A 72,089-nucleotide genomic window follows, 5' to 3' on the forward strand; every position below is an offset into this window, starting at 1 on the left:
CACTATGCGATAAAATGACTAAGTTAAATACTAATCAAAAAATAATTAATAGAGTTGATTAAATAAAATGTGATAAATTAAATGAAACTCTTGAAAAGCATATAAAGTGATGAAATGTAACTTGAGTGCGAAATTTGCTTACTGGAAAAAAATTAAATAAGTTGATTTTTTTAAAATCGTGAAAATTTGTTAATGATAAGTGTTAATTACTACTAAGAGTAAATTGATTGCAAGTTTTTAAATTAACTTAGTTGGATGAAAATTGTAGACTTGATAATGTTTCGAAGAATTTGTGTGTTCGATTCCTGTTACTAATTGTGAAAAATTTCTAAGTTTAAAAATAACGGGGAAAAAAAAACGATAAAGTAAAAACAAGCAAGAAAATGATTAAGTTAAATACTAAGCGATAAAATGACTAAGTTTAATACTAATAAAAAAATAATTAAATAAAATGTGATAAATTCAATAAAACTCTTGAAAAGCATATGTAGTCATAAAATGTAACTTGAGTGCGAAATTTGCTTACTGGAAAAAAATTAAATAAGTTGATTTTTAAAATCCATGAAAATTTCTTAATGATAAGTGTTTATTAATGCTAAGAGTAAATTGATTCCAAGTTTTGAAATGAATTTCAGTAGAAGTTATTTTTCGGTAAGTCTATTTTTAAAATTTGCTGACATGAAGTTTTGATACTCGACTTATAATTTTAACATTTCTTGGGTACTTCATTGATGTTTAACATTTTTGTGTTATGTGTTTTATTTTACCGTAGGTAAAAATAATTAAATAAAAGTGAAATTTATAAATTGTAATGAAAATTCTGTTAATGAAATTGGTTGGTTGTAAAGTAATATTTTGGAAAAGCTGTAATGAATGATAAATAGTAAAACGCAGTAAGTAAAATAGTAAAGTATGGTAAAGTAAAATAAAATATTCAGAGGGGATTTAATTCATGAAAGTTGAAAATTTTGTTTTATTCCATCAAGAGTGTTTGCATGAAAAAAAAAATAAAGAAAGGAAAATATGATTAACTTAAATATCGATGATAAAAAATAATTATTAGAGTTAATTAAATGAAATGCGATAAATTAAGTGAAACTCATGAAAAGCATATGTAGTGATAAAATATAACTTGAGTGGGAAATTTGGTTACAGTAAAAAATTATTTAAGAAGATAATTTTTAAAATTCATGAAAATATTTGATAGTGATAAGTGTTAATTAATACGAAAAGTAAATTGATTGTAGATTTTGGAAAATTAAATGGATAAATGTATAAAAATAATAACGTATGTGATAATTTAAAATATTAACAATGAAAAAGAATCAAAGACGATTAAATGAATCTAAATCGTAAACGAGTTGCTATTTTAGTAAACTCAAACTAGAGTGAAAAGCATTTTAGTAGGAACATGTTAAAATCTCTTGTGCTAAGAAAAATAAATAACTTTTAAGCATAATTTTGTAACTGGAATAAATGTATGATAAAATGATTAAGTTAAGTATTAATGAAAAAGTAATTATTAGAGTTAATTAAATGGAATGTGATAAATTCAATGAAACTCTTGAAACGTATATGCAGTGTTGGAATGTAACTTGAGTGCGCAATTTGCTTACTGGAAAAAATTAATTAAGTTGATTTTTTAAAATCTGAGAAAATTTGTTAATGATAAGTGTTAATTACTACTACGAGTAAATTGATTGCAAGTTTGACATGATTGCAAAAATTGAAGACATGATAACGTTTTGAAAAATTTGAAGGTTCGATTCCTGTCACTACTTGTGAAAAATTTCTAAGTTTAAAAATATGGGAAAAAAACGATAAAGTAAAAACAAGCGAGAAAATGATCAAACTCTAAAATATACTAAAAAAAAATCGAAATCACTAAAAATAATCTAAGTCTGAAATGCTTGAAATTAGTTAAAGACTAAAAAGTTAAGAAAATAGTTAAAGACTGAAAATAATTGAAAAACGCTAAAATAGTGAAAAAAAAATCAAAGTGCTAAATGACAGGAAAAAACGTTAAAGTTCAAAATGTGTGAAAGAATATTTAAGTTAATTATTTCTTCGAAAATTTAACAAGTAAGAAAAAATATTTTGTTGTATGAAAGTCAAAAAAAAATTAGTTAAGAAAATTATTTCTTCGAAATTTTTACAAGTTAGAAAAAATATTTGTCAATTTGACAAAGAAAAAAAGAAATTAGTTAAGAAAATTTAACAAGTTAGAAAAAATAAAAATGATAAAGTTTGAAATGCATGAAAAAGAAAATCAAAGTTTAAAATATATTTCAAGTCCACAAAGCATTGAACCAAATCTAAAATCTCGAATGGGTTGTATTTAAATAAATCTTTACTTAAGTGAAAACTTTGTTATTATGAAAAATAATAATAATGATGATAGTTTCAATTATGAGCTGAAATACAGTTAATGATATGCCATGATTAGTACTAAAGAGTGAATTAACTGATGGTTTTAAAATTAATTTAATTGTAATATTCGTTGTCATGGTACAGATTCACATTAAGACTGAAAGTGTGATGGAAAATATAGCATAGTGGTTAGCATACGTTTTGGCTAACTCAAAGTTTGGGTGTTCGATTCCCGACACTCTGTAAAATAAAAATAATTAAATTCGCGAAACTTTGGTTGTCTTGACAACCATTCGTCGAAATTATTCAAAGTCCGAAAAAAAAAAGAATCATCGAAAGAATGATAAATATAACAGAGTTGGGATTTATTTTTACAAGTATAATAAATGCATGAAAATAATAAAATGACAGTGTAAACGATTAATAACGCGATTAAAACATAACTCATGAAAATGTATAAATCATATTGAATATTAAAGCTGATTGATCTAACTTGTGAAAAATCTTCAAAATTGATCTGCATTTGTATGCAAATTGCATTGGCAGATGAAAAGAAGTTGATGGGGTGTATTTAATACACCGGGCTGGTTGGTGGGACCGTCAACTTAAAACATAAATTTATTTTGTAACAAAGTTCAGAAACGTAGGGAAAATCTTTCACGGTAAAAAAAAACGACAAAGTCCAGTATGTTTGAAAAAAAAAAAAAAAACACTGGAAATAGCTCTGTACAACTTCATGAGGATGGCATGACAAAAAGTATCACACATTCTTATGACAACAATTGTGACGTTTTGTCATACCCTAAACAGGTTGCCACTCGAAAACCATCGTATAAGGTTACGGAAAAATATTCTAAGTCCAAAAACTTTTCACGGTAAAAACGACAAAGTCTAAAAATATCCCTGTAAAATTTCACGGTAAAAACGCGAGCAAAAACGAGGAAGAGCAAAAACTCGAGCGAAAATGTAGCCGAGCGAAAACGAGGAAGGGCGAAAACGTAGTCGAGCGGAAGCGAGGAAGAGCGAAAACGAGGAAGGGCGAAATCACGAGAAAAAACCCTCGTCACCTTCTTCAAGTTCGAGGCGCAATCGTCAGGGGGTGGGAGGCGGAGGAGGCGTAACCCCAAGGTCAGAGGGGGAGTGGGAGGAGATGTTACCACCACCACCACCTCCTCCTGCCGCAGAACTGTCCTTTTCCCACTACTAATAGGTGTTTGACAATTTCTTTCATAATTGACTCGAAATTCTTCTCTTTCAACTCCATGGAGAGGAAAAAAATACTGTGTCATTTACACCCTGCTGCATGAGATATGATTTTACACTTTCCAGGTCATGTAAAGCATTAGAAAATGTAACAGTTTTAATGGAAGTTTCATCTTTACTTTCTACATCATAATCGATATTCATTGGCAGCACCCCCCCCCCCCCCGACCTTTTTTTTTTTTGCTTCGGACAAGATGGATATATCATTTGGTAAACAATCCAATATTTCCAAACTCAAATTAATTTTAAAAAAACATTTCGCCTGTTAAAATAATTCGTTAATTCGGGATTTATAATTCGTTAAGTAGAGCTTTTTGACTTCATTTTACTATGGAAAAAAGAAAAATTCGCTAAATCAGATCGTTAAACAGAGGTTTGTTAAATCGGAATCCGACTGTAGTATTAACCGAGTTTTAAGTTTTTCCATTGATAACTTTCTTACACTTGTATACTGCCGTGCTAAGCACAAATGCCGTATCTGCACTTTTTGTCGAAATTGAGTTATTGTCACCAGGTGGTTCTTTGTCACATATTTTACCCTAATACAATGTTTCATAGTCATTTGTCGACGGGAAACATTTTTTAAAAAATTCTGGAAAAGTTTCATCTGAATCAAATACATGAAGACGCATAACTTTAAACGGGAATTTCTCATTTTGAAATCAGCTGCAGATACCACTTTTGCGTTTAGCACCGGCAGTATAGTCATACATTGTCCATGCGTCCCATGTTTTTCCTTTAAAGTTCACAAGCAGGCCTGGATGTATAAATTTTGGGCCTCTTGCAACAAAATCTGTAGGGCGTCTTCCTAGAAGCCAGCAGTGTGTATTTGCATCGTTAATAAGTTTTAGTGCTAGTTTTTTTTTTTTTTTTCAGTTTTTTTGTCAGTTTCTTGGGCTATTGGGCCTCTTAAGGACGTGTGCCCCACCGCACTGCGAGGTCTGCGGGTACGCAGATCCGGGCCTGTTCACAAGTATTTTGATAGCTATTAAAAACTCAGAATCACAAATTTTCCAGACAATCTGTAAGAAATTCTGAAATTGTATTGGACTTGAAATCTACATGAAGCTTAGAGAAATTATTGTATACTTTTTAGTTCATTTTAAAAATTAGTACTTTAAAACAAATCATTTGCATTGAAAAAGGCGTTTCTTGTAACGCCGAAAGGCGACGTATCTGCTGTAATCTGCAATTTGTGCTGGTTGACGTTGTTATTTCTTACTTTACTTTTCAACATAAAGGTATTTATTTATCTTATGGTAAAAATGATTTTCAAGAGACTACAAAATTTTTAACTCTGGATTTAAACGTCAGCATTTACAAAATAACTGCATTACTGTAATTACTAACAAATTTATTCAATAAATGTCACACAAATCAGAAAATCCAATGCAAATTAAGCGAAACTTAATACAGTGAAACCTGTGTATAACGATAACCTGTCTGTAACAATATTTTTTTTTTGGCCCCAGCAAAATGTCAGCATGAATAATCAAACTGTCTGTAACGATAACCTGTCTATTACGATTTTTTCTTAGGTCCCAACAGTATGATTGTATACAGGTTTTACTGTACAGTAAACTCAAATCTTTATTGCGTTTCCAATAATGTATTTAATTTCCTTTTTTAATCTACTTTCCCAGTAATAGTCAAAAAAAAAAAAAAAAGACGGGATGGAAGGATTAAATAAGCATCTTTAAAACATTGCTACAAACAAAAAGAAAAAAAAATTAAATAAGCATCGAAGTATTAAAAATAAGAAAGTAGGGTGTTGAGCTGGGGTAAAATGTCTGTCGGTCTGTCCGTACCCCTACCCCCTAATAACTTTTAAGTGAATAGCCAGATTCGAGCAATTTTTTTTTTTTTTTTTTTTTTTGTTTAAAAGATCTCGGCGGGGACACCTCACTCCCATAGTTTATTTTTTAATTTTAACAATTTTCTTTCAATTTTGAACAGTTCAAAAAAACATAACATTAACACCTACGGGGAAATTCAAGGCAGATATAAATCCCAAACATAAAGACGAATTTGCTTCAAGCAATCTTTGTTAGAAAACCCTCTTGATGAAGAACATGTTTAGAAAATAGTTTTTTGATTTGAACAATTTTCCGTTCAATTTTGAACAGTTCAATTGCTTTAACATAAGCGCCTACAGGGAAACTAAAGTCAATATAGATATCAAACTTAAAGCAGAGGCGGATCCACAGAGGAGGGGGAGGCGATTGTGGCGATAGCTCGCCCCCCCCCCCCCTTTCCAAAAAAAGGGTTTGTACATTCAAAAAATTTCCGGGAAAAGGTCACCAAACTCTCCTCTCCCCCTCCCAACAAATTTAAAAAATCGCCTACAACTATATTTTCACGACTTTAATTCCAAAAATTTTCCAGTGGAGAGTCCCTTAACTCCCTCTCTCCAATGTCATCGAAGATCGTCAAAAACTGAATTTTTTGAGCTTTAATTTTGAAAAAATCGCCGGAATCGAAAACTTTTTCGAAAATGTCGTTAATGAGGAACTTTAGTTATATTTTTAGAACTTCAGTTCCGAAAATATTCCGGGGGAAAGCATCCGATCTCGAGTCTTTCCCTTAACATCAGTAAAGACATACTATCATCACGTTTTGGAAGCTTCAATATTGAAAAGTTGAGGGTTAGCTTCTGAACCCATCCCTTCCTTTAACGCTACCGAAGATAACCAACCATTGCATTTCAAGGCTCCAATTTCGAATAATGTCCGATGAAAAGTTTCAAACCCCGTTTCTTCTCCCTACGTCATAAAAAATGGCTTATCACTGCGTTTTCAGGGCTACAATTTCGAAAATTTTCCGAAGAGAAGCCCCATGTCCTTCTTTCTTCATCTTTCACCATATTCAAAGATCGTCTAAACTAAAACAACGTTTTTGGAGAAATCCTACACCGAAAAGTCTCTGGGGAAAAGTCCTGAACCCCATGTCTTCTACTACGTCATCAAAGATGGCTTACAATTGCGTTTTTAGGACTTTAATTCCGAAAATTTTCCCGGTGGATAGCCCCTGAACCCCCTGGTTTTTTAGCATCACGAAAGATACCTAATTTTTTTTTTTTTTTTTTTTGAAGCTCTAATATCATAAAACGATTGGGGTGAATTTTTGAATCTCATCCTTTCTCTTCAAGAAAAAAAGATAGCAAAAAATTGTGTTTTCGCAAACATACCCTTAAATTTCAAAAAAAAAAAAAAATTCCGGAGAGGGACCTTCAAATTTCCCTTCCTCTTATTAGCCACCAAATAGTCCAAAAGTGCGTTCCTGACAAAAAAAAAAAAAAAATCGGGGGAAATCCTGCAAACACTCCTCCTTATGCGCAAACATAAAACAACTCAATCAATAAACAAATCAATAACTATCTTCTTTTTTTTTAATGCAATTTTAGTATTTCTTTCTATTCAGTACCTTTCTCTTCATTATGTTGTTCGGTACCTTTCTTTCGGCAACCTTTCTTTTATAAGGAAAAAAGTTCAATTGAGGACCTGAGTGGCTACTGAAAATACTTCACAAGTCCTCAAACGAATCAAAAGTTGAAGAGTTTAATTTAATTTAATTAACCCCACCGTCCTCTGCAGGCACGACTCCTCCCGGAGCCTGGCGTTCATGTCCTACACTCATGCACATACACACTCACCCACATACACGCACGCACTTTTACCGACATACACACGCCAACGTGCGTACACACAGGTCTACGAACACACACAAGCCTACACATACACGTACACAACTGTACACCCACCCAAGAGGAGGGACAGGAGCCGTTTTCTAGAAACAAGTGAGTAGGATAGTAACCAATAAGTAGAGTCCTGTCGCAACTCGTGATTGCGAAAAACATAATTTGAATTCAAAATTTCGGAATTCAAATTAATTATAAACTTTGTTTTTTTTTTTTTCAATTTTTTATTCTTTGTACTCGAAACTTATAACTTTCATCTAAACTCCTTGAACAATACGGATTTCGGAAAAAAAAAAAAGAAAAAGAAAAAAAAAGAAAAGAAAAACATGCTTCAGTTCCTACTTAAAAAAAAAAAAAAAATAGTTTGAATTTTGACATCTTGAATTCAAATTGTGTTTTTCGCAATCACGAGTGTGTGTATGTAGGCGTATGTGTTTGTGTGTGGGGGTATGTGTAAGTGTGTGTAGGCATGTGTGTTTGTGTCCGTGTGCTGGCATAAGTGTGTGGGTAGTTCTGTGTATGAATCTGTGTGTGTGTGGGGGGGGGGGTATGTGTATGTGTGTAGGCATATGTGTTTATGTCTGTGTGCAGGCATGAATGTGTGGGTAGTTGTGTGTATGGTTTTGTGTGTGTGTATGTGTAGGTGTTTGTATGTATGCGTGTATGTGTTTGTGTATGTGTGTATATGTGTTTGTGTGTGTGTAGTTGTGTATGTATGCGCGTGTGTGCAGGACATGGATACAACCTGGAGACGGCTTTCGCTATAGGAGCAGCATCGTGAGGAGCCGGTCGACGGTGATGCTGCAGAGGGTGGCGACGGGAAAATAAAATGATAGCACGCCAAAAACAGTCAAATAAAAGTAATAAGCAATCGTGATTGCTCAAAAAGGGCCGTGGTAACCTGATCTGTAAGGCATTGGACTCGGGGCCGGAGGGCCTCGGGTTCGATCCTTGCTGGTATATAAAAACAATGGAGGCAAGGCACTTAGTATGCAGTCCTCGACATAAATGCAGTTGTAGTCAGTTGTGACTCTTGAATAGAATAGAATTGATCAAAAAAAAAAAAATTAGTCACCCCCTTCCTTCCTTTGTAGTTTATCATTTAATCGCCCCTCCCAGCAGGGTGCTCTGGATCCGCCACTGATTTAAAGGCGAATTTACTTTAATAAAATTTTGTTGCAAATAGCTCTTGATAACCAACTTCTCGACTCCTGTGCGCGTTGTTTTAATGCTGCAATGCAGTCGTTAGCATATATTTGAATCAAAATATCTGCAAGTGAAAATTTAAATGGACCGTTGCCGCTTCCAGTGTTGTCTTTAACTCAGTGTGATCAACTGGACTCTTTCATACATCTCAACTCTATGTTGATGACTTTTGATGACAAGATGGCTCTCGGTGCTAATCTTATTTTGCTACACGGAACGTGAATGGATTTAAGGTGCAAACGTAATATTATTTGATTAGTTTCACGAATAAAATAAAATAAATTATGTTTTTCATACAAAAATTAAATGATTAATACGATTCCAATTACTGAACTCTTTTCTTCCAATTGTAACTTAATTCACGTTAATAAAGTACTCAAGATGTCGAATTTTAGAAAAATGATTTTTGCCTTACGTTTACCATTTTCCCCGAGTTATTTCCATCATTGATCATGAGTAAATGTTTGCTTTATTTTTTCCTTTTCTTATTTTCCTCTGAAACTACAATTAATCGCAAGCTCTGCGCAATTCATATTTGCATTCGTGTAAATGAGTCACACAGGTGATATATTTGTCATATTCATTTCCAAGAGAAACATCTGTTGCTCTGCAAATTTTTTTGAGAGTTTTTTAGTCCAGGTTATTGCTTTCTGAATTAATTAGGAAGATCTCATATGGAAATTTACAATTTCTAAATTTCTAAAAATGTTATGTATCGTTTTTTTTCCTTTACATTTGTTGAAATTTTTAATGTTTGGATCTTCTTGAACGTTACACGATACAGGCATGGTTTTGGGGAATATTGGATAAAATGGCAATTTTTGATCATTCAGGTACCTATTTTAGATCCACTCATGAAATATTTTATAAAAGTTTTTTAAATATTTACTAAGTACTATAAAAAAAAAAGTATATTCAGTCAATAATAAGCAAACCAACATTGTATGTCACAAATTACAACTAACATATGTGGCAGTGAGAAGCAAAGGGATGTAAGTGGACATTTTCAAGTTTTGAGTACTAAATCACCTTTAAAGATAACACCTTAGGTAGGCTTGCATTGAATTTTTTCTAAATCATGCTGTACAACAGTACCTACCAGGGCTACTTGTCCCTAAACAGAGCAGAGGTTCCCCTATTATTTGTACTGGTTATCTCCAAATTTTAAATTTTGTCATACATCCGTTTGCTTCTCACTTCCTCATATATGCGTGAGTTTGGATTCATTATGGCTGCTGTTTACTGTGTAGAAGCATTAATGATGGAACTTATTTAAATTTGGCTGAAAAAACTTCAGAAATTCAGCTGCATTTCATTTAATTCTCAATATTTTGTTTTAGTAACATTCACAGCAAAGATGAAATCTATTCATAATGAAGAAAAGAGGTACAAAAATTTTTTAGTTAGAGAAGTATTCTTAATACAGTTTGGAAGAAACACTGTTATACGGATTTACCAAACTAACTAACAGAATCAAGCAATCGTCAAGCTTTAGAACCTCCAGGCCCGTCAGTTAGGGGGATCAGGAGGGGACAATTGACTCCACCTGGCTTTAAGAATTTTCATTGTGTTCCTTCTCCTTAAAAAAATTTTAATACTTTCTCTAAACTTTCTCAAAGTTCTTTTTTTTTTTTTTTTTTTGCATTGAGAAAGGTGTTCCTAGTAACCCTGAATTGCATATATTATGCAATATTCCTTCTAATTTTGTGCCTTTATATTGTTTTATGAGCAGTTACAATACTGAACAAATATGTTTCATTTTAATAAGAAAATTTTATTGTTTTCTAAGATTTTGCACAATTTTTATATCATCAGGATACCATTAATTATTATATTACAAAAATTAAAAAATTGGGGGGCTATATTTTGGTGTGAAAAAAAGAGAGCACAGGTTTTAAAGGTTTTTACAAACTACTGGAATACACACTTAATCACTTAATAATTTTTAACTATTGCCGAAATAAAAACTACCAGGGTTGTTTTTTTTTAAACTTCCGATTGTGCCGCTAGACGGCAGGGCGAGTGGCATCGGCCAGCAATGCGTGGCAGTCGACTGCGCACCTCTCCCGCTACAATCTCACTCGTTTTCGGGCATCCGACGCCATTACCAGTTTATCTAGCAACACATAAACATGGCTACCACTATAGAATCTCCCGCCAAGTGTGAGTTGCGAAGTGTTATTCGCTTCTTGTAAGCTGAAGGGTTATACGCAGCAGAAATTCACCGTAGAATGAAACGAGTATACGGTGAAAGTTTTATGAGTGACAGATCAGTGCGTGATTGGTGAAGGAAATTTAAAGATGAACGAGGTGACATTCATGATGAAGGGGGCCAAGGACGAAAGTCGGTCGCAAACGAAGACCTCGTTGATTGAGGTGACCAAACTGTAAAAAGCAATCGGAGGTTTACGATTACGGACCTATCCGATCAGTTTCCTGAGATTTCAAGGTCAGCCCTATACACTATTGTAACTGGCAAGTTAGGCTACAAAAAACACTGTGAAAACCCATCTCAAATCACTGGCGGCAAACTTCTATGAAGAAGGTATTAAGAAGCTTGTACCCAGGTATAAAAAATGCCTCAATTTAAATGGCGATTATGTTGAAAAGTAACTAATAATGTAAGTAACGTTTGATAATAAATTTATTTAATTGCTCTCACTAGTTTTATTTTTATACCACATCGGAAGTTGATAAAAAAACAGCCCTCGTATTTTTGCCGTTGACATTTAAGTTATTTTCTCGCGCTAGTTTCTGAGGAAAGATTATTATAGGTAGTGATACTACTATGTTTTAATTGTGAAACAACGTCAATGTCTTCTTTTTTCCTTTTTTGTTTTCTCTTGATAAACTTTTTGTTTATTAATAGAACATGATGTTTGTTTTTTTATTTGTTTGGCTCTTTTTTTTTTAAATCTGAAATGCCATTTTATTCATTTTCTTGGTGATATTTTCAGGTATTTTAAAAACTAAGGATCACAAATCTGGAAATGGATTTTGATAGAAAAGATGGTAAGTTTTAAAGATGTTTTCACCTAGTTTTTCTGTATTTTTCATGCTTTCTTTATTTTTTTTTTGGAATTTCATTTTTATTTTATATTATTTGCTTCCCAGGTCAACAGAAGTATCCTACACAGGCCATGGGTTGAATATCCTTAATGTAGATCAATCACAGAAAACCTTACAACTTACAATTGTTATTAGATTTTTGACCCTATATATTCTATTAAAAATAAAATTTATACCCAATTGAATTTTGAAATGTTTATTAAATTTTGGAATATTTGCAAACTTAATGAAATAAGAAAAAGCAGTTTTTTTTTAGTATTTGCGTAAAAGTTTTGGAAAAAACATAATATGTAGTAAGAACTTAAACAATGTAGAATTCTTAAAGTCAAAACAGAACTGTCAGCCCCGCCTACATGAATCCCGTCTTCTCCTTAACATATAATATACCATTAAGCAGGGTTTTTGATCATGCCATAAAACGTTCTATGCTTTACTAAACTGATGCTTGTCTGAAAATGCAATAATAAATCATTAGCTATTTAAAAGAAGTAATGAATGTTAGTGATAAAACGTTTTTGGAATAAGCTCAACTAATAACAAAATAATATAATAATTAGGTATTTATACATTATTAGTACATACGAAATTTTTAAATGTAAAAATGAAAGAAAATTAGAATTTAAATTAAAAGATTTTTTTGTTTTGTCATCACTTTTCCTGCATTACTTTTTGAAGAATTCCATAATATGGGATTGCCTGGGGAAAGCTTTTGCGGAACATTTTTGTATTCAAAACCAAAATGAAAATTATAATCTTCTCTTAGCTTTTCAAAGTGCTTATTTTCTGCTCAACTTAAGCTGTTGTGTTTTCTGGGAGAAATATCAACTTCTCATTCAAAAACTTTAATGGAACCGTCCACTATTTCCCAACATTGTCCAAAAACAGAGGAGAAAAAAATTATCTTTCTGGTTTTATCATATAAAATTTCTTTGAAAAAATAGTTGCAAAAGCAGACCAGTCTGATTCAATTATTTGGGAAAAGTATTAGATTATGCAAGGATCTTTAACATTGCATCCATGGAGAAAATTAGGTTCTTGAAAGCTTTCTTCTTTTAAGTGAGATATTCATTTATCCATTACCCAATTAAGCGGGGCTGGCAGTGAAATAAAATTTTATTGCTACTTTCCCTTCTTCCCAAAAAGTTTTGATCCCTTCCAAACAGGGTTGATTGATTTAAATCATGACTTCAATCAAGTGATTTAAAAAAAAAAAAATCTTTGATTTTATGCCAGTGATTTTTTTAACAAAATCATTGATTAAAATCAGTTGCATTTATTTTTATAAATTAATTTTGCATTTTTAGAATGTGTGACTCTAAATTTAACGATAGTACTGCATTTTACAATCTTTAGTGCAGCTGACAAAGCAACATAGATCCCTCTTTCTGTATATGTAACAAGTTTTCAAACTCTTTCAATATTGTTTTTACTCCAAAATTAGTTGTTCAGAACAAAATAAAAATTTGCAGTTTTTCTCATACACCATCACAAATATGTTATAGTCAAGAAAAGTAATTGTTCAACATATTATTTTATACTAAAAATGTAAATGATGATGGAAACCTTATCTTTTAGCAAAGCGTGAAACAAAATCACATCTTATCAAAACATTATAATATATTAATAAATCTTTAAAAAATATTGAATATTTGAAGTGCTTTTCCTATTTTTAAAAGTAAGCTGAATGGTTTCATTAGTTCAAATTGCTTTATTGTTAACGTTTTTTTTTTCTTTGCCTTCTTCATCCCAATTGAACAATTGAATCCATTTCAGAACTTTTGTTGACTTTAAGCTGAAGACCATAGATAACTGCCAAATTTTAAGAATTTTTTCTTCTAAAAAGTATGGAAATTATAATTCTAGGAAATAGTGGTATTACTGTTTCCTAGAATTATAGTTGAAGGATTGGTGGTTGTAGCTGGGGGTGGGGGGGGGAGGTAACCTTTAATTTTAATTTGAATCATGTATTTGTGGAAACAGGTCTACTTAAACTATTATTGAAAATAGCTATTGCCATGAAATGAAAATAGCTAAAAAGTTGCTTTTCATCTATAGTATGAAATATATTATGTTAATAAATGTAAAATAATTACTACCCACAAATTTTTGAAGATTTTTTAAAAAAAAATCTGATTTAAATCAAAAAAATCCAATTTAAATAAAAAAAATCATGAACCCTGCCTCCAAACATAAATCTCGGACAGTCTACCTCCCCTCCTCTGAAAAAATTCAGTTTTAGCCCATGGAATTTTGTACTTAACAAAACTTGATGAATTTTTGCACAATTCATTTATTCAGTTTTGTCATTTTTATTGGTATTTTAGGATTTAGTTATTTAGATGGCATACCTATGAAAATTTCTGCAAAGTTTATACCTCCACGCCCAGTTGCTCTCCCTATAGCTTTTGATGCAGAGTTACCACCAGATTTACTAGCTGAGCAGGTATAGTATTTGCTTTCAGCAGCATTTTTTGTTTTGAAATCTCAGTTTATTCTTGTAAATTATGTAGTTTATTCCAAATTTTAGACAATGAGTTTCAAAAATATAAATATTTACTCTACAGAAATTTCAGATTGTTTATTTTGTTCAAGTATATGCATGAGTTTTAAAAATACTAATAAAATATAAATTCCTGTTCTGTACTCAAGTGTTGTTTCACCAGTTTATCAGCTTTGCTACTTTGCAAAGTTAACTTACTTTACTGAGATGTTCACTACTTGCAGTTCCTTATGGTTAATCCGGAATGATGATCCCAAAAAAATTAAAACTACAGTGTCTAGAAGTCATAATGAGCAGTTTGTTATTGCTAAAGGCAGGGTTCGCCAATATATATATATCACGATATTTGTCTTGAAAATGTTATGTTTTGATATTTTCAATATTAATTTTTTCAACTACAGTATTTTCAATATAAAAATTATATTAATCATAGTAATATTGTTTATTATTCGTTTATTAAAAGTTATGTACTGTATTTTTATGCAGGGGTGCCCACAGGGGGGGATTATGGCGCAAGTTGCGCCATCAAAATTTTTGGGGGGGATTTTTTTCCCGGGAAGTTTTTTCTTTAGAGCATGAAATTTTTGAATTTTGGAAAGAAAAAATATTAAAACTCATTCAACAAAAAATAGATGCATTAATAATGCTTTTTTCGCGTACTCTAGAGGGCAGACTCCTTACGCCCCCCCCCCCCCCCCCACCCCCCCCCCCCCCCCCCCCCCCGCAGTTTTTCAGAAGTGAGGTCGCCATTTTCATTTTAGCGATTTAACTAACGAAGAAAAAGGAAAACTTCGTTGTATTAAGAAATTAAAATAGTAACTGTGAATGAACATTTGAAATAATAGTGCCAAAAAGTTTTTTTGTGAAATTTGAATGGAAAATGTAATCTTAAAATACAATTTAGAAACATCCATGATTCTCTTTTATTAAAAATATTTAAGTAAGGGCAGCGGACATGTACGCTTCAAACATTTTTATCAACGAAAACAGAAGTATTCAATACACTATTCACTAGGCCACAGAGGAGGTATTTGTGCCTAACAGGGTTACCAGACGTCCCGGATTTCAAGGGACAGTCCCGTATTTTGAAAAATTGTCCCGCGTCCCGAGGAGCTTCCATACGGGACGACTAAAGTCCCGTATTCTAGCGGATAACAATATTTTACAGAACGAGACATTATTTTAAGGAAAAAAATAAAGTGAAACAAAAAATGTGAAATAATGAGCAATAAGAAAATCATGTGGCAGCAAACGCAAAAAATGTTTTCCTTTTGATTTGGTTTGTATGTTTTTGCTTTTGCAGCAGACCATTAGGAGCCGCAGGGGTGCCCATCTAGGGGGGGAGGGTTCATGGCGCAGACTGTGCCGTTGAAATTTTTAGGCGGCGTTGTTTTGAGGGGTATTTATCTCATTTTTGGTTTAAGGCACCTTTGCTTTTTTTGGGGGGTGGGGAGGGGTCTCCACGATATTGAGAGAGGTGCATCCTTGCCCTTAGAGGAGGCACCCCTGAGGAGCCGAATGGTTGCTTCTTTGCTCATTGACTAATATTTGAAATATATCTCTGCGCATGCGTCGTTATTCGCAATGAAAACGATTTTTTATACTTTGATAGACGACATTTTGTTAGGTTTAATGCTTTGTTGAGATTGAATTTACAGCGACGTCTCAAAAATACCCCCCCCCCCCATTTTTTCCATCTAGAATCTTGTTCCGTATTTACTGTTCTTAAATCTAGCAACCCTGGTGCCTAATCAGAAACTATAGGCCAAGCTCAAATTAAAGTATTGTGCATAGAGTAAAATTAGCATAATGGAAGGGAGGACCAGCGACAAAACTAATATGGTGCACGCCTTGTGTCTCGGCGGCCCTGGTTATACAAAACCATGCTTCATGGTTCTTCAGTTTAAAAAAAATATACATAAATAAATAGGGCAGCTTCATTAGGATATCCCATAGGCTAGGGGTAGCCGAAATATTCTTTTTTTTTTTTTTAATGAAAAATGTTGTCCTGAAAATCATTACTAAGTGGAGAAAAATGTATGGGTCACCTAAATAAGTTTGAGATAGAGGGGGGGGGGAACCAGTCCAATGCAAAGAGAGATTCAAAGTTTTGTAATGAATACCCACAACAAAAGTTCGAAATGTTTGAATGTAAAAATCGTAAGTAAATCAAAGCTTGATCATGAGATGCAGGTGGCATATTTAAAATAAAATGAAGTGAAATAGAGACCTAAGGTATCTCAGAAAATTATCACATCCGTTCAAAATGTTAAACCACAAACGCTTGTATTGGAAGAAAACAAAAATATTAAGCGAGAAATTGAAAACTTTATTATGGAAAGTCCAACCAAATAATCGTGTTTGGCAAAGGAAAATTGGAAGAAAATGTGAACACAATATGTTTACCAATAATTAAAATTTACAATGAAGATAGGAGAGACGTAGCCAAACTGAAAAGAAGAGTGGGGAACTCCAAACCCTTCTTTTTACGTCCCCAAAGCTGCCCTGTGAGTGACTTTTTAAAACTTAGGTTTTGAAAAACTCCCGGGAAAACGTTCTCAAACCCCATCTCTTATCTTAACGTCATTAAAGATGGCCTACTCCTGAGAACTTAGGACTGCAATTTCGAAAAACCATGAGAGTACTCCCAATGTAACCTCCGAGAAACGCCTTCTAAATTAATCATTCATCATCATTCAAAGCTGAATAAATTTCGTCTTTTCTACTTTAATTTCAAATAAAAAACTCGCTGAGGTTTCCCGAAGCTTCGTTCTCCAAATATTACCGAAGATCTTCAAAAATTTCATTGTAAAAGGCATCAATTCATAAAATGTTTCGGGGAAAATCTCCAAAACTTTCTACACCTCTAATATTATTTAAAATCATCTACGATTGAGTTAACTGAATTTCAATTTTAAAAATTTGCCAGGGGAGGACTCCCAATCTCTCCACCCATTAATATTACCAAAAATCTTCTAAAACTGGTTTTAACAGGTCGAATTTTTTTCGAGAGAATGGCTCCCCCCCCCCCCCCCCTTTCCTCTCTCTCTCGCCAACATCATCAAAAATGTCTTACATCTCGCTTTTAGTGCTTCAATTATGAAGCATTTCTGGTCGCGAACACCTTCAAAACTCCCCCCTCCCTCTTTTCATCGAAGGTTGGATTAAATTACATTTTCGGAGCTTTAATTTCAAGAAACTGGCGGTGCACTAAATTTTCAACAAAAAAAGTTTACAATCGCATTTTTAAGGCTTCAGAATTTCAAAAAAAAGTCGGGGATAGGGACGCATCTCTTTTCCTTAATATCACCATAGATCGTCCAAAACTGCATTTTTCAAACTACTATTTTAAACTTTTTCCAGGGGGAGAACCCCCGGACCCCACCCCTATACATGTCACAATAAGAAATAATTCACAATTGGGAATACGTGCTTGGAGTTTGCATTTTGAAAAATTATAGAACGATGACCCCGAGTCTCTTCCTCCCTTAACATAACCACAGATCGTCTAAAACTGTGTTTTCCAAATAACAATCTTGAAAATTTTCGGGGGAGATGCCCCAGATCCCCTCTTCTGAACATAATTAAATATAACGTACAATTGTGTTGGAAACTTAAATTTGGAAAAAAAATATCGGGAGATGCTATCCTGTACCTCATCTCCCCTTCCTCCCAAACTTAAAATATAGTCTTAAACTGTGTTTTTATGTCTTCGATTTCGAAATAATGCAGGAAGGTAGCCCTCCGACACCCCCTAATTCTGATTGAATATTATCCTTACGATTAAACTTATATTGCTAGTACTAAGGTCTAGTAATATGACTACCCCTGCTAAACCAGAAGCCAAATCTTCTATCTCTCTCTGCACATTAAAACATGCGTTTGAAACAATTGAGGGGCCGCCAAAGCGTACCCCCCCCCCCCCCAGAAGTTTTTAGACCTATCGACGGCTCTGGTACTCTTTCCAAAATTTAATGACCGTGTCTCTTTTTCAATGAAGGGAATACACATCACAGACAGCATGGAGTTGGTGTCCGTTTCAAAGTTCCATTTCTTTTCAATTTTTTATGCATTTTCTAGAAGTAGCACAATTCTGCATGAATACGTGAGACAGTGATGAGAGTCACCTAAAATTGCGTTTCTAGTACTGCAATTTCGAAAAATTTATAGGAGAGAGCCCCTGACTCTTTCCTTCACACGATCAAAGCCAAGCCTAAAATTGCGATTTTGGAGTATCAATTTCAAAAAACTGCTGGGTTAAAGGCACCGAAATTCACTTTCTACTAACATTATAAAGATCTATCAAAACTGCGTTTTTAAAGCTAAAAGTTCGAAAATTTAAGTGGAGCGCCCCCCTCCCACACCCCCTCTTGTCAACATTATTAAAAAATCGTCTTACATTTTGTTTTCAGGGCTTCAGTTTTGAGAAAATTTCAGGAGAGCTGCCGAAAATCCTTTTCTTAACGTCACAACGATCGGCTACAGTCACGATTTTAAAGCTTCAATTTCAAAAAACTGCTTTTCCCCCATCCAAAGATAGCGTTTTTAAGATTTGAATTTTGAAAATTTTCCTGGTGCGAGCCCTAGGATCTCTTTTTTCTCTAACATTACCACAGATTGTCTAAGACTTGCGTTTTTAGAAGTACAATTTTGAAAGCAAAGGAGAGCCCTCCTTAACACAACGTTGAAGTGTCTACAATTGCGCTTTTAAAGTTTCAATATTGAAAAATTACCGGGAAGAGGCCATCAAACCTTTTATCCCCCTAACATCAAAGATCGTCTAAAACTGGTTTTAAAACTATTTTGAAAATTTTCCATCGGAGAAACCCCCGGACCCCTTATCTAAGTGACGATAACTTTCCTTTTCAAGATTCATATTGCATACATCTAGTAATTTCTCATTCTAAGCCAGAAAGTTGAAAGGTGTAGCAAAATTCAGGGGTACTCAAAACTTGTTTACTCAAGGTCCACGTTGTAAAATTTGGGAAGACAAGACAGATCAACAATCCAAAAATATTTCAGTTCAACTGGTATTTGTTAGTTCTCCCCCCTCCCTTCCCGTGAATTTGACTGGAAATTCAACACTCTAAAAACTATTATGTTTAACCCGATTCGAAAGCGAGAAAATTTTGGAGGGGGGGGGGGGAATTTGCGCCATTGAGCTTGGGGGGGGGGATGGGCACCCCTGTTTTTATGGTTATATTAATACATCATTAGTATAACAAAGTACTATAATATTCCTTTTTTATGTTATATTCATAAAATGATTAGTAATGTAACAATTTTAATTCATACTAAAAGTGCCTAGTTAAATATTAAACGTTGGTCAGAAAAAAAGAAATTGTCTTATGACTGTGCACTGACTAATGCATATTTTCTGAATCATATAACTGTAAAAGTAGCTAACAGAAGAAACATGAGTAAAACAGCTAATGCTTAATGAACTCCATTAAAACTGATAAAAATGAAATATTAGATATAAATAATGAAAGAAACCTTAATTTTAAGTCTAAACATTGTAATAACAATACAGTCAAACTTCGTTAACATGAACTCGACGGGGACGCCAAAATATTTCATGTAAATCGAATTTTGCGTTAACCGATTTCGACGTTTGCCAGATTTTGTTTAAGCAGACAAATTTTGTTTCTGGGTCTCAGAAAATATAGGAACCAAAGAACCTTTGTACAAAAATGTACTCCCAAGCATTGTAAGAAACACAAGTAGTTCGAAATTGGCAATTGCTATTCGGACCATTTCTGTATGACAGTGCATTTTCAAATGTAGATTTTTTTCTTGATCGCGAGACTGGAATTTCACTGCTGTGTTGACGCATAAAAAAACTCTTTATCGCTTTTAAATCTTAAACCTCTATATAGGCAGAACAGGTGTCCAGTATTATACAATTTTTTTTCACGATGAAATTTTATGTCTAGGTTTCCCAGCCACTTGGTGAAGATTTCTCTGTTCATCCAAGCTTTGTTACTGTAAGCAGTCTACTGCTAAAGTTCTTACTTTCTTGAAGTAACCTCGTTTTCCCAGATTTTCCTATACAAGGAGAGGAATGTTCTCGCTGCCATTCATGTTGCTTGCGTTCTTTCGACTTTCGATAGTAATTTCATGTAAAAGTATGAGGATTATTCTTTTTTCTTTTCCCTTTTTCTTCAAGACCTTACAATTTTCTTTATCTTATGCAGGATTTTGTCTAAATCCTCTTGTGTTAAGCAATTGATTTAACACTAATTTAGCTTTATGGGAGGGGAATTGACATTTATTTTGTGCTAAGCAAGTTTGTGTTTATGAGGTTTGACTGTGTAAGGAAAAAAAGTAATTTGAGGATGCATTTACTATTTTGAAGACTTTTTTTTTTTTTTTTTTTTTGTGCTGATTGAAAATATCATGTATATATCAAAATATCTGATGTATATATCAGAATATCGGATATTTTCAAAAATATCATATTTTCGAACCTTGGCAAAAGGTGTCCTTACTCCTTTTTTTTCCTGTTCTTTAAAATTACCATATGCAAATAAGAAAGAGAAGGCAAACATTTTCCCATTTATTTGATATGAATAAAAATAGGAAGTTCCATTTTTGATTCATCAATGATTCTAAAATCAGAATTTGTTTCATATTAATGCAAGTTTAATTTACACTGTCTGAATTAGTGTTTGAAAAAAATGCTTTAATTTTCTAAAATTTCATGTAAAAAGTTTACTTTTCAAGATATCTGATCATTTGCCTCTATCATCATTTAAGTAGCATTTTAATTTTTTACTTCCAATTACACATGTTTTGGGAAGTAGTAGCATATTGAGTCCTATTACCTTCATAATAGGCAATGTTTAATGCAGTAATTTGCAGATTTTTGTAAAATATTAAAAGGTTGAATGAGCTCATGATTAATGTTTTAAATTATTTTTCCTGAAAATGTTTTTGAATTTCAGTATGACTTTTCATTGGAGAGAAGGGTTTTGGAATCCGAGCAAAAACGCCAGTCAGAACTTGAAGCTGCCAAATCAAAATCAATGCCTCAAGATGCCTCAGCAAGATTTGAAAGTATGTCGAATAGTTCTCACCTGGGTGGTATAAAACAAGCAGCAAAGTCAGGATATGATACTGTATTAAAAACAAATTCTAATGCCCTCCCTTGGCACTCTAATTCTATTTTACAGCCTAAGCTACAGCAAGTGAAGGATCAAGTTACCATTCTAGATGCTGAAGACAAATCTAGAAAAATTAATTTGTCAGATTTTGAAAATGCTAGTTCAAGTCCTTTTGATTACATGGAACTGCAAACAATAAATGATTTTGAAGAACTTAGTAGTGTTTTTCAAGACTTGACTAACAAATCTTCAGATAAATTACCAGTGGAAAATCTTGCCCAAGAAGATGTTGTAGAAGAAAAAAGTGAACCTTTGAGCAGTGTTTCAAAATCTATCAGTTTTCCTCTTTCTCAAAACATTAATAACAAAGATAAAATTACAAGTAGCTGTAGTAATAACTTTCTACTTGGAGCTGTGACAGGATCTGAACCAAAACCTGCGTTTCAAAACGATCAATCACAACCATATCCTTTTGTCTCAGATCATGTTGGACACCTCAACTCATTTGATGAAAGACTGAACTTTCCCAGTAATTCCTCAAGGTTTACTGCACTATCTGAAGTGCCTTACATTTCGTCGCATGGTTTGAGACACATGAGTGAAACTTCTGGTGATGACACATCATCAGGGAGGACTGTGTTGCGTGGGTGTAAAAGTTATTCAGACATTCATAATTTGTCGGATGTTGCTACGAATATCTGTTCTGAACCAGAACGCTCTCGAACGCCGCCTTCTAATATGTTTACAACTAAAGTAGTTGAGTCATCAATACCATCAGTAAGTAATATAAATGAAGATACTGCTGCTTTATACATATTTTTGCATCTGTTGCATTGCATGAAAAGTTTTATAATTTTGTGTAATATTTGATTTATGAATTAGCCCTTTTTAGGTACATCCTTTGATTATTTTCATATTTTAATATATCTTTGTAAGTTTATGGTTTATTAGAGTTTTTAAAATGTAAGATTATTTTATGCATTTGTATTTTTAACTTCTTGGATGAACTGTTGTAATTTTATATTAATTCCATGCCCAATTTCAATGAAACCTACCTCTTTATGTAACTTTTTTAGGGTATTTTTGCATTTTGTAGCACAAACTGTTAAGGGAAAGCTTCTAAATTTAAAGCAAATGTCTATCTGTTGTTTTTTCAACAAAAGGAATTTTGTCTTCGTTTTATGAGCATATGATAAACTTTTATGATACTTTTGCACACATTTATCAGTAATATTGAATATTTCTAATTAACCACTTCTTTTAATGACTGATTTTCTATAGAACAAGATGTGGTTGCTTTAGAGAATAGCTATTTATGTCAGAATGTTAAGACTAATGTAAAAAGAAACTTAATGATTTTACTTAATATGTTTTATATTCCCAAGTAATATATATGTATAAACAGTAATGTTGGAAACAAACTGTAAAAGTTTAAAGATTACTGATTAATCACAGCAACGCTTTAAAACAACGAAAGCCAGCTTTTCATGTGCAACTGAATGAAGGCTTATGTTCTCTTCTGCAGCCTTTTGGCATCCTGTTGAAGAATTGAATTTTTAAATTCTGCATTATTATAAGATAAATAAGTAAAATTTCTTGCATTTATTAAAGTCCTAGTTAGGGAATATAAGCCTTATTTAAAAATAATAAATGCTTATATTAGCATAATTGCTAAACCATTTGAACTACCATTAATACAAATAAATTGGAACCAACTCCTAAAAAGTAATGTGATTGTAATAAAGGTAAACTGTTGATAACGTACAAATCAGTAACTGATTGTACACACACGTTTTGTGCTTTAAGGAACCCCTTTTTCAATGCAAAAAAAAAAAAAAAAACTGAGCTTTTGCAACAGCTCACACTGTTTTGCATTGAATAATGGGTTCCGCAGTTCCTAAAATGTGTTTTGTCTGAGCATTATTTACTATTGTTACTTTTTCCCACAAAAGTGTTTGTTCACTTTGTCAATATTATGCAGTAAAAAGTTTTATTTACATTTTAACAAATTTTGTTCTTGAGTTTCAAAACAAAAAAAAAAGAAAAAAAAACTGCATAAAATAGTTACTTAAATTTTTAATACTTTTTGTGTTTTTATGTTCAACTAAGTTATAATGTCTTGCTATTGTTTCAAACACTTTTAGAAAAGATTGCACTATGCATAAATGCATGCTGTATAGAGATAAAAGTTTTACAAAAGTACCGTATTACCCCACGTTATCCGACTTGCCGCAAAATTCAGGGGTCACCAGATTTTAATGACATTTGCCTGGTCCTTTCCGGCGTGCTGGAAAATCGAGGTTAGGAAAAGAAATTAATATGTACTGTGTGAAAAATATATGTTCAGCTTGAAAATGAATATTAGTTCTATACGCTTATAAACAGTTTAATTATGTAAAAATATTTACTATCAATGTCATTTTGTTATTTTAACAAGAAAAATATTGTTTAATAACGAATAATTTTACGAAAATTAAATTCAAACTAAGCAATTATTTAAACAGTAAGTTACCAACCCTAAACCAGTTGTTAAAGTATTTAATATAGCTACTATTCAATAAATAAAAATTAAACTTACCTCTCTAAAAGGAATCTAAAATAATTTATTTAAAAAAATATGAACAAATTGCAAGAACGATGGTTGCTTTTGAATTAATTACTTTATTGACATATAATTAAATCTATTAATAATGACCTATCATAAATAACAAGCACATATTACATGCAATACACATTTATTATTATTATTTTATTTATTTTTTTGAAAAAAGCTTACTTTTGGGATATATTTATTTTTTCCCTTACAGTGGTTTGCTTTCTGATTGGAACTGAATGGCGAAATTTACTTTTGTTTTGTTGCAAAATAAACTTCAAATTACCCGGCCTGCCCCAAAATTCAAATTTCCCTCCATGCTAGTCAACCTCGCTTTTTTCCAGCATGACGGATAATGCGGGGTTTTTGTATGTTAACAAATGATGCTTCTAATGGTATCTTGGTTTTAACTAAATCTAATTACTCACTGGAACATTTCAGGTTAAGGAAAATGGTGCTCATCCACAGAATTCCCATTGTGATCAATCTGCTATTCCTACTAATGGTGATTTAAATTGTGATAAATCTTCAAATTCTCTTGGTTTACCAGATCCTTATGATGAATTAGAAGAATCTGCTCAAGTTGTTGTTGATTCTATTACAGACATGGGCTTTTCAAGGGGTCAAGTTTCTCGAGCTGTTAAACATTTGGGTATTGATGAGAAAAAGGTATACATATTTTTATTGTATTTGAAAGCATTTGTTTTTAAATATATACAGGGGTGCCCCTTTAAGAGCAAAAGCACCCTCCCTAAATATTGTAAAGACCCCCCTCAAAGCAAGAGCCCCCCCAATACCCCTCAAAACAACCTCCCCCCCCAAAAAAAATTACCACAGTTTGGGGTTCCCCCCCCCCCCCAAGGTGGGCACCCCTGATATTAAGCATAACTATGCATAAGCCCTGGGCTCAACTACATTGACATAGTGGTAAATACAGTATGCTCTCTGTTTAACGACACTCTATTTAACGACTTTCTCTGTTTAAAGACGGCATTTCACGGTCCCAGATGGTCCACTACAGTGTTAAAAGCATTCTATTTAAGGACCCTTTCTACTTAAGGACGATATTTTGTGGTCCCTTGAAAATCGTTAAACAGTGAGCCAACTGTATTAATTTTTAATGTTAAGTTCCTATTGCAAATAAAATATTTTTTTTTTTTGCAATAGGAGCTTCTCTCATTTAAAGACTTTTTTAGAAAATGTTTAGAAAAAATTATAAATAAATAAATATATTGTGTTTGTCATACATATATGACATTGCACACTTACATTTTTTTCTTTAATTCTACTGAGAACAATATTGCTGTGTTAAGCACAAAAGTCGTATCTGCACTTTTTAACAAATTTGATTTAGGTTCACCAGGTGGTTCTGTGGCATATATTTCACCTACATACAATACTTTATGATCATTTATGAATAAGAAATAATTTTTTTTTAAATTCTGAAAAAGTTGCAACTGAATCAAATAAGGTAATGACACCAGTAGCAGACATGCTTAAGACATCGCTCTCAGGTTAACTCAATTTTCTGAGCCTTTTAATGTATTTAGGTTTTGAAAACTATTTTTCTCTCATGCAACTACATCTCATCTAACTTTTAACTACTTCTGGATCCTCTGCATTAGTTAATTCTAATCTGAATTAGTTCTATTTTTATTTTCTCAATTTTGAAAAAAGGTTCGACCCCTAGTAGCAGACACTGAAAAATCTGATGATACCCAGTAACAGACAGAGTGAGGAAAGGATGTGCAATGAGCAGAATTCCCCTTATCTCTTCAAAATAGACAAAAGTTCTTTATATTTAGATCTAAAACCTAATTAAACTCAAATGAACACAAAACACTGGCAGACCTCATGGCTGTTCATAACCTTCCACCACTGCCTTGTAAATACCAACTGGCTCACAAAATTCACTCTGATGATACTAAATGGTTGCACCGTATTCATGGGTCGCAGCAACATCAGTTTAACCCGCCTTAAATTATTTTTATTTAAATCCAAACTTTTGACTGTCTGTTACTGGTGCCGTTACACTACATGGAGGCACAAAACTTTAAACGGCTATTTCTCATTTTGAACTCTGCTGGAGATACGACTTTTGTGCTTAACACTGCAGAATAGCTCTGCATTATTTCTAAATTTAGATTTTAGCTTTTAGTTTGAAACTCTATCTTGTTTTTTGAACGTAATTTATATTTATTTTTCTTATTTTTAAAGTAACAAAATAACTACATCTATTTTTAAAAAATCTTGATCAATTCCAAATTATTTTAACTATTAAAGAAAGTAGAGAAATCAACAAGGAAAATAATTTTTTAAAAATATACAAGATAAATAGAAGTTTCCTAAATAGCTTTGCCAAGCTTTCTAATTTAATAAGTTACTAATTGAATTTGGTTGGTTCATATTTTACTAATCCTTTTTGATTTTCATGAATAAACATCTTAAATTAATGGGCCTTGTTATTTTTGTTGGTTATATTGTTATTTCTATTGTCTTGATTATTTTTATTGATTGTTTTAGGTTGTTGATCACCTTTGTCAAATCCAAAGTTTTGTAGAATCAGGTTATGACAGTTTAGAAGCAGAAGCAGCTCTTCACCTAAATGATTACAATATCGATGATGTATGAAATTAATTTGCTTTTAAAATGCTATTTCGCTTAGCTAAAATGATAACTTATCTGTTTTGCATTTTCAATGTTATTTTTCGCATGTAAGTCCTATAGAGTTTGCAAATTGGTTATTGATAATTGCAATTGTTATAAATTAATGCAAACAAAGAGACATTCCAGTGAATTTCTCTTTATTTTGATCTTGAAATTTATGACATTTAGTAAAATTTCATGCCAGTATATTAAATTAATCATAGTCAATAATAAGTCATTTGAATATTTTATTGAAAGTATTGATTTTTTTTCTGTGTTAGTTTACTCTTATGACATAAATAATGATTTTCCCCCCTATTAAGTTAATATTACTGCCTTGAACAATGTAAAGGGATTATCACACCTACAAAAAGTTTTGACAATATCAGTCCTGAACATTGGCGCCGACTTGCAAAAATTATCTAGGGGGCTAGACGTCACCAGTGATCCAGGGGTTATGTAATCCCCCCCCCCTCCACTTTTCCAAAAAAAAATTCAGATTTTTTGAACCTTGAAAATGCCAATTTATATATTTTCTGGTGTATATGATTTATACAAACAAACAATACGTGGCATGGCGTTTTCAAAGTCAATGTAAGAATTTGCATACAAATTTTCTGGTTCAATAAGATCATGTCACTTATCTTCAGTGTGGGACATTTTTGCAGTTCTATTTTGGGGGAAGTCGTGCAGTTCCGTGGCTAGGCATTGATATAAGGTGTAGGGCACTTGACTTGCATGGAAGGGCACTCCCAGTGCGCCTAAATACAAGAAATATTGGGAGGATGGGGAGCATACCGCGGGTTTAACCCCGGGAAATTTTCTAAATTGGAGATGGAGAAAGTAAGTTTTACAGTTTTTTAAGCATTTTAGAGTAATATATTATCAATATTCGAACCCCGAAAACTCTACTCTCGCTAACTCGACACATGTTTTGGCAAAAAAGAGAAAAAGAAAAACCCTACATGTATGGTATTTTCGTTAAAAAATAGTTTAATTTATAGTATAATATTTTGGTTTTTAGACTATTACAGAATAGTGAATATATATAAATAAAAAGATTGAAATTATATTTAAATAAATCTTAAACTATCATTAAAAAAATAAAGCACAAGATATTGCTGTCGCACTGTGATTAATAAGTGAAATAGCTAATTTAAATTTGCTTTGAATGAATAAGGCTCAGAGTTCATTAAATAAAAATAATATCCCAAAGTTAATTTGTTTAATAAAGTTAATATAGTATGTAAATAGCGGGTTTTATAGTCTTATACCCTAAAAATATTTAAGTATTTGAAAATAACTAATGCATCTTACATTCTGTATGTAGTTAATTCTCTATTACAGAGATTTTTAAAATCGCTTTAAATACCAATATTAGGGCTGTTTTTAGAAAGGTGCAAATGTCGACCGCCTGACTAGATTACTGAATTTGAAGTCGTTGACGTCTGGTCGAATATCAAATTCATCAAAAATATTTCAGTGGTTATGAAGAACAGCCAAGTTGTTCAATCACATCTGCCCCATTGTTGATCAGACAGACTATCCGCAGGTTCGCGCATTGGGACAAATTCTAAGCGCTCGCAGCACCGTAACACTATCATTATACACACCACTCGTTTTCAGTTAACCTGCTTTTAACCGTAAAAATTATTGTTGTAACTCATTACTGAATGTATTTTACAAGGAAACTATCTTCAAACAAGGAAAATAAAAAATACTGAGACAAATTTGTGATTTAGAAAGCATTAAATAATTAATAGTTTTCTTAAATTATTGGGGGGGGGGGGCTCTGCCCCCTCAAAAATATTTTTGAGAGGGCTCGGGCCCCCTCAGGCCCCATGGAGTCGGCGCCACTGGTCCTGAATCTATTTTGGATATTTTTTTAAAGACATATGAGGCAGTGAAAAGCAAAGGGATGTAAGTGGTCATTTTCAAGTTCTGAGTAAAATGTGTCGTAAAGAAAAGGTCCTTGGTAGGCTTTAAGTGAAAAGTTTTTTAAATCATGCTATAGAGCCGCACCTACCAGGACTACTAGTACAATCTCTTGCACTACAACAGAGGAGAGGATCACCTACCAGCTGTACTAGTTATCTCCAAGTTTTTAATTTTTCCACTTACATCCCTTTGCTTCTCACTGCCTCATATGTGTTGGCCTAGCGCCCCTTATATGAAATAATTAACGAATTCATCTCACCACTTATCCCACCATAATATCAGTCACTTGCCTAATCATTGAGAAATTTTCAACGATTTTTTTCTCTCTTCTAATGCGGACGCCTGATGACGTATCTCGCACGTGCAGTCGCCGATCTATGACGTCACGACCTTCACGTAATCGGTGATGCATCGTAATAGATCGGCACGTGCCTGATGCTCATTGGCCAGGTGCTATGCTGGCGTGTATCAAGTGATTTGGCGTCCGCATGCAAATGAGTTCACTTACGATAAAAGGAAATGTTTCGAGTAGAAAGGAGACTTCTTCGGTGTTTTCTCTCTGGCAGGTTGACTTGAGTGTTCGTTTGCTTTTATGCAACGATGCGGGTTCTTTTTAATAGATATATAATAGATTGATATAGCTCAGCTCTAGTTCGCGTTGTTTCAAATGTTTTTAATTTTTAACTAACTTTACTAAATGACCAAATAAATTTGGTTTTTATTTTTAAGTTGTCTTCAACTATTTTTTAATCATGCATTTCTAGTCATACATTTAATTAGGTTATTGCATTTAGAGGTTATTAGTCTTGAGCATTCTCTTGCTCATTAATATGTACATTAGCATGTTCTGTTCATGTGTGTACTCTTGAAATCAAAAATACTCATTTTGATCATCTCAGAAACTTTTTACATGCGAGATCTATTTGTACGTACATATGCGCTGGTATCACCAAAAGTATTGGAACTCCTCAGAAATAAGAGACCAATTTAGTAACCTATAGCCAGGGCTAAGGCAAAAATACATGAAATACACTGCCGGCTTAGTCAATTCCAGTTGAGGACTGCAATTTCGTGCTTATTAGCACTCATCAGCCCGACATAGGAAAGTGACTGAGCTGGAGGTGGAAAACCTCTTTCAAAATATATTTTTTAAAAATTTATGTTGAAATATTAGAATAGCAATATGTTTTGTATAACGTTAAGTTAAAGCAAGAAGATTTTTTTAATGCTTTTTTTATGTGGGGGGGGGGGGGGGGGAACTCTACACAGGTAGTTACCATGTTGGTCAGTGGCTGAGGTTGTCTTGATTTTTGAACTTTCTGTTCAAACTACGTCAGTCATCGGTAACTAACAATAGAAGTCCAGGCTGTGGTCTCATCAGTGGTAAACATTTTAAAATACACTGTATACAGTGAAACCTGTGTATAATGATACTGTCTATAATGATAACCTGTCTATAACAATATTTTTTATTTTTGGCCCCAGCAAAATTATAGCATGAATAATCAAACTGTCTATAACGATAACCTGTCTATCATGATATTTTTTTAGGTCCTCACAGTATCGTTGTAGACAGGTTTTACTGTAACTTGCAAATTACGTTCTTAGTAATTTAAAGTTTGTGTTGTTAATGAGCTGAAATTCACTTATCAAGAACTTTAATGGATTTTTTGGAAAGTGTTAAAAGAAGAAAGTGGGTATCCCTCAGTGCTTACTTTGCACTATGTGCATTGCCTGCCTGGATTTTCTTTATAAATGCAAGTGGCGGCTAACATTGTAAAGGTTTCAAATCAACCAAAACAGCAAAAGTGTCAAATCAACCAAAAAGATCAACAATTCAACTTTAAAAGCAATCAAGAACTGTTTTTCCCATTGTTAATTCCCTCTGTCATCTAAGCATGGCTGCATTCTGCTATAACTTTGCTTGTGTTCATTTAATAGTGAGTGCAAGAAAGTTTTTTTTCCTGCTGTTTGCTTAGAAATTTTTAACTTTAAAACTCTAAAGATTTTTTGTTAGACAATTTTCTTCATTAGACAACATCTTTAAGCAATCTACAAAATAAATAAATAAATAAATAAATAAATAAATAAATGAATTAATATAGAAAAATTTATTCGTGTGCTTTCATTTGGATATGTTTAAGTATTAAATTGTAGCTCCTCATATATCTCTCAAATTACTCTAAATGTAATTCTAAATCATTCATTTTATTGACTTTTTGTTTCTGCATGGCATTATGAGCTGTGTAGATTTAATGATTAATAAATGTAATAAAATTTGTTCCATATTTTTTTTCAGGCAAAAACATTCATGGATCTTGTCAACAAATTTCAAGACTTAGGATTTGAAAAAGTTGCCATACGAAAGGCCTTAGTTCAGAACAAGAATGATTGGAACAAAACAATAGATACTTTGTTGACATGATAATTATTAATTTGCTTAAATTTTCTACTCCTGTGATTTATACTATACAAGAGGAAACCACTCCTAAATGTATGGCTTATTATTTGAGTTTGACAGCACGTGGAATATTGATGAATTTATTGGTGAATATTTCATCTGTGTCACATCATATGGACTTATTGTTAAAGTTTCTGTTAGCTTTATTTATACTTGAGTAGTGATTGTATATATATTAAGAAGAAATAAACTTTTTTATTTTCATTATGCATATTTGCTGTTATACTTGATACATTCCATTGGGCGAGGAAAATATAAATTGGAACAATTGTAAAATAAATAGATTAGTTCAGTGAGAAAAAATACGTAGTGTATTTTTCTATTGAAACAATTATTCTATTTTTTTTAATAATATTTAGGTGCTCCGTTATGTGCTTTTTGATGTTTTACAGAACACCTACATAAGGAAAATACTTGTTCCTGTTTAAACTCCACCAAATGATGTAATAAAGCTTTCTCTATTGCTGCTGTTTATTTCTTTGAATTTGTAATAATTGAAAGAAATTCTTTTGATCCTTTGGCATTGAATATAGAGTGGGAAAGAAAAAAAACCTAACAACCAACTGAACAAATTTGCATGACAAGTTGAATAATTTCATTTTATTCTTCTGAGAGTGTCAATTTTTCAGCTGTTCAATATTTTATTTCGTCATAGTAATGTTGTTCCTAAATGCGTACTTTTATTTCTAACTTAAATTAGACGTTTACTAAAGATGCTTTTGTTATTGGCTAATTTACAAATACTTACATAATTTTTAGTTTGTAGCTCCCTTAATTATTTTAAATCTTTTGAAAAAGTAATTTGGTAATATTTTTAAAACTACAAAATTTCTGTTAGTTTCCTCTCTTGATTTATTTTTCTTACAGTAGGCGCCGCTTAATGTGATCACGGTTAATGTTATCATTCACTTGATGTTATATATCAGAATCATAAAGACCCAGAACACTTGTATATTAACATGCGTTTAAAAAAATCAGATATTGTAATCGGTGTATTATTGTTATCACTTTTTCATAGATTTTGATTTTTTCCCTTTTCTTGTTCCTCAATCAACAAAGGCAAACACAGACAAGTAGCTTCCAGGCAAATAAGTTCCCTTCTCATCAATAAAGCAAAGGAATTTTTCTTTTTAAACACTTTGACAATTCAACCATGATGAGTCAAGGCAGTACATTCAAAAATTTCTCAGCCATTACTTTGTAAGTTACAAAGAGAAAAAAATGTGATATTGAAAATAAATTGAAAATTTAAACAACAAGCAAAACCGTGCTGAAACTGTGATTTACGAGTGTCAGATAAAATTATGCACGAGTAAGTGGTCTGTTAATGCAGAATTAACTTTAAAAACTTTTTTCCTGGCTTTTAAAATGGGCAAACAATACTTTATCATCGGGCGGATGGTTTATTCGATTGAAAATTGAACTATCATTCTGCTAATTTATAATTTTAAACTGCGTTTGATTGAGTAATTGTGATTTTAATTTGCAGTTGTAAAAATGAATGCTGAAAAAATCTTCATTTTGTGCATCCTTGATTCATTTCGGCTATTTTTATCAAATTATAATCCCAAACAATCGCATTAAGCAGCACCTACAGTAGTACGTACCACAAATGTGTAACATGTTATCTGGAGATTTTTTTGAAACATGGATCAATAAACCTCTCCATAACTTGTTGTTTGCCTCTAGTGTACTTATTGCTACTTTAGAATTTTTTCATTGAATAGCATGTACTAGTCAAGTTAGCTGTATAATGTTAATTTTAAATTCTTTTCAATACACCAGTAATTAAAATGAATAGAATACTCTGGTAGTGTTTTTGAGGCTCACACACTCTACCTCCCTAGAGCAAATCCAACTACTGGGTTTGGTCATTATTTAGCGAATGCAATATTTTTGCACAAATTGCTCATGTTCTGGAGCAAATTTTTTGAAATATTAGTACCCCAAATGCAGTTTTAGACTACAATTGGCCGCTTAAGGGGGAGGGTCATGGCCCTCTTCTGGATCCCCCGCCCTGCTACCTCCAACGCCCTCCTCCCCTTTCACTTCTTTGTTTTAATAAATTTGGTAAATTTCTTGTAACTAGAGCTCTTTTAAAACAATGTTTGAGTTCAAATTCCTAACAAGATTATTTTAAGTGACATAAAATGTTGGTCTGAACTGGGTCATTCTTCAAAAAGTGTAACTTTTCTGTCACACGCCTTTTAATGAAACACTTTAAGGAACAATTCACATAATGCTTTTTAATTTCATCAAAAATATATCTATTTAAACCTGCCAAAAAAATTTTATTAATATTTTTTATTTTAGTATATTTTTGGTTCACAACATGTGAATTCTCACCTTCATGGCCTGTCACATACCTTGTGTGACTGTTTATGTTGCTTCATAACCTGTTTAATTAAAAGTATATGTTTATTTATTATTCCTTTCACAAGTGTCTCAAATACTAATTGGTTAAGTACATTTAATTTTTTAATATTGTGTTTTAGCTCATTTGTTTAGGATAAGTAGTCATGTCACATGAAATACTCTCACCTCCGTTACCCTAAACACAAAATGCCATTCCTCATTAACACGTGGCAGTAATGACATCAAATTTTATTTTCCATGATACAAGGGAGCCCCCTTGTTTATTTCCAGCCATAGTTGAAGTTGTGAGACTTTTGATGAAAAACAAGAAGATAGATTTTGATTCTGACTTCTCATCTCTGTGAACTTGAATTTCAGGGATGTAAGTTAATGTAAAAAAAAAAAAAGTGATCATGTGTTTATATGCTTAACATGTGCAGATTGTAGCAACGAAGAGAAAAAACGTTTTCCATGAAAAATGTATCTATTAGGCCTTTATTAAGGGAAAGATCCTCACCTTTGTGACAGACCTTATCAGTGTCATTATTTCTGAGGTGAAAATAACTGATGGAGGGGAAATACATCAATAATAGGCATTCTACCAAAATTATAAATTGCCAGTATATCCTCAAATTTAGTAAATACTATTTTTTAACATAACTACTAATTAAGCTGTACTTTAATTAAGAGGGCTTAATATTATCTTCCCACTAATCATTAAAGTAGCTGATTGTTTGCACAATTAACAAAATTACTACTTTGATATTAAATTTGGCATGGATTTTTAAACATTAAATTTTTTTTTCGTGAACAAGGTCTTTTTAATTTTTTTTATTTATGAGTAAAATAATTGGAACTTAGGTGGGCCATTGTTTATGGTTACTTCTAGTAGGTACCACTTTCATGTATGAATGAGAAAAAAAGAAAACAAAAGGTTTCGAAATTGAAAAATATTTGCGTTCAAAAGTTTCGTTTTCTGGAGTTACTACCCAACTCCACTCCAAATATATGCAACTTGAAATTTATATGTATACAGTTCCATGTTTTTTTTTTATTTTAAAAGTAAACACATTTTCTGGGAAGAAATTATGATTTGCTTTGCTGAGAGTTTCATTATAAATAACTAATCTTCATTTGTGTATACAGTATTTGTGTATTAGGTTAAATTCTGAAAAAAAAAATGTTAATAATATATCAAAATAAGCTAGGAAATTCAAATGCCTAAGAGTACAACTTCCCATTTTATGTAGTATATCAGAAAAAAAAAAATGTTTAAAGTGCTATTCGTTTTTTTTTTTTTTTATTTTTTTTTTTCTCTGTCTCTACAAGGAATTCTACTCTAGGACTTTTATAAAAGTGAGAAAAGGCATTGAATTTTGGAAACAAATACAAATCATGGAAAAAGTGCTGTGAATGTTTTTGTTTGCTGAGTTTAGGTTTTTCATGGATAAAAAAAACCCTGGAATTGTTAGGATTTTTTTTTTTTTTTTTTTTTTTTTTTGATAAAAAAAATTATGGAAAATCATAAATGTTATCAAGCCTAGAAAACTGAAAACAAATCTGGAAAAGCGTTATCTTTTGCATCAAAAACTTTTGAGGTAAGTTGATTGTGTTCTGTAAACACTTTTTCGAAACTGGAATGAACATTTCGATTTGTATGTGAAGCAAATACTTTTCCAAACACTTTCCATATCAGTAAAAGAAGCAATAAAAAGTGAAGATTAAAGATCTTACATAAAAATGCTTATGTGATAGTCCGTTTTTGCATACGTTTCAAATGAATTTATAATTTTTAGAGACATATTGAAAGTTACAAATTGAAATATCAAGTCTGAAATAAAATTTGTCAGACTAAAAATCTGTCGTGAGTCCACTAGAAATTTTCATCACATTTCACTCTTGACTTTTATCAATATTATTAGGGAAAGTGTGATAACTTCCAATGTTTTGTTGCTCCAGGAATATATTAAAGATAGTATCGTAAAGAAATAAGAAAATATTACTCCCAAAGAGAGTTGTGGGGAAGGGGGGGGGAGAATATTGCTTAGTTAAAAAACAAAAGGGGAAAAATGATCAAGCTCTATCTAATTATTCAATGTATGTGAAATACTTCTACCGCTTTACCCCATCTTACTTAAGTTGTTCTAAATAAAATATTTTTCAAATGAATGCAAATTAGCTGGAAATGCAGACAAGTTCTTGAGACTTATGGGAAGCTGTCTGCACAACTAATGTGATGAAAATTCTTCTAATAAAATTTTACAAAGAAATTAAAAAGAGTGTTCAGGTTTTAAAATGTCTCATAAGCAAACAAAAATACTTTTTTCACTAAATAAAATATTGATAGTATTGAAATTTGTAATTCAAAACTTAACTCCTAATTTAAAATCTAAAATAAAATGTTACCCTTAATCTTCCATTTATTTCAAAGATATTGCCTTTTATTTGATGTATGACCACTTTATCCCACCAGACCCTAACAATTATTGAGATTTTTGTTCACAAAGAAAGAACTGTTTTACGTGTATTTGGGCTGCTGGTGGAGAAATGGGCAATTTCAACTCTCCTAACGTAGAACTATTTTACATGTGTTGATGTTCTTAAAGGAAAATTAATTCGAGGTCTGTATTAGGGAAAAGATTCTGACCCTTGACTCAAGGGGGGGGGGGGGGGAATCTGGCAAGTTTAGAGCGTTGAAAACGTAATCACCCTCAAAAATGGTCACATTTGGATTGTACTGCTCACATTTCTCCCAACGGTGCTTCTATTGCTGGAAGCATTCCTAGAAGGCTTGTTTCTGAAAGGAAAGTAGCTCGGACAACGATACAAACATTCATGTCCTTAATTAACGCATTGGCGAACTATTTTAAATTTTTATGAAACTTAATTTCCTTTTTCCTTTTTTGTGTATGCTTTTAAGGATTAATGATGCTGATTAGGATTTCGTGGAAGTAATGTCCCTGTTTTGATGGCGACAATGAACTATATTGTTCTTTCTTCTTTTTTTATTTTGTTATTATTATTATTATTATTTTTTTTTTTTTTTGCTTTTGGACCTGTACTGATGAAGATTTTTGGAATTAATCTTGACGGAGATCTTCAGAAAGAGATGTTATTTGAAAACGCTGATATCACCATTCTAATAGAGACATTAGGAAATGTTTCTCTTCCTGAAATGTGAAGTTTTTTGCACTATTGTCATCATTTAAATGGGAACATAAAAAAAAAAAACTTGTGCTTACTCTTATTTTAATGGTATTTTGACTCTGAATTTTTTTGTTATTTTAATTATTACTGTTTACGTTACTTAGAAACAGTTGATTTCCTTCTCTTGGGGTTTTAAAGATTTGATGTTCTCACTCTAAAGGGACATTATTAGAATCAGGATTTGTAGTAACTGTTGACTCTATTTTGAGACGATTTCTCCGGTAAGAAACTATACAATAATTTAGATAGCCGGTGTAGCGCTGAACATCATTTGATGGGGATCGGGATTATGAGGGAAATGTTTGACTTTATATAAGAATTGTTGACCTCACTCGAATTGGAATTTTTGAGAATTACCCAAACTAACTTCTTTACAACTAACTCCTGAACGTTTTCCTGATTTATGTTGTGTGATTTTTTGGGTGTCTCCCCAGTTTCACCGACATTTCATTTACCCCCCCCCCCCCCCTCCCCCCTGATTTTCAGTTTTAATCATATCTTGTGATATATTAAAGGGAGGAGGCAATTTGAAATGTCGGCGAAACTAGGGACAAACAATTTTTTGGTAACTATTTGACCTTTGCTTGTGTTGACCATTAACTTGAATCGATTGAAAAAAAGCTACATCACCGTGAGCGAAGCCGCGGGTAAAAGCTAGTATTTTTATATATCTTTTTTTTTTAATGAAATCATAATTTTAATCAATACTTTACAAAAAATTTAAACTCAATCCTAAATTTGTGGAAATGCCACATAAAGTCAACTGCAATTTAGATTTCTAAAGATAAAATCGATAAGAATAAAAACTATAAATGAGCAACTGAATGTAGTTGATTGTCTTCATTTCCCAGATTTTAAGCGATTATCCTACGTGTATGATTATTGATAAAGGAAATGTGTTTCTGATTGATTTATCACATAGAATTGCATTTATGTAATCTATTTTCATTCATAGAGACATAATTCACATTTTGTATCTGGTTTTCTTTAAGTAGCTATGACATCTGTTAAAAAATTGTTGTTGCTTCTATTTGTTGATTTAATGTTTTTCGTGTTTGGTTATAACTTGTGCACTAAGGAAAAGGCCCTAAATGGATCCTTACTTGCTCTTACCGGAGACCGTAGGTACTGTGTTCATTTCGTTTTACTTCAGTTCTTCCTTTTGTTGCTTAAATTTTATCTCTTTCACATTGAATCGACGTAGAAACAAATCTCTACTAATACGTGTTATAAAGAGAGAGAGAGAGAGCGAAATTTTGTATGTTTATATGTTCAAGATAATCTCCGAAACCGCTGCAACTATTTGAAAAATTCTTTCTTGTGAATTCTTATTGATTGACATAGGCTATAAATTATGCGTATTTGTATTCATATTATTTTTTTAAACCAATAGCTTGTCTTCGCTACCAGTTTCTGTTTCGTACAGTTTTGTTGTTATAAACGTAAAAACCCACCCCGATTGCCCCGCATACGCAAAAGTAAAATGGTTGAAGGATTTCTTCGAACTGAATGCTCAGCGATGGGAACACGGGAACGAAAAAAATATCACGATTCCAGCATGAGAACCGCCTAAAGCTTTACATAGATTTGAGGCTATAGAAGATAAGGTATTAAACATTTTATCAGCTTAGGACAGTGAAAACAATTTAGAGCCACATAATGTTTACGCTTCAAAATTTAATTAAATGAAATACAACTGAGATTCGCTTCGAGCTAATTAGTTTTTGAATTCAAGTAGTGTAGATAGAAGATAATAATCCGTATTTCTAAAAGTTGTAATATTGGAAGCATTTTGCGCCATTCTTTCAGGTTTTTGATTCATACTAAAATCGAAATGAGAAACATCTGCTAAAGAATTCAATTAAGTACATTTAGTTTAGAAAATTCTCAACTGAAAGAATAATTGTATACAATTACCTTACTTTCAAAGTTAAGAGTTAAAACAACAACGAACAAAAAACATTGGATAGGAAAGAAACTTGACACAGAAAAAAAAATGAATAAAATTTTTTTGCACAATTATTCTTCATGGTCACCGTATTTAAGTGTTTTAAAATACGGTATGATAAACTAATATAGCTCACAAATATCCTATCAGAAAGAAATTGCCAAAGAAAAAAAACAGAAAAAAAAGAGACATATGAAGCAGGAAGTTTTCCGAAGAAAACGAGAAGAGGTTGGAGGACATCCCGGGATTGAGAAAGACTCCCCTCTTGGTAGAATATACATTATTCATTCTAATAGTTAAACTGAGTTTTGTCACATACATTCATTTGGGACATTTTCGTGGTTCTGCATATTTCCAAAGTCGTTTAATAGTTAAACATCGTGCTAACTAGTGATTTCAATACCGGTGTACCGAATACCGGTATTTCGAGAAATTTTGCAATTTCGAATACCGGTATTTGCTGAGGTAAAATACCGGTATTTTTTGGTATTAGCTGGAAAAAAAACAACGTTTTTAATTAAAGAGTTTTCAATTTAACTTTTTAAATTTGTTCTTTTACTTTAAATGCACATTTCTTTTTCCATGATAAAGAACCAAAATCAACCTACTGATGTGAAAATGTGGCTTCAAAAACACAAACTAATAGAACATCATCAAATAAAAGTAGAGAAATTATTGCAAAATGATATTTTCATTACTAGATGATGAGATGAATAGTGTTTTCGGGCGCTTATGTGCACCAATTTTTTTTTTTTTTTTCAATTTCCCTTTTGGGAAAGTTAATTTCAAGAGTAATTTCGCATGTATTTGTCCTATAAATAATTTGTTGCAACCATCAATTACAATGGTTCTTTATATATATATATACAGTCGAACCTCCATATATCGAACTTCCACATATCGAAATTTTCTATATATCGAAATCCCAGCAAATTTCTATGTTCATTATACAGAAAAATTGTTTCTATATATCGAAAAAATCTCTATATATCGAAAAAAAATTTCGAGATATTCGTAGATTTTTTTTCCACTTCAGACTGTTTGTCTCATGAAAAATGAAAATTAGGGGAGAAAATTATGTTCACTAAAGGTTGCTACAAAACTCATAAGGAATCTGGGGTTGAGGGCTGTGTAGATAGGTCGTTGTTCCTTTCTGAAGTAGTTCTTAAATTCCCCCAAGTTTATTTCAAATCTAAGTTGTAACAAGTAATACTGTAAATTCAGTTTCAAGTTATCCCTTTTGTCTGTTGATTATCGTTCCTAGTCTTTTTAGCTTCAGTAAAAATCATTCAAGTTAAGTAAATTGATTTTTTACTTTTTTCTCGATTGCACTGTCAAAACGAAACCCCCCTAAAGTTGCGAATCAAGTTAATTGCAGAAGAATGAAGATGTATGACGGCGCAAAAATGTAATTTCTGTTATTTTTTTATTTTTCAACTTTTATTTAAACCGATGCTCGTATAAATTAGAAATTGGATTTTATACACGAAATTTAGCTTTAATTTTAGTGTTTTAGGAGATTTGTACGATAAAATAAGATCGTTTCTATATATCAAAATTTCTATATATCGAATTTTTTTCCTGAAATTTGCTACTTCGATATATGGAGGCCCGACTGTATTTTTAAATATTTGTCTCAACTGTACTGAATTTTGACGAAAACTTTTTTCTTGTTAGAATAACAAATGGTAATTTGTTGTCACAAGTATTGGTTTGTTCTTCTTTCTCGCCATTTAGCATATTTGGCAAGATAACATTTAGAAATTATATTGTGCCTTAAAAATTTGTAAAGAGGTAAGGCATAATCAACACTTTAACATATTTTCAGATACTTACATAATTATAATTGTAAATAATTTTGAAAAGAAAACGAAAACGATTCAAATAAACTAACAAGATCAAATTTAGCTAAATTCATCGTAAATTTCAAAATAAAGGGTTAATAAAAAGCAAACTCAATCCCGAACAAGAGAAAATCGTTGAAGATCATGTTAATATTGAAAAAGTATCGTCCTTCAAAGAGAAATTACAACTAGCAATAAATTCAAAAATTCAAGAAAAAGAAGAAAAAAAACAATGAAAATAAAATACAGACAAAACAAAAGAAACACACACACACCACACACAAACGGACTTATCGAAAAATAACACGCAAGAGACTCAATTGTTTGAAGACGAAAGACTAAGATGATGGATAACTTAAAGATGAAGTAGGCAATTAAAAGAGGTGAATTGCGCATTGGGAACCGTACCAGCTACCTGCGTGAATTCAGAAAGAGTATTTCCAACTGCTGGAAAGTTGGGCACTAAAATAAGTTCCCGGCTTAGAGAAAATTTAATAGATGCATTATGTTTCTTACTTTTTTATTATTGTTGATTTTTCACAATGACATTTGTTCCTTCATTTTATGTTTATTCACAATACGTTTTGTAAATAATACAATTTTTGCACAGAATTAAATTATGAATTGTGGCAACGAAACACTATTTTTTCGATTATTTTCTGAGAAATTTCTAATACCGGTATTGATACCGGTATTCCGGTATCACGTTTTAAAAATACCGGATACCGGTATTGAATTTACGGTCCAGAATTGCAATCCCTATTGCCAACCAATCAAAATATATAGAACTCGGTAAACTCAGATAACAACTATTTAAACTTTTATGCCAACTTTTAAAACCTTTTTGCTTTATGGCAAACATTTAAAAAAGATCTCTTTGACGACATATTGCAAAGAGAGCGTCAGCAGAAATACTATGATTGTCATTCAATGTCAAAAGATTTAAAACTTAAAGGCAAAATTTGTGAATGAAGTGAACACTCAACAGGAGACTATTGTTTACCACCACCGCAGAGAATCAACGAAAAAAATTCTATTAAAACATGATTGGTACATTAAAACCAGGAATATATCTAAACGTTTAACACGAAACAATAGTTTACAAATATCCCATCCGAAAGAAATTGCGAAAATAAAAATATAGATGGATGTGGAGAAAAGCAAGTTTTCCGAGGAAAACGAGTCTACGAGGTTGAAGGACATCCCGGAATTGAGAAAAACTCGGCTCTTAGTAAAATACATCATATTCATTCTGCTTGCTAATCGGATTTTTTTAATTTAAGAATTTTTTAGACTTATATTTTCTCTTAATATCTTTCCAAGGTATTTTTGCCAGGACAGGTCTTGTCAACATATCATGAACAGCACTCGGTATTTTAGATGACTGTACCCTTGGAAGGTAACCTTACTTGATGCATGCAACTTTCTAACTCCTTAACTCAAAGAATTGCCTGTAACAGTTTTAGTGTTCAAATAACTTTTTGATATTCTTGCTTAACAACTTTTTAAAAATAAATCTTTGACTACATATTGCATTTAGACTGTAAATTGTTGTTGCGAAATGATCGGCATACCCGAAACTGGAAAAAAATTAATAAATTTAAAACACTATCCAAAAATCGATCAACATGCTTTTGCGATGTTTTTTTAAGGAACTGCCAGGACTTAGATTTATAAAAACTGACAAACTTTGAATATCTCCTCCAAAAAGCCTCCGTATGTTTAAAAAGAAAAAAAACGAGAAATTGGGGAGAATTTTTTCAATAGTGTACTCCTCAGGACTTCTTTTCGAGCTTTTAAAATTCAATTGGATATCCCAATAATTTTATTGTGCAACTTTTATTTGTCCAATATATTCAATGGAATTAAGCCCCCTTTCGGAATAATATGGTTTCGAGTATTGTTCTAACAGCACCAGCAGCATATTGTTCTAATAGCAGCAGATCAGTTGGCTCATAATCCTTGGCATCCCCATGATTCCTGTATATTTCCTTTTCCAATTTAAATGATTACAATATCCAATAAAAATTTCTTATGCCATCGCCATCATCAAACGTAAAACTATACGATACGTAGTGCAACGTTACGTACGGGAAGATTACATTGTCCAGTGGGAATTATATGTTGATCAGGAAATGAGGTAAATCAATTTGTTTCAAAGCTCATAAAAGCGAAACAAAATAATGTTGTTTAGTATTAATTTTCTAATTAAAAAGTACCTTTATAATATTTATTTAAGACAGATAGATTTTTTTTAACCCGAACTAGGTCGGGACGGGCCTCTAGTACTATGTAAATTTTATCCTTTACATATCGGACATAATCTTCATAAGTATGAGACAGCTTCATTTTTTTCAAAAAGAAAATAATATTGCAATCTCAAAGATTTTATTCACTTTTAAAAGAAATCATAATTTTTACGAAGAAATTTATTTTATGTGCTTAACCAATTCTTCAACTGTACTTATCCAAAAGTAGTTCCTTTAGATATGAAATTAGTCTTTTTTTTTAAAAATATTTATTAATATTGATAAAATTTAAGTGTTAGGTAAAATGTGTGGTAAGGAGGAAAAGTTGTTCTTTTTCTCAAGTTACATATGTATTAGTAGCTCTCAAGGGGAGAAGTTTCCATTTTAAAGATCACTTTTTTTTAATACAGTTATTCTCAATTTTGGTGCGGCAAACCCACACCGGTTCACAGAAAAATTTGACCTGTCCTCAGAGATTTTTTGCTTGTCCTAGTGAAAAATTTTTTTGCACACATAAAAATAACACCCTGTACCACATTTTTAACCTGAATTTTTCTTCGTAATTTTCTATGATTTTTACTAGTTGGGTCATTCCATACAGATTCAACGGATGAGTTCGCTCGACCATTTTTAATTTTTTTGAAACTCATATCCCAAAAAGATGCATATGAATGATGTTTAAAATCACTTTTATTTTTTCTCTAACCTTAACCCTTGATTTTTTAGGGGTCATCAAAAGTGATTTTCGCAGTCAAAAATGGGACTTTTAGACCTTTTCATTTTGGCCAAAATCTATTTGAATTACATTTATGGCAGTTAATTTTACGCTTTGATGTTAAAGTGCATAAGATGATAATCTCACATGCTGAGTTACGTGGGTGTAACTTAATAATTAAAATAATGGCAATAGGTTAAAGTTCAAGGTCAAATGTAAAATTTTTGCTCATTTCAAAGGGTCATAACTCGCTTAGGGGACGAAAACACAAAATGAAATATGGCAAAAACTAATCACTGGAGTCACACTAATGAGAAAATATAACTGTAATTGTGTGTTTGTTTACCCTTTACAAATTACAGCCCCTCAAATATCAGAAAATTGAGAAAAATTACATTTTTAGACCCCTGTAAACCAAAAGGGGATGGAATTAAAAATGAAATTTCTTGGCCAATTGAATATTCCATTCACGTACTATACATTATATATATATTGTTTTGTGTATTTGGTTTGTAAAAAAGATACAGGTCTTTCAAATTGAGCAATTTTGATAGTTAATTTACGCACTAAAACAGAAATAAAAAGTGTGAAAACTTCATCGCACTTTCTTAAATGACCTATATAATATATTATACTGAAAAAACATATTTTAACTATAAAAAAACTATTTTAATTTGATAATTTAGAAATATTTGGACATGAATGAGTAGTTCATACTTGATTGACAGCTTAAGTAGTTAATTTACAGACTATCTACACGCACAAATTTTCAATACACACAATTATATGCTCTGTACATTAACATATCTAAATTGCCTTAAACATATGCAAAAACATTATATATACAAAATTTAAATTTTAAAAAGTGCGTTTTTTATTTCTTGTTTGAGTGTAGTTTTGAAAAAATGAACTCACCTAGTAGTCCTATAGTTGTAATGTGACTCAAGTATATGGCGTTTTAAAATGCTTTACCAAGGCACATTCATAATTTGATACTTCGAAAATGTACTAGAAGCAAGACAATGACAGGGGTTCTAAATTTAGTGATCAACACAAGCTATGTAATAACTTTTTTGACAATAATGGGCATTTTCCTTTAATAGTCTTTTTAGTAACACATTATTCTTCATACCTATTGCTAGGGGACAATAATTTTACAGTGATAATATTTAAATACGGTGGCATAAAGCAGTGATTAAATGTTGTATTGGGAATTTTATTTGCAGAGTCAAACCTTTCTTGCAGCATTTTTTCAGCTAGTTTAATATACTGAATGCTCACAAGGATACATGCAATGGTTAATAGCAAAAATGCAGAAGGTATACATTTCTGTAGGAATTAAAATGTGACTTCTAGTAGTTCTTTGCAAGCTAGTCTTAGTAGTATCAATTCTTTTTACGGTTCTTCTGATTCTGTTACAATGTCCACTACCGTGTGATATTGCATAGAAATGCCATTCAGCTCTCAAGTTGACATCCGTTTCGTGATTACATAAATTAAGAAAGTTCTTTCTATTTTGTTGTGTATTTGAGTAAAGTATTTCAGTACGCCACATGCTGTGTCACCACCCAAGGGCGCTGACTTGCAAAATTTATTGGGGGGGGGGGGCGGACATCTCCGGGGGTTTAGGGGATTATGTAATCCCTCGGAGGTCCCCCCACCCCAAATAAAGATTTTTGTACCTTGAAAATGCCATATTTTCTGGTGTGCATAATTTTAACAAACAAACAGTATGTTACATGGCGTTTTCGAAGTAAAGGAATCTAAAAATTGGTTTACAAATTTTCTGGTTCAACTAAATCATGTCATTCTTCTTAGTAAGATATTTTTTGTTCTATTTTATAGGGAGCCGCGCAGTGCCGTAGCTAGGCATTGATATAAGGTAGGACACTTGACTTAAATGGAAGGGCACTCCCAGAGACGAAGACTTAAAAAAAAAATATGTGGGGGGGGGGGGGGTGTTGCCACGGGAAATTTTCTAAATTTTAGATGAAAAATAGTGACTTTTAAAGTCATATAATCAACATTACAACCCCGAAAACTCGACGAGCCTGACACATATTTTTTGGCTTTGTAAAAAGAATAAATAAATACAAACACGCACAGTATTTTCGTAAAAAGGTAATTTAATTTACGCATGTCTTTTAAGACCAGTTGTTTTTTCATTAGTGATATGGGCTAGCTAACGTATTCTAGTGTAAACACAGTCTCTCAATGTCTAGGTCCTTTTTGAAAAACTCAGTTGATTTTTCAAAATTTGTTTCACCTCTGTTTAATAAAAGCAAGCACTCTTGTTCATCTGCAATGACCTGTGTGAATCCAGTTGATGTAAACCGCACAATAATGCAAGATTGCACCATTTCACAAACGTCAATATAAAGTGCATTGTAGCACTCCTTTGAGATTTTGGGATGAGTTTAGAAAGCATAATGTAATTAATAATTTTCTTGATTTATTGAGGGGGCTCTGCCCCCTCAAAAATATTTTCGAGGGGGCTTGGGCCCCCTCATGCCTTATGGAGTCGGCGCCACTGTCACCACCAGAACTATAGTACTACTGTGTGAGTTCATTTTCTTAAAACTACACTGAAGCAAGAAATGAAAAACTCACTTTTTTTTTTCCTTTCAACTATGGAGACAATGCTTTTGCACGTGTTTAGGCAAGTTACATAAGTTAATGTACAGAGCGTATGTTTATGTATTGAAAATTTGTGTGTGTAGATAGTCTATAAATTAACTACTTAAGCTGTCAATCATGTATGAACTACTTATTTATGTCCAAATATTTCTGAGTTATCAAATTAAAATAGATCTTTTTATACTTAAAATATGTTTTTTCAGTATAATATATTATATAGGCAATTTAAGAAAGTGCAATGAAGTTTTCACGCTTTTTATTTCTGTTTTAGTGCGTAAATTAACTATCAAAATTGCTCAATTTCAAAGACCTGTATCTTTTTTACAAACTAAATACACAAAACAATATATATATAATGTATAGTACTTGAATGGAATATTCAATTGGCCAAGAAATTTCATTTTTAATTACATCCCCTTTTGGTTTACAGGGGGCTAAAAATGTCATTTTTCTCAATTTTCTGATCTTTGAGGGGCTGACTCCAATGATTAGTTTTTGCCATATTTCATTTTGCGTTTCCGTCCCCTAAGCGAGTTATGATCCTTTGAAATGAGCAAAAATTTTACATTTGACCTTGAACTTTAACCTGTTGCCATTATTTTAATTATTAAGTCACACCCACGTAACTCAGCATGTGAGACTATCATCTTATGCACTTTAACATCAAAGCGTAAAATTAACTGCCATAAATGTAATTCAAATAGATTTTGGCCAAAATGCAAAGGTCTAAAAGTCCCATTTTTGACTGCGAAAATCACTTTTGATGACCCCTAAAAAATCAAGGGTTAAGGTTAGAGAAAAAATAAAAGTGATTTTAAACATCATTCATATGCATCTTTTTGGGATATGAGTTTCAAAAAAATTAAAAATGATCGAGAGAACTCATCCGTTGAATCTGTATGGAAAGACCCAGTTTTGAATTGTCCGGTGGACGAAGTTTTTTTCCTTTCTTTGTTTTTCTTTCTTCTGTAAAAAAGTGAAAAAAAAAAAAAAAAAAAAAACCCTCACCAGTCCGCGAAATTTTTTCAGAAGTTTTCTGCGCATCAAAAAGATAGAGAAACGCTGCTCTAACATGTAGATCGACCTTACCCACGGCTCATTTAGGCAACGGCTCATTTCAGTTTGTTTTTTTGTGGGCGTGTACGCAAAGCAATGAATTGTACACAAAGATTTTAACAGTCTTACATGTTCCTCGATGATTGTGTGATAACGTTCAGGACTATCGTTTATCCTGTGATATCACTAAATTACTAAATTACATTTTCAATATGCGTAGTTTTATACAGATTTATGATTATCATAAATATAAAAGTTAAGAAAATATAGTCGGGGCTGAACTAACCTGGCAGCATTGGGAAGTCAACGCAAATCCTAACTAAATAGAGCATTATGACGCTGCCAAGTTAAGTTTGCCCCAACTACAGTTGAACTTGTAAAAGTGAGAACTCTGTTATAACTTCAAAAAAGTTAAATTCTTCAATTGCCTAAAAGTAGCATTGGTGGTCTTCTATAACTTCGCTGGGCCATGATAGCGTCATAAATATTCTTGGTCCTTGGATGACCGTTACAATAGAGATTCACTTTTATTGAAAAGTTTTAATCGATTTTCCTACGAAATTCTTTATTTATTACATAATTATAAACACATTAACGAACAGTGAAATAATTATCTAATATTTAGTATGCAACCTCTTGTTCTTGTTGAGCATTTTAAGTCTTTTTGGCATACTTTTCACAAGGTTTACACCATTTCTTAACTTTTTAAAAAAGGAGTTAAAAAATTGTTTATACTATTATATACATACTCACATACACATACTCACTAATTACCTAAAACTAACTTTAAATATAACAGAACACACTAATAAAAAGAACTAGTGAACTGTTTAAGCTGATTGAGTTTATGTTCCTGGTAAGTAGATAAACAGAGAACATAAACAAAGCAGACAGTGCTGCTACCTGAAAACATTAAACTATGCTAAAATAACGTAATAATCAGTGTACAATATGTACTGTACTTTAACAGTAAGTACATAGTATTTTAGTACAAATAGTGTACAAAAAACAAAAAAAAGAAACTCTTTAGTCTAATAATTTGGCCAGCACTGAATACCTAAAATCATTAAAATATGATTTAAAAGGAAGAATTTCACAACCACGTGAAAATTCTATTCTTTCTTTAGAATATTTGTATGAGAAAAGTTTTGAAGTCTTCTTTCGTAACTACACGCGTGGTAATGAACGTCTGCGAATTCGAACTCAGAACATTTGAGTTGACCGCGTGTTGGTTTAATTTACGATCCCGTAGTTACGTCACTCAAATATTCATTCTAATCCTCAGTAAATAGCCCCGTTCGCAGGGCCGGGGAACAATTCTAGCACTATGTAATACAACAATTTAGTTACATTTTTGAACTTGCTTACTGATCCAGCTTTCATATTTTCTTTTCTGAGGATTTTACTAAGGTAGTGAGGAGTGGGAATCGTGGAGATTAGGACTGATTTTCGAGTAAAGGAATCGGAGTCGAACACTGTAAAATTCCTATCGATAACTTTAACTCCGACTCCGTAGCCCTGGAATTTATATCGTCTTTTGTTGGGCAAGTTTGTTCCCCCAGTCGTACTTCTATTTCTTTTTTGTGTAGTTTCTGTAAAATATTTAAAAAAAAATAAATAAAATAATATTAACAAATCTTTTATGTTTTAGACTGGATAAATGTTTCGCACAATCAATGATCAATTTCCAGAAAATATATTAATTTTTTTTTGTTTTGCACATGAATTTTGTTTTGCTTTGTAAATTAATTTCGTTCAAGAGATAAGCATAAGTAATTTTATTCATAATAGTAGGTATAAAGAGAACATATATCCTGAAATCATAATTAAAAGGCGAAAATTTAATACCTAAAGCCATGGCCGCGCAGTTGAGAGATCACGGGAGGTGACCACTCAAAAAATTCCTTATTCGGCAAGAATCTCCCCCCCCCCCCAGTCAAAAAAAAAAAAAAGAGGAAGCTCGGAGCGCCCCTGGTATTAGTCACGTGACGTTTTAAAGAGAGTCTCGTGAAAATAGTGTAAGACATGTACCACACTTTTGAATTTTGTTTATCAATTTTGATAATTACCATCAATTACTGATTCTCAATTAAATTAAGAAAAGTAATCAAGTATCAATTGTTTGCACATAAGTAATTTATGAAGGATTCACTAACATTGTTACATAGAGTGCGTTCGACGAGCACGACTGTTAGCGACCGTTTAGTTAATCACGTGACAGCTAATGATCACGTGCTCCAATCAACCAATCAACTGCTTAGAATGGTAACCAGTGCAGTAACTCTGATCATAGAACGCCGCGGTTAGTAACTGGTTACTTACCGGCCGACCGGTGAGGTTCGTCGAACGCAACCATACTAAGTAAAACAGAGTGGACAACTAAACCTATTTTTAAAAAATTGTTCTAATTTTTATGAAACGTTGTAGTTGAGAAAATAAAGCGATGATTTTAAGGCTGTTATTTTGTTGGTGATTGCAGATTTTTTTTTAAATAAGGATTATTAATGTAACATTTTGGATATTGGCTAACTCGAATTGACCATCAGTGGAAAAGAACAAGACTCACCTTATTTGTTGATTGTATAAAATTTAAAATAGCTAATAAGCACAGAAAATATACTGGTAGTATTCTAAAACGTAGATTTAATGTAAGGTAAACACACCAGTAGTGGCCAGTGCTTAATAGTGCTTCAAGTAGTGACCACTGCAATTTTATATATTTGAAAAAATTGGATTCCAGGTTTCCCAAAGGGTTGAAATGTGCAAGAGAACGTTGGATGCACTTTTGAATCCAGTTGGACGCTTAGAATCCTATTTCTTCCAACTGAAACCTTGAAGTGGCCACTACTGAAGCTCTAGCCACAACTGGTGTGTTTACCTTAATTGTTTATTTTGTTTTCGAAATGACCGCATAACAGAATGGACAATATGAACTATAGAAAATGATGGGACATAAATAAATAACTTTTTTTGGTGGAAATTGCTGTTTAGTAACATTACTTTTATGCGAAACATATAATTTAACTGATATTTTATTTTGTTGTTACATTTCATCCCGATTTGAAATCATTTTTTAACTTCTAATAGTTTGAAGTTAAGACATTTAATGTTCCCCTTCTTGTTACAAAGCAATATATTTTGTACACTTCATGAATGACTTATGTACAAAACTATGAATATTTTATTGAACAATTTAATAAAGAATCAAATAAATAATATGGTTGATTGGTTGTGATTATTAGAATTGATTCAAAATATTCCGAAGTGTCGGACAAATTTTCGCTAGAGTGTCCCAATTACAATACTTTATTTCGTAAGAAAATAATTTAATTAAACAGGAGTAAGCACATTTTTTCATCTTTACATTTGATACAAAAATACTTCCGACACAGTATTATTTTTATTAAATAACTTGTTACTTAAAATTAAATTTATTTGATTGCGGGACATCCAAAGTAAACCTTTAGTTGTTGGTTTCGAAAGCTAAGGTTCCAACTTAAACGGTACATATCCCATTTGTTGAGAAATAATAATTGAAACCGTTGAAAAACAATTATGGTTTTGGCCATTCCACTGAAAATGGTCATTTTGTACCGCACGTGACGGTTCTTATATTTCATTTTTAAAAGAAATAATGATTTTAAATGGTAGTGAAAAAATGTTTTTCTCAATAAGTCACACATTTTCTCATAAGTTTGTGCTTTCTTAAGCAACAAAAGTTTGTTCATTACCTTTTTAAATCCTTACTTTTATTGAAATATATAAAGCGTCACGTGCGGGATAAAATTACCGTTTTCCGTGGAATGGCCCATAACACCATTTTGTGCTACAAAGTATCTATTTATTCATCCTTTCTTTAAAAAAAAAGAAAAAAAAATGAAATTTGAATTCTGAAATTTTGAATTCAATTTATGTTTTTCGCAATCACGACAGGACCCTACTCATTGGACTTATTGCTACCAAAAACGACTCCTGTCCCCCCAATCCCCCCCAAGCCTGCCCTTCCTTCTGGGGGTTACATGTGTATATTTGCATATGTGTGTGCAGGCGCATGTGCGTGCATGTGTAGGCTTGTGTGTGTGCGATGATCTGTGTGTATGCACTTAGGCGTGTGTGTAAGTGTGTGGGAGTGTGTATGTGCGTAACAATGCGTGTGTGTGAGCGTGCATGTATGTAGGACATTGACGCCACCGACTAGGAAAAGCGGCTAACGGGGGACATATATATATATATATATATATATATATATATATATATATATATATATATATATATATATATATATATATATATATATAGCTTTGATTTTTTTGCGCAAAAGCAATCTTTTATGGTTACAAATTTTTTTTTTCTGATATCTGATGACGATGTGACACCAATCGATGTGACCCGATCTTACACCAAAAGATGTGTCTCCTATTGTCAAAAACAAATTAAGCTACATTAGTATGATGCTTTACTAACAGGAAAACATTGTTTCTCGTAACAAACAGGGCTATAGAGAGCCAAGGGGGGCCCCTTGTCAGCTATGTCGCCGGCCCTCCCGCCCCCCAAAAAAAGAAAAAAAAGAAGAAAAAAGGAAAAGGAAAGGGGGTAAAGAAGAAAAAGAGGGGGGGGGGGGGAGAAGAAAAGGAGGGGGGAGAAGAAAAAAGGGGGAAAAGAAAATAATAGGTTAACAAGAAGAACCAAAACCAAGGAAGAAAGAAAAAAATCAAAACTTTTTACTAGGAAAACAATTAACTCTATTTTAAGTGCCACAATAGTAAATATAAAAAGAGTAAAATCTATTTAATCCTTACGTTTTATCTTATTCGGAGTTTTTCTACCCCTTTTTCTTCCTTCATTTTTTTTTCTTTCATCCTTTTCTTTCTTTCTTTTTTCTTTCTTTCTTTTTTCTTTCTTTCTTTTTTTGTATGCATAAGTGTCGCCCCCCCCCCCTCAATGCCCGGGAACCCAGTTTCCGACTAGACTGACATGGCCTCTCGTCGGGCCTGTCAACAAAACAGCAATAAGTCCTTTAATGTAGTTTTTAAATTTAACTTTCGGCGGTGGCATTTTGAATAAGATTTATTGTTTTCTCATTCACTTCCAAAAATTTATAAATTTTTTAAACTATCACTAATTAGTCATCCGCATCTTATGAGCTTAAAGGTCATTTCCTGCAATTACTTTTTCCTGTTTTTGATAGTACAATATTTCCATGTCCCGAAAACCCCACGTAACACAAAAGACATGAAACAAAGACAGTTATGTTGTCTTTCTCATTAGAAATTGAGATGGATCGGTTTTTCAATTTCGACATCATTCATTGAAAATCTTGTATGAAAAGAGGTTAATTACATTTGTTCATACTATTCATTTTCGGAAGTGTTGTATCAGGAAATGAGTAATTCATTAGTTTTGAAACATGATACTCGACTTTTTGGGAGAAACAACAGAAATGGAAAAATGTGTGTTCCGATTCATTTCGGACTCATAAATAAATTCTTTGTACATTTTCATTCTTCTTTATCTCCGTAATTCTAAATATGTATTCAGCTATGTCAAAATTAAAGTGTTGTTTATACCAATACCGATTCTTTTAAATTAACTTTATCACAAAAAACATTACCGCAACCAATGATTTTTTACCTTTGAGTCTATACTTTTGTCCAGGTTTAACATTATGATAAAAGATTAAAGTTGCATATTCTTTTATTACGTTAATGTTTAAATTTAACTACTGAGTTGTACTGAATTTAGGATTATTTTCTCAATTACCCATCTTTATTTGAATGAAAAAAAGGTAAACGGAGTTAAATTATGATTAAAACAATATCAAAATGTTTGAGTCTATAATTTTGTCCAACCAGTGCATATTTTCTAATTTCATATCTCACCAGCTTTCGAGTTTACCCTGACCCTATTTGATAGTCTTTATCAGGGTAAATATCAGTTTTGTTTTTTATAGTTTTGCTGCAATCGAAGCAAGATTTCTGTGCAGTATTGTAGTGAACTTCTCTATTTTTGGAGTCATTTCAAAACAAAGGCAATGTGAAAAAGCCTACCAAGAAGTTTCAAAGTATCTATTTGATTTTGCTTTCACTGGATATTTTAAAACATGTTTGTGTTCCTATATTTTGTAATGGGCATAGCAGAACATTATAATGCTTTTTTAATTAACCAGAAAAAAAAAATGATTTTCTGACAACTGTGGAACAAATGTAACAGTTGGTTTTGACTGTACTAACATGGTTTTAAAACATTTATATCGTTTAAAATTTTCAATTCCTTTTTATTCCACTTGTCAGGTTTTTATTCGAGATTTGACTGATAGCAAAATATTTTTTTCTTCAAAGGTATGATAAAGTTTTTGAAAATTAGTAGTTTTAACTTCCTTTCTGAAGTAAACAACCTCTGAGGTATGATTGATATTTGATTTTTAATTGCAAAAAATTAAATGGCAACTCAGACTGACGGTAGGACGGGGGGAAGACAAAAATCATGCCAAAAATGATAGATGACGAACAATATGCTGGTGCGTTTAGTACTTTGATTTTTTGGATACTATTACAAACACTTTTCTCTAAAATAACTCTCTTATTGAAATTTGAAGCTTTTTCCCGTGACCATTATTCCCAAAGACTTTTCAATTAAGAGAAACATAGTTCACCTCTCCGTGTTGCTTCTTACCAACTTTAAATTGGTACTAAAATTGAAATGATACAGAAATTCATTTGCATATAGAAAGCATCAGGTTTGTGGTTCTAAATTAAGATTCAAATGGTTTGGAACTGTTTTGTGTTTCCATGGCTGCTTTTCTACTTGCTCACATTAGCGTAAATCCTGGCCCATTTTACGATTGAAAAGTATTTCTGCTTTCAGATCTCGATGGAAATCATTTAGTACTGTTATTAGTTATTAGTTATAGGCACCATGTATTGGCGACTGCTTTTCTTTTATTGATCTGGAAATCAGTTTACTCGACGTTGTTGTTACGTCGTGTAAGTGAGCTTTTATTTATAGTCCCTATAACGTATATATATATATATATATATATATATAGTGTATATATATATATATAGTGTGTATATATATATATATATATATATATATATATAGTGTATATATATATATATATATATATATATATATATAGTGTATATATATATATATAGTGTGTATATATATATATATATATATATATACACACATATATATGTAAGCACCAATCATTTTAAAATATTTTATAATATAATGTTTAATAGGGGGGGTTCATTTAGCTCGTTTTCAACATAATGAGGTACTTATGTATGTGTGTTACAAATGCAACTATGTTGAGCGAAGTTTGTCGATTTGTCGATTCTATCAAAGAGGTAGAATAGCTGATAAATCACGCGGAATCCGTTCCTTTAAAGAAACATTTTTTTTTTTTTTTACAATACTAGAGGCCTCCGCCCCTGCTCGTTAGCGCTCACCAACCCCCGAAGATTGCTTCGCAATCTTATTTGATTCGCAAACATTTAAATCGTCAATTAGAAAGAATCAGATTAAAAACGAGTTAGGAGTTCCTTTTGGAACAAAAATCACTCCTTTTACGGGGTTTAAACTAACTTGTAATAACTTGCAGAGCTATAAAGGGGCTCCTGAGGAGCATTGCAAAGCTTGAAAAGTCGCTTTGAAATTTGTGGTCTCTAGTAATATATTTTGCTTTTTAGCTAAGTACTTGAATTGAGCCTAAGATTTTCCGTTAAAATAGACACCCTTATAGCTGTTCGAATTTATAGAGAAAGTTGGAGCAAGCTTTATTTGATTCAAAAAAAAAAAATAAATAAATAAATAAATAATAAATAAATAAATCTTTTTCGAACGAGATAGAAGGTTAAGGGGCGAGGGGAATCGTTCATCCCTTTAATAGGCAACTTACGTGAAATTTTAGCTTAAAAATTAATTATAAAAAATTAATTCAAAATTTAAGATTAAAAAAAACCATTTGTAAACCCCTGGGGCTCAAAGTTATTTTGTACTAAATTTCAAGGCTTTAGTGCTATGGGGGTCTCTTGGACGCAGACCCGCAGCAGTGGTCACAGACTTCCTTTCACAATTCCTTTGACGTTTTTTTTAATACTCAATGCAGGCAAGACTTGTACACTTTTACATGCTTTTATGTCTGCCAGAGAAGGCCGAGAAATAGAAAGAAGCAAAAAAGAAATTATTGGTAGTTGCGATTGGGTTCAATGATATGATGTCGAATTTTAATCCCATACATTCTTGACACGAAGTGCTGTGACATTAGGGCACTGCACACTTAAGTAGTTTTCTATCAAAGAGTTCAACCTAGCAGGAAAGTATTTTTCTGAATTTTGTCATCATTTAACTGCCTTTGAACTGCAATATAAAAGATCGTTTCTTGATTTCAATATCATTAGTTGTTAGAATTGATTTTTAATGATAATAATAATGATGATAACAATAATAAGACGGAGGATAAGGCTCCCTGGATCGCCGAAGTTGTAAAAAGGGTTCCGTATTCGTGAAAAAGTTGTGAAACACTGTATTCAAGTTATTATTTTTAATTCCAAATGAGATTTTGAAAGTTTTACTTTTGGAGATCATCCCCATCAATTTAAGAGGAGATTGTTATTTATTTATTGATTTGAATATTTTACTAAAAATGTATTAAACAAATAAATAATAAATATAAATAAAAAATAAATTAGATTAGGTTAAAGCTCTTCAGGAGTGGTTATTTTTCAGGAATATGAAATGTCTTTGAATATATAATTTAAATACATTGCTTAAAGTTATGCGCATAAGTATAAGCTTGACAAATCAACTTTCTACATTAAATGAAGAGATATATCTAAATTTTACAAATGAGATACATTACTCGTGACTTGAATGCAAAAAGAAAACGAAGTTTCACGATGCAAATTGATTAAATTTAGGAGTAATTTGAGTCTTTCAATTTGCAGCGCCACCTATCGAGCAATATTGTAACTATTCTATTAAGCACGAAATTCCTGTTAAAAAATTGCTTCCTCCAAATAGCAAGGTGTACAAGTCATTTTCCAAATTAGATGCTCATATTGCAATATTTTGTGGTCACATCGAAGTAATTTTTATTATTATAAAATAATAAAAAAAATTTTGTTTACATTTCAAATATTAATTGAGATCTATAAACTTTCAGTGCAGTAAATATTTATAAAATATTAGGCTTGTTTTGGTTCTAAATGTTTTATTCAATTGGTCAAGTGCATATGGGACAAAGAGAAGGGGCCAAAGTGAAATAGTTTACTTTTTTGTGTATTCTTTCATTTGTGTTCATTAATTTATTAACTCACTGACATCATTCACTTATTTATTCATTCAATCACTTATTTTTTATTTATTCATTATTTTATTCACTTATTTATTTACTATTTAATTTACTAGTTAATAAATTCGTTTATTATTTCAATATGTATTTTCTCGTTTCTGCGTTCATTTATTTTAAGAAAAATTTTTAACTAATCAAATTAAAATATTTCATTAGGAAAAAAATTTTTTTTAGTTATCATTTTGTCCCATCAACAGGGCGAAGTAAAAAAATTTCAATTCTAGTAGAAATTCAAATTTACTGCCAAAAATGACAAATAACTTTTTTTACAAGTTTTATTTAAAACGCATCATTCTTTCTTATTGTACTGCAATTCTCAAAAAAAAAAAAAAAAAAAAAAAAAGTTATTTGTTCATTTTGAAAATTGCTATTTTTCTAAACTGTTTCTTTTGCATTCCGCAATTTGTTTGCGGCAAAATCAAACAAATTGCATACAAAAGTCTCCCCTGTATAGTTGGGTGTACGAGGTCAACAATAGGTGAAAGATCACCCTTTTTACGGAGTACTTACTGATAGTTAATTTTTAGTTGATGTTGTTATCCTACGTCAGTGTTGAGGTCACTATCATTATTTACTTTAATCTTTCTTCGAAACATTCATTAGCTGACTTTATTTAAAGGAAACTCATTGAAACTAGTATCTTTGTCAGCCTTCAAAATAAAAATTAAAAAAAAAAAATCCTTCCTGGAGTTAAGACTGATGCACAATACATATTCTATTAGTCATATTTAAAGTCTGCTCTCAAGTAAGGGTGTATTTGTTCAAAAGAAAATATGCTGCTCAACCTATGGGAAAGGAACGTCAGGTTGAAAAATATCTTATCATGCATTCTTACTCAACGTAAATCGAGTTAATAATTCTCAATTTTTTTCAAATAATTAATGATTATGTTATTCACAAAAGTAATGTCGGCCGCTTTGGACTCATTACCTATAAAACTAGGAAATTCTTTAATCGCCACTCGCCAGTAGTTATTTCATTAGTAGCCATTTTTTTTAATCGACTACTTTTTTCATTCAAAGTGCTAAACGGTAATTTTTCTTATTTGTTGACAATACATATCCTAATACACTTTGATGAATGTAATTAGTTTTAAAAAAATGTTTCATGAAGGTTACTTCTTGATTTTAGTGGGAAAGGTGTTACAAATTACTACTTAATGCTTTTAGTTTACTTTAAGGTATGAATTCATATTTTAAGGTAGTAATCGGGAGACAAATGACGAATTTTTAACCGCCAGTTTTTTTTTTTTTTTTCATTTAGTCATCCTGTGGCCGGTGGCGGCAACTAATTTTGTTTTTTAACTGGGTTTACTGACGCAAACTCGATGGAGTTGTTACAGTTCTTCAGTTTCATAAAATATTTTTTTTTAAGGAAAGGGACTTCAAGCAGGGAAAAAATCTGGAAATCCTTAAAAGTACATAATAATGTCATCATTTTCAGAGGAAAGGATTTTAAGACCTTATAAAATTGCAAATATTATTACATATTATGAAAATGTTTCAGACTTTTAAAAATGTTTAAACATTTTTGATTTTGAGAAAACAGGTTTGAAGGTAAGTCCACATAAATTCAGCAATGCATTTTCCGAAGTATTTATACTGACTACTCGTCCATTTTTCTAGCCACATTTCTCCTAATTTAATAAATAATGAGTTTCGCCATAAGTGTGGTGTTTGTTGCACAAAAAAGGGGAAAGGGGATCTCAAAAAAATCGTATGACGAGGTTTTCCTTGAACCTTGTTATAAGATTTATCATACTAAGCATAATTGCTAACGTGATTTATGTAAATTTAGCTCATTGGTTTATTATCCAAAAAAAAAAAAATGCATGTTTTTAAGTGACGTCGTTATGAAAACTGGTCACTCCGAGAGACCAGACTTTATGTGACAGATTAATTGTTATCCATCGTAGACCCCTCAGTGAATTAAACAGCCTGTACTTTCAAAATAAGTAAATAAATAAAGTTTCAAAAGTTTTTTTTCTCGGATGAATCGGCAGTACTTCCTTCTATGCATTCTCAAAAAGAAAACGACTACGAAACGCTGTTTGTTCATTAGTAGGGGATGTTCATTCACTGGGTTGGAACACTTTTTTTTTTTTTTCATTTTGACCCTTCAAAAGATCAATTGCAGAACCATAAAAGATCTCCCAGTTTTTTTTTTTTTTTTTTTTAACCTTTATCAATTAAAATGATTAAAGAAAGTAAAATCACTTAGATTATTACACTAATCAAAATATTCCTTTTAACTATTAACTTTACTTATGGAGAGGGTGGGAGTATTATTCCTGTATTTAAGTATTGATGCGTTATACTTAACTCAGGCTTAGAAAGGTTTGGAATAATCACAAATGTTAGCTAGTTTACTTTACATCCCAACATTTTTTTGAATTTAGTAGAATGTTTCCACTATCTCACGCTCCTTGTAAAGGTTTAATATTGCCTTTGCGATTTCGCTAGTAATGTGTTAAAATATAAACATTTTTAGCAGCTATATAAAGAGCAATTCTTACAAATCACCGAACAGTAAAGTTAAAATATCAGATAAAAAGGCTAAACTCCTACTAAACTCCTAGCATTACTCCCACTTGATAGAGAATTGTGCCTGGAACATTTTTAAAAATGCCAACATTTAAACACAAATAAATAAATAAATAAATAAATAATAATTTGAACTTTGACATCTTGAATTCAAATTATGTTTTTCGCAATCACGAGTGTGTGTGTGTGTATGTAGCCGTGTGTGTGTGGGGGGGGGGTATGTATGCGTGTGTAGGCATGTGTGTTTGTGTGTGGGGGGGGGTATGTGTGTGCAGGCATGATTGTTTGGGTAATTGTGTGTATGTGTAGATGTCTGTATGTATGCATGTGTGTGTATGTGTAGGTGTCTGTATGTATGCGTGTGTGTGTAGGTGCGTGTATGTATGCATATAAGTGTAGGATATTGACGCAATCTGGACGGTGGTGCTGCAGTGAGAAGCGGTGGGAAAATAAAATCATACGAGTTCAAAACCGTCAAGTGAGAACAATAAGCAGTCGTGATTGGTCAATAAATACGAGTATTTGATTCCATTGATATTTCAACCCTAGAATGTTGAGAACAAGCAAATATTGACTGCCGTAACTTGTTAGACGATAGTCGATGAACCAAAATTTTATCGTGACAACCATCCTTAAAAAGGCGCCATTGGGACACTGTTGTACGCAAAATGAGAGATGTGTGTGAAAAGGAGATGGTGTGCATCAAATGAGAAGTGGTTGACTATTTTGTGCTCTCTTTATTGTCGCCCTAAGGAAGGACTCGCAGATGCGTCATTCTAAAATAAGCATTATATCAGTTGAGCAGTTTTTTATTTTTTTTTACCCTTAGAACTTATAGAAATTCATTTCTTTTTATAATTAAAGGATTCATTGACCAAGTCAAAAATAAAGAAGAACTCTAAATGACATAATTTTTGAGTTCAAGAAGTGTCGAATCCAGTTACATGATAGGCATAAATACAACGGGGCTAATGATACTTCTTCGCTATCTTGTATAGCAGCGTCTGTGCCATTGACTCGGCAGTGGCAGCTGAGATAGGCTGTAAAATTTGGTCTCATTAAACTTTATTCATGCTCAGAAAATCACTCGCAGAAAGGTTAAAATAAAATAGGGTCAGTTGGAGTAAATGGGTAAATGGAAACAACTCAATTACCACAGTTGTGGTGACTTTTGAAGCTAAAATATTGATGAGTGAAGATTGGTTAAAATAAAGGAAACATATATATTCTGAGAGTTTTGCGTATTTCTAAACAATTGTGTGACATCATCATTTTTTTTTGGAAAGGATACTAAAAAAAGTTGTTTTTTTAAAGTTAAGTAATCTTAAATTTTCCTCTCCGGCAGATCTACAAAGGCGAAATAACTTGTTTCACAAGTTTTATTTTCCACATGGAAGGTTACTAAAAACATTTAGTCATAAATTTTACCTTCCATGCTAGATTAGACGCTCAAGTTTACATCTACCCCATGCACGATGTACTAGGGGATGTACAAGTAACTTGTACATTATCCATTGCAAATAGAAACAACTAAGTTTTTCTCTTTTCTCACTTTTTTGTAGATTAAATTTCGATGCCAGTTTTTTTTTTTTTTTTTTTTGGCATTTTCCACACTTTTATCTAAAATGTAATATTTTGTACGATTTTCTTTATGAATGACTAGCAGTGCCCACACGACGATGCCCGTGCGAAGAAGTTAGAAGTCCGTTGAATTAAAAAAAATCCACGCCCTCAGCTCCCCTTCTGATGTGAAATGATCATTTTTCCTCAACTAAAATGCGTACACATCTTTTCAATGGACCTATTAAATCTCTTTGGACTTTAAAACTATTCGCTAAAACGCATAAAAATATTAGCAGTAGCTTTAAAACTCAGAATAATCCTTCAATTACATAGTTTATGGCTTAACGTGCCAAGCAACCACGCTACCGTAACCATGCCCTTTAGCGAGTGAAGCGGTTTTTTTCCCCTACAATTTAAAGTGTTTTCCCAAATAAACAATGCGATAATAAAAACGTTATAAAGAACAATCACAATTAATACGGGAAATCAAATTATTTTTTTAGATAAGTAACTATCTTAAACTATAAGAACAAAAGCAAACGTTGAAGAAGTAAGGGGAAAAAAACCCCAACAGAAAAATCCTACAAAGTCAAATTATGTACTTGAACATCGAAAAAAAAAAGTATTCAAAAACCTGTTCGCTGATCACAACAGCGTAGCATGGTTCCTCGTAGCTATCGACCTTGTCGGCCAACGCCCTCTCGAAGGATTAACTCACCCCGCCACCTATTAGGAATTCATAGAACTAAACTTACACCACCATCCATGAGAATAAACAATTCACAAAACTATTCATAAAACTAAACAATTAATTAAGCATTTAATTTGCAATTGCAAATATTTCACTCAATCTGATTTAAAAAAAAAAAAAATAGCTTAGAGCCTATTCAAAACAAAAAGAATTTTTCAATTCCAACCAGTCGGTATAGAGATTAGCGGGTTCAAACAAACAAACTCTTCAGCTTCATAATATTAGTAAAGATATAAATTTTCTCTTTTTCATAAAAATTTTTATTGCTGCTCCACTCCTATTAGTCATAGCGTGCGATGTTATATAGCCTATAGTTTTTCTCAGTGAATGGATTATTCAACACAAAAAGCATTTTTCAATTCGAACCAGAAGTACCCTCGAGATTTGCCTCATAGCAGACTCGAACCTGCGCCCACTGGATCGCGAAGCCCGCATTTTCAGGTCGAGCCACCGTAGCTACGCATACTCTACGTTCCAAACATTTTATATTGTAATATAAATTTTCCCGTTTTCATCATATTTTTTATTGCTGCTTCACTGCTATTAGTCATGGCGTGATGTTATATAGCCTATGGCCTTTCTCAATGAATGGACTATTCAACGCAAAAAGAATTTTTCAATTAAAACCAGTAGTTCCTGAGATTAGTGCGTTCAAACAAACAAACACTACGGCTTTAGTATAGATAGCCTTCCTCAATGAATGGACTATTCAACGCAAAAAGAATTTTTCAATTCGAACCAGTAGTTCCTGAGATTAGCGCGTTCAAACAAACAAACTCTACAGCTTTAGTATAGATAGCCTTCCTCAATGAATGAAATTTTCAACACAAAAAGAATTTTTCAATTCGAACCAATTGTCCGATTCTGTGTATTCCGTTTGTGCTGTATAATTATCTGTATGTTCCAATAATATTCCGAATCCTACATCAACCACATAAGAAGAAAACTCCTGTTTCCATTTAACCTCGAGTCTTTAGGATAAAAGGAAACAAACTGGGGTAAATGACCACATTATTTCATTCGCGAACAATGAGTTACAAATGTAAATTTTTCATACCCAGTTCTCTGAAAAAAGTAATTTTGGAAACAATGCACAAGATTTTATCTCTCAATTCATTCAAAAGAGAAGGAAAGGTTCTCAAGTTGGAACATTGAACACTTTGTGCATAAAATGTAAAATAAGAAATATCAACATCAAAATGCACTAATTGTAGTTACTGCAGACACGTGTTTCGGTGTTTCAAGGAGCGCCTTTTTCAATGCAAAAGAAATAGGCTTATGGATGAAAAGACATCCGACAAAAGTCTGCATAGTTTCCGAAAATTTCACACTGTCTTCAGAAAATTTTACTTCAGTTCACTTTTACCCTTGATTTTATCCTTACTTAGGGTCTGCGCTAGAGATTTTAAATTGTTAACCGATAAAGTAGTCAAAATTTGAAAGTACTAACCATATTTTAAAAGTCTTAGCTAAATGTAATGTGACATAAGGCTTTTGTCAGATGTCTTTTCATCCATAAGCTCATTTATTTTGCATTGAAAAAGGCGCTCCTTGTAACGCCGAAACGCGTGTCTGCAGTCATCTGCACTTTGTGCTTTTTGACGTTGTTATTTATTAATTTATAACTACATTCCTGTTTCCATTTACCCTAATGGTATTTATTTCTGACTTTCTTTGATATGTTTAGCATAGCTTATGCTTAGACGTTATATCGGGGAGATTAAAATCACACAAATCAATAATACTCACTTTAACACATTGACTGCTTGGGACGATATAACTCGTCCTCCAGAATTATGCTGTATGCGCTAGGGACGAGATAACTCGTCCTCCAGCCAATACTTTGCTATATTTTTTCAGCGGGTTCCGTTGGCTTTCCTGGCTGTTCTGCCGCGCATAAACGAACATTTACACAAGGTTCAAAACGAGAACACAAGATCGCGTCTCTACTGTGTTTGCTTTGAAAACATTTTCTGATGCAAGCAGGCGTGCGAGCGATCAAACGAGATAGCGCGTGAGTTTTTTGTGCTATAGTCTGTGAGAAAATTAAAACGTAAAATGAGCAAACGTAAGTATATGTCTTACATATGTAAGAGTATATGTAAGAAAATGCGTCGTCTGCCATTCTCTGAACATTCGAAAGTAATAGCGTTATCAATGCAAAACATGTGCGTCCAAACCTACCTTATGTGTTGTCCCTTGCTTTGAAAAATATCAGTGTGGAAAATTTCTAGAAAAAAATGTATAGAATTTGTTTTGTATGCTGTATTATTCATGAAAAAGTCCAATAAAACTGTATTCCTTCAAATTGTTTCAAATAATTAGCTTAGCGCAGGGAGTCCATATATAGGCTGTCGACGACGCAGTCAATGTGTTAACCAAATGTTAATGCTTTCAACGACATAACATTTGCGCTTTTGAATAGATGATTGCCGCTACTCGAAGATCTAGTTCCTTTCAGGTAAAGTTATTTACTCGTACATTTGACTAAACCTGGGTTGCAAACTTTCCTACCCACAGAAAATCACACTAGTAGTTCAACGTATAAAACTTTGCATCATATTTCGAAACACAACAGTGTCCTGAGGCCCAACAGTTGAGACGACAAGCAAATACCCAACGTCTCGTTACGGCTTCTAGTGACAGCAGTTTCACCCTTGTTAGGGATTATCAGTCTGAAATAACCTTAACAGAGCTAGTGGCAGTAGACTTATCAACTATCAAAGGGGCCTCTGGTCCTCAAACTATGAAGTACTGCGTGCCAGGCGCCTTGCCTTTAGAAGACAACACAATAGATGGTGGTGCCATCTACGGACAGTTCGAGAACTTAGAACCAGGCCAGGAGCCGAATAACTTCCTGGTCTGGCACCCCCAGAGGTATTGTTTCACTTGGAGGATTGTGGCCACGAGCATGTTTAACGTCGGCCAGTCACCATTAATGACGACGGTGGATCTTCGACCAGCGAGGATCGAACCCGAGTCCCTCCGGCCCCAAGTCCAATGCCTTACCGATTAGGCCACCACGCCCCGCAGCAGACCTCTTATGGAAAATGAGATTACATTGCTTGTACTTCTTCCTAAGTTCCGGTTAGGAGCAAACGCGGATCCAGAGGTTGGTCATGACGGCGTTGACCCACTTAAGCAACCAAATTTAGCATAAAACTCTACTTCGGAGGCTTAAATCTGTACCTCAAAGCCAGACTAACGTAAGTCACACAATCGCTTCTTTACAGGAGAGAGGGAAAACGTTTGTCTGATGCATGCAAAGGCTAAGACGCGCGCTCTTTAAAGCTGGTAAAATATAACAAATGAGTTTTGAATTACGTTCACATGGCCCGATGCGGAACAGGATTCTATATACAATGCACTATTAAACAGAAAATCGAAATTTTTGGACATATATGTTAGTCTGGCTCTGAGGTACATATATGTCGAAAAATTCACTCCAGACCCCGTATGAGCTCTGAAATTGCCCTTTGAAACCCCTTTCCCATAATGCCTCCCACCAAAACTAAAAGTTGGATCTGCACTTAGGTAGGAGGCAATTGCTTGAAAATTTATGCTGCTAATGATGTTTTTAACTTTTCCGTGCAAATGTGTTTTCGCATTTCACCTAATATTGAACAATACGGGGTTTCGGTGGGTATGAGAAAGAAGCCTTGCTCCGGATGCCGGAGGTAGTGGGTTCGATTCCCACCAGAGCCCTGGTTGTTATTTCTTCTTTTTGTGCTGTAAATCTTGTGTTGTTTTATCTTTACTAATAATGAAGCTGAAAGTCTCTCTGTCGGGATTTAGGGATCTCTCTATGTCTGGATCTCTCTCTGTCTGGATGTTTAAATCTCTCTCTGTTTGGACGTTTGGATCTCTCTCTGTCTGGTGATGCGCATAGCGCCGACCGATTTTCATGAAATTTGGCACAAAATTAGTTTGTAGCATGGGAGCGTGCACCTCGAAGCGAGTTTTCGAAAATTCGATTTTTTTTCTTTTTCTATTCTAATTTTAAGAACATTTTACCGAGCAAATTATCACAATGTGGAGCAGTAAATTAACAAATTATCATAACGTAGAACCGTATCATGGGTGAGCAAATGAACATAGCAAATTGGCGGGAACTTCATCATCCATTATTTGTAAATATGCAAATGAAACAAATGACCTTTTAATTTTTTACTACGGGCAAAGCCGTGCGGGTACAACTAGTATGTCAATAAAGAAGTCAAACTTCTCGAGGCAATGGCAACCCATAACTGCATAGGGATTATTAACTATGATTCAACAACAACAACAGCAATTGAACAAACTATTTCAGAACGTCAAGCATCATATACAGCTCACGTTATGGCACTCAAACTATGTTGCTGTAAATTGATCAGACAACTCGGATTCGATCCCCGACATGGGAAGGAAATCACTTCTTCCGCTTTATGGAACAAAGTATAGTCGTCCTATGACATCACGCAAAAAAATGTGGGGAGTTTTTGGAGAAATATCATATATTGTCTGACCAGGGATTGTATGGAAAGATAAACATCCATTTTACAGCCATAAAAGGACGAATCTATTATTTTTTGGCGATGCCAGCTTTTGCAGAAGCAGAGTCTCATTCAAATGAGCGGAATACCGGCATCAAATTGTTATTTTTCCCCCTCATTCAGATAGATTCGTCTTATCTGGACGTTTGAAAATTCCATACAATCCGTGGTTGGACAGTATGTCTGTTCCATGTGGTCTAGTGGTTACGGTCACTGGCTTTCATGCAGACTACCCGGTTCGATCTCCTGGCATAGGAAAAACTATCTCCTCTCCTGCACCATAACGTATTCTTAAGTCTTCCCTCGAAAAGGTAAGACGCTGTTGGAGAAGCGTCATATATGTCTGATTTAAGTGTTTTCGGAGAGATCACTTGATGACCCTGTTTATATATCTTCATTAGTTAGGTGACTTTTTCTCTTTGAGTTGAAAATTTCGTCCTAGTGTGTGTACTTTTTTCTGCATGCCTTATTTTCTTTTAGTTCACATTATCGTGGAATTCTTTAACATTTCATTATTTTTCCGCTTCCATTTCAAATTGCTAATTTATTCAAAAATTGATGTGTACGCAGAAGATTGAACGTGAAAATGAAAAATATGCTCCGTATATTTATACCCGAGAAAAGAAGAAACTCGTGAAGTAAAAATAGCAGCAAAACATTTTTTTTTAAATGTCACATAATCTTGCAAAAAAAAGGACAGTTTTTTTTTAAATTATGGAACATAATGCGGAATAAAATGTTTATGTCAAAATTAATTCACTAACAGAGGCTAAAACGCACTTGTTCATCTTTCTTTATTACATAAAAATGAATGAAATATGTGAATCATACTCTGATCTGTTTCGATGAAATATTTACATTATTAAAGAATAACTAAAAAACTAATGAAATGTGAAGCAAAAAGGGTTTCCTCCAGAAAAATGAAATTTAATAATCTTTGCAAACATTCTATCCAACGGAAGAATAAAAACTCATTCTAAACCGTCTTTACAACACTCATTTTATGCCGGTCAGTGAAAAAATAATAAAAATTGAAAACGATGAATTAAGAAACGTGTTTTGCTCAGAAGAAGAATTGGCCGTAACCGTGCCGACGCTCTATCCATGATGTTTCTACAAAAGCATCGAACCGCAGCAGTTCATTTATCTACGGTCGCAAAGTTAGTTAGCTGTCAAGTTGTCGTAGAAGTGGCTGTTTCGACTTTGAGTGGTTGCTGAGGTTTCGGTGAGTTATGTTTCTTGTCTTCCCCCCCCCCCCCCGATTGTATGGAAGTGGGTGTTGATGCCGAGGTAATGACTGGTCAAACAATAGTAGAAATTTATGCTCCGTGTTAAATAATGTCGGTGCCTCTCTGCGAGTTCCGGTGAATATTTGAATATTTTACGCTCTTTTATGCAACATTTTTAGTGGGTTTAATAGTTTGCGTGGAATATATAATTTTGAGAAGCGTGGTGCAATCTTCATAAAGTATTGTGTTGAAAGTTTATTTAAAAAGGTTTCTCTAAATTTAAATGTTGTAAATTAAGTGAATAATCTGAAGATTTTGAAGAGAATGCTTAGGTAAAACTAAGTGAGAGAATTTCGCTGTTTTCCTAGTGATTCTCCCTAATTTCAGCTAGAAAAATAGATTCATACTTTTAAATTTATGTACTGTCATTTGTTTAGTTTTTTTTTTTTTCCAAACTTATTATAGATAAGTTTTTGAATTGCCTTTTGTTTTAATTGCCGAGTTTCTCTCTACTATTATGCGACAATAAAAACTAATAAGTACCTTATTATACTTTATACTTAGATGAATGAATTTCCAAGGTTTTAATGCCCAGGAATTAAATTACTGTAATTGCAGAAATTTGCAATTTTTGTGCATTAAAGCGTTGGTAGTTCGTTCATTTAATATTACTTCACAGTTTTGTGCAGTGAAGAATTGTTGGTGCTACTAATTCACTGTAAAAAAAAACCTGTTGCTTCCCCCCCCCTCTATATTGAATTCCCCCTCTAAATTGAGGAGAAAATAGTTGCTAATGTCACATTCGACTGTTCACAAAACCGTATAAGCAATAAGCGGCTTTCAAGATACTCAATTCCCTTTAGACTCTTTCAAACTTAGATTCCTGTTAATTAACTTTGCGTAATTGCTTCTTTTGTGTGAAAAGAGTTTTCAAATTTCATGGACTAAGTTGTATTTTAAGAAATTGACTTTTTCTCATGCCCGATGGAAATAAGAACACTGGTTTGTTCTCGCAAGCTTTAATATTTGGAAGAAATTCAAAATCTGGAGGTATGGTACCCAAACAGTTAAACACTTAGTTAATTAAAGATTAAGATGTTACGGCTTCCAAGGTATTGTCAGTAAAATATACTGAACTAATTATCTGAATGGTAATGAACAGTTTTAGCGCACAAAACTGGCAGATTACTATTGCAGTAATATGCTAACTTTGTGCGCTGAAACTTTGTTTATTACATATTACTTCTCTCCAGAAAGTTGTCTTTCTTATCTGAATATTGTTGGAAAAACCTTTCTTTGTCAAATAAGACTTTTTTATTCTGTTAAACTGTTTTTTGCAGTGGCCAGAAGGTGCTTACTTTTGCATTACATCATTGCTTAATTTAATTATTCCCGATTTCTTTTGATAGAGCATCCTACACGTTTTCATTTTATTGCCTGTTAAATTATTTACGCCTTTTATCCCCCGATATATTTTAACCGATAGAACAGCAAAATACCAGCTGGCAGAACGTTTTGTGTAATTACTTGAAGAATCTCAGGATCGTAGACCAAATTGATTCTTTCAGAATTCTTGAATCGCCTAATTCATTCTTCTAAATCATGTAGATTTAAAATAATCGCAAGTAAAATACGAATAGCGAAGCTGGATTTCGGAAATTTGATTTCAATTTAAATTGAACCGCACACGTGACTCAATTGAAGTTTGACGTCATGTCAAAACTGATACACGTGCATCCCAGGCGAACAGCGGCACGTGCCAAATTAATGAAATTCATTTTTTAACTTTGGGACTACGCTATTACATTTTAGTTGTAAATTTTCAAAGATTAAGCTCTGATCTTTGTCTTGGAAAAATTAGAGTAATTTCAATTCCCTTTGGGATTTGATTAATTTAAACGTGTTGCTAACATAGTTTTTGAACTTAAAATCTCATACCTCAAATACAAGAATTTTATTTATTTCTCATTACTTCAGAGAACTATTGAGCGTTTATCATACATTCGGAAATTTTTAATTTGTCTTCATCTGATAACAATTTCGGTGGAAAATACTTTTGCTCATCAAAAGTTTAACTTATCGAGTTTGTTTGCCGGAGATGATTGGAAACTTGTACTATAATTTCCATTGCTACAATCACTTCAGATCTCTTTAAAATTTATTCCATACTTTAAAATTCTGATACTTATTTTGTATATGGCCAACTTCAGGCTGCTCCGCTGTGGCCTGCCCCCTCTAAAATTTCGAAATGACTGGCCTGATGTTTACTCCAAAAACAAGCCCTCTTCATTTATAATGCATTGTAATAGAAAAACTTGCTTTTCATAAATGGACTTCAAAATCGGAAGGAACAAGAAATTAAATTTTCAGTTTTCTGATTTGCTAGCTTTAACATAACAATTAGCTACTAGATCTTTTTGAAAGAGCTTCATTTTGAAAGTCTCTTATGCTTTGCTTAAGTTTCGTTACTTCACAGCTTTTCATCACATATGCATAGCTTATAATAGGCTTAGTCAGACTTATGCACCAACTTCTGGCCATGACGTTTGTTTAAATTAAAGCTTTATTTTATCATAATTTTGAGTTTGCAATAAGTTGAAGACTAGTGACTGCAACATCGGACAAATACCAAACTGACATTTGATGTTTCAGTATCCATAAAATTGGTATTATCAAGTATTCTAAGCAGATAAAGAAACTTCTTTCTCATATTGGTTTACCCTATATGTAGACGGTTTACTAATAAATAAAATTAATATATAAATACAGAATAAACAAATTGTAGTCTAATATTAACTATAGTAGGAAAACTACAAATTAGGAAGAATGTAAAATAAACTAATGATCAATCGAGCAAAAGTTTTAGACGCGAGATTCAAGTTTTTCTTTATATACAGCTATAAATTGAAAAACAATTAACAGTGTTTTGGAATGAGATTGTAACAACAATACATATGTTTAATTTCATTAAAGACGAGAGCATTTTTAGCAGTTGAAATGCTCCATTCACTACCATTAATGAGCGATCAAGCTTACTTTCAAAGATCTTTATCTTCTGACACTTTGGTTGAATCCTTCCTTTTTTAATTTTGTTTATTGGTTGTGGCAACTTTTTTCTTTGCTGCTAGCATTACTTGGGGCAACCTAACTTGGTAGTGCTGTGATTGGGATCTGCGGGGTTGTGGTCTTCAGTGCTGTTAGGTTAAGTTTGCTTAAATTCCAATTTCTTGCCTAAATACTTAGACAAAATTTTAAGTTAATTCTGTACAAAGCATGTTTAAGCTATAATAAGTATTTTATTTTTTCACTTTGAATTAAAAATTTACTATTCAAACGAGGTATTAGTTTTCAAACAGACATAAGCGGACTGAAAATGTTAAATTTTGAAACGCAAAGTACGCTACTAAACTTCTAAAAATGAAATGTTTTCTAAAACTAGTTTGATATATGAATATGCAACTCTTTCGAAAATTCAAACCCTTATACTTAGGCGGATAAAATATTAACCTTACGGACCGCTAATAAATTCCGATACATGCTAAGGATCTCGCGTTTTTGTGGGAAAGTTTAACCGAAAATTGTTAACTTAGCCGGGATTTTTCTTGATATTATCTGAAGAAAAGTTTTTTATGGTTATGTAAGAAACATTATTTAATGTTACGTGAATAGTCTACATAAATGTTTACTTTTCCACTCTATCACGGGTTAGGATTCCTAAGATCTTGAAGACCGTAAGCCTTACGGTACAGCATACTAGTTTCTATATGAATTCAAATGGCGACAAGTTAGAATATTCGTTTTAATTTTGGGTTAATTGATAGTAAGGTATGTTACTTACAGCTCACAAGAAACGCAATTCTCTAAAATTTTATTTATTCTTAAATATTAGAATTAGAATTACCAACAGTTAATTTGCAATTGGTGTTCTTGAATACAAATATAAGCATGATAAATGTGAATGCAGATGGAATTTCTCTTTCAACGTGTTTTTATTTGGGTTTTTAAACTAAGACTGGTGTCTTAACATGGAAAAAGTAATACATTTATAATCAAATTTCTAAAATCAATTTTTACTTAATCAATCATGCCTCCTTTTCCTTAAAAAGATAGGATTTAAGAATAACTTTGACGAAATTAGTTTACTGGTCTTGCAATTGATAATTTTGTTAAATGTAGTATCAGAATAGTTAAACCTCACTTATTCAGTTTAATTTTTAAAGCTCTTCAATATTTGTGTTCACAATGCTAAATTATGATAGCTAAAGTAAATCTAAAAGTACGTCGAACGTTCGCTTTTTATTTCTATCTGTTAACATTCAAACGCACAGAAAATCGATGGCAAATTAATTTATGAAATGTGAAATTATTTGTATTTAGTGTCTTGCAATTTTATCGCAAAACATAGTTTCTTTACTCGTAATAAAAGGTCAATCGGTCTCTTTAATTTTAGATTGCTAGGATTGCGTTTGGTCCCAATTAGTCCAGAGAAACTATTTTAATGTACTTGTGATGAAATTTATTGACACGTGACCTAGAAGATTTCTTGCCAATTATAATTCGAAGGTTTCTAAGGAAGACTCAAAGTTCTAACTATATTTAGAAAAATCTTATCTGAAATTCTCAATCGCGTTTTCTACAATCGCAGTTGCAAAAGATTTTTCTGAAACTTAGAAGTTAAATCTATTTTAGCACCCAAAAATGGGAACTTGTAAAATCTATTTTCGAACTTCCGCATCTATTCAATCAATACTCCTATAATCATAGTAAGCTCATCCTAGTAGATCAGTTCAATCTCCGTCTAATAATCTGAAAACGAGGTTTTTCGATAGAACATAAAGAAAAACGATCACGTGAATTTTCTCAGCTAGGCAGTGTAGAACTAAATTGCTAATGGTTAGTTCTCGCTTACGAGGGCACTCGAGTTACTCTTTCAATCAACTATCGCTATGAAAGGCAAGTAGTTTACTAGATTGCTAAAAATTTCTGAATAAATAGTTGAATATTTGAAATACAAAATCTTTTGCACTTCTGAAGATTTTAGCCAAGATTTGAAATTGGATAGAATTTTAGTTCAAACTGGCGCTCATTTCAGAGGCAGTTATAAAATACTGAAATGGGACGGTTAGTTGAAGCTAATGGTTCAAAAAATGTAAATGCTTCTTGATTAAAAAGTAAAATGTTCTGCTGACTTGATTCTTGAAGCTATAGATTTTCTTTAGTGAAAGACTGTTTTACTAGAAACTAGCTAAC

The 72,089-nt window shown here is 32.5% G+C and overlaps 1 protein-coding gene across 2 annotated transcripts; it reads left to right on the forward strand.

The window, feature by feature from the left end:
- Window positions 1-8,683: 8,683 nt before the first annotated feature.
- Window positions 8,684-31,053, forward strand: LOC129222309 (ubiquitin-associated protein 1-like). Of its 2 annotated transcripts, none has more exons than XM_054856798.1 (7): window positions 8,684-8,769; window positions 11,494-11,548; window positions 13,930-14,048; window positions 21,053-21,988; window positions 24,246-24,473; window positions 26,328-26,429; window positions 30,688-31,053. In XM_054856798.1, the coding sequence occupies exons 2-7, from the start codon at window positions 11,527-11,529 to the stop codon at window positions 30,811-30,813; spliced, it is 1,533 nt and encodes a 510-aa protein (XP_054712773.1). In that variant the 5' UTR covers window positions 8,684-8,769; window positions 11,494-11,526; the 3' UTR covers window positions 30,814-31,053. The 2 variants fall into 2 exon arrangements, with proteins under 2 accessions (XP_054712773.1, XP_054712774.1); XM_054856799.1 differs by having other exon boundaries at window positions 8,700-8,777.
- The last annotated feature ends 41,036 nt before the right edge of the window (window positions 31,054-72,089 follow it).

This window comes from Uloborus diversus, chromosome 5 (assembly GCF_026930045.1).
Source record: "Uloborus diversus isolate 005 chromosome 5, Udiv.v.3.1, whole genome shotgun sequence".
NCBI classification, from domain to species: domain Eukaryota; kingdom Metazoa; phylum Arthropoda; class Arachnida; order Araneae; family Uloboridae; genus Uloborus; species Uloborus diversus.

What these genes read in the sequence shown, in the direction of transcription:
- LOC129222309 (XM_054856798.1), top strand. Translation starts at nt 11,527, where the DNA reads ATGGATTTTGATAGAAAAGATG. An exon ending in TGGGTATTGATGAGAAAAAG is followed by an intron (nt 24,474 to 26,327) that starts GTATACATATTT and finishes TGATTGTTTTAG; the next exon opens with GTTGTTGATCACCTTTGTCA. An exon ending in ATGATTACAATATCGATGAT is followed by an intron (nt 26,430 to 30,687) that starts GTATGAAATTAA and finishes ATTTTTTTTCAG; the next exon opens with GCAAAAACATTCATGGATCT.